Here is a 70,386-nt window from a genome sequence, read left to right on the forward strand (position 1 = left end):
GATCCCGGCAGGTAGGAAACGCACCCTCCCCTTTCCTGCCCGCGCTGGAGGTGACCCCTCCTCTCTCCTGCCCGCGCTGGAGGTGACCCCCCTCCCCTCTCCTGCCCGCGCTGGAGGTGACCCGTCCCCTCTCCTGCCCGCGCTGGAAGTGACCCCTCCCCTCTCCTGCCCGCGCTGGAGGTGATCAGGCTCCAAAGCCGCGGTGCGTCAGCCGCGCGTGCCCGGTCCATCCGCGCCCTCTCGTGCACAGGTTAACGCTCGTTTGGCAACGCGAGGGAAAGGTGCACCTCCCACCCTTTAGGAATGCTGACCTCCTTTGTGCTCTGGGTCACTTGCTCGGGAGCCTCAGGCGCTCCTTTCACCCCTATTGTCCCGTAGATCGCGTCACCGGCTCCTGTAATCCGCGTGCGTACTGCGGCTGCGTAGCTCGTGCCGGCCATTCTCCCGAGGCCGCGGCCGCTGGCCGGTCGCGTGACCTATGCTGTGTGTCGTATCCATTTGCCGCCGAGCCTCGCTAATGGGATTGGCCGAGCGGCCGCGAGGAGGTCGGGCCCGCCCGTGCCACCAGCCCAGCCCCTCCCCTTCCTCACCTGCGTTGCCGCTCCCCAGCTCAGGCCTGCCGTGCCGCCAGCCCAGCCCCTCTTCCTTACCTGCTTCGCCGCTCCCCGGCTCAGGCCTGCCCGTGCCGCCAGCCCAGCTCCTCCTCTTCCTCACCTGCGTCGCCGCTCCCCGGCTCAGGCCCGCCCGTGCCACCAGCCCAGCCCCTCTTCCTCACCTGCTTCGCCGCTCCCCGGCTCAGGCCTGCCGTGCCGCCAGCCCAGCCCCTCCTCTTCCTCACCTGCTTCGCCGCCCCCCGGCTCCGGCCTGCCCGTGCTGCCAGCCCAGCCCAGCTCTCCTCTTCCTCACCTGCGTCGCCGCCCCCCGGCTCGGGGTGAGCGGATGAGTCGCTCGAGTGTCCCGTGTGGCAGCATCTTCCCGCGGCAGTGAAGGGTCTTCTATCACCTACCCAGCGACGTGCTCGGGGCAGATCCCCACCGAGAGTGGAATCCCGCCGGCCGGGTGCGGCGTGTAGCCGCCCACGGCTGGCGCCCGGCGGACGAGCCCGGGCGGTCGCTTCGGTTTTGGTGGGAGCTCTCCTGGGCGGACGGGGGAACCTGACACTGGCCTGCCGCCTGCAGGACCTGTTGACCCACAGTCGTGAGGTGGCTACCCGGATCCTCGGCCTGCGATCCCTGTTGGGGGGTGGGGGAGGGGGTGGGGGGAGTCGTCGGCACTGACCAGTGCAGGCGACTCATCTTGGCGCGACACGATGGCTTACATAAAATCCGCCATTCGGAAGCACCCACTATCCATGCCTTGATTATCTTTTGTCACAGTCCTTTTCTCACGCCTTGCTGATCAACAATATATATATATATATATATATATATATATATATATATATATATATATATATATATATATATATATATATATATATATATATATATATGAGAGAGTCCCACATTGGAACCACGCCCTATCGACTTTTTATTTCACGGGAGCTATGTCATATTGGCGATGACAGAAATGTGAAACCACTCTGTGCAATCCCCGAAATGGATCAAAAAGATACTTATCACAACTTTCCCCATCTATTTATGGCTGACCGTGGATTCAGGCTCAAATGATTTATATTGCCACTGGCACGCCTTTCCGCAACGCATGACATGCCATCCACAGGGGCGGACTACACCTCCCTCCCGCGCTCTTGCCCTCCCGCGCTCTTGCCCTCCCGCGCTCTTGCCCTCCCGCGTTCTTGCCGTCACGCTCCGCTTCGCCCCCCCCCCCCCCGCGAACACCCCACTCGGTCCCCTTCCCCGCCGGGCTGTGCTCGCCTCTGACGCCGTGGTTCTCTCGGCAGCTTCTGGAGGACTACGCCGCGCCACTGGACCTCGTCAACCGCGCCAAGTTCCGGCAGGTCTCCAGGGCGGACGCCTCCAAGGTCAGTTCAGCGGTGGAACTACGACCCGCCCCGCCCCATCCCCCCCCCCTCTCTCTCTTTCCCCATCACGTGGGAGAAATAGGAAGAGTTCACTTGACTGATTTGCCTGCTCCGTATTTGTCTGCTTGTTGGCTATCTTCTCCCCTCTGTCTGTCGGTCTCAGTATATTTATTTCCCCTTCCCTTTTCCCTCTCCCTTCCCCTTCTCATCCCCGCGTGCTCTTCCCGTTCCATCTTTCTCACCCCACACCATATATATATATATATATATATATATATATATATATATATAGATAGATAGATAGATAGATAGATAGATAGATAGATAGATAGATAGATAGATAGATAGATAGATGGCTACATATATATTCTCTGTACTCCCTGCCTCCTTCCATCTGCCTTCCCTGCCTTCCCTCGTCCACCAAGCCGTGTTGGTCTCCCTCCGTCGGTCGGACCCTGCCGGCCGGCTGGCGCGGTCCCTGCCGGCCTGATCTCACGGCCGCACAGCTGCAGGCTGAACCTGTTGTTCTCCGTCAGCCTGCCGGACGTTGACTCATGTCGTGCTGAACCCTGCACCAAGGCTCTGGAGGATGAGTGGTCTGGGGAGGTGTGGCGCCACGACCAGATGGGATCGGCGGTGTGCGCCGAGGAGCCCAGCCCAGTAACGATAGCGGTTTGGTTCTGAGTGTCGCGTCAAATTGAAAGATGCAAGGCTGCCTTGCACACAAAAGCAACATCACAAAACAGTAACGCACACAGCTGTATCAGGCCCTGAATTTTAATGATTAAGATTTAGAGGAACACAAATGATGGTTGGACCTTGTGGGGCATGCCACGCTGGCTAGCACCTGTTGATTGGTAGATGTAGGGGGCTTTGTTTATAGTACACAGTTACGACTGTTCCACCGTCTTTAAATCAGGTTACGTAAGAGATGACGCAGTTTTTATGTCAACAAAAAGTATTTGACTTTCAGGGGCATGATTGCCTGACATGATTGCGTGCATGTGCTGCATCGTTCTGAATCGAGAACTGCAGCGTTAAATATTGTGCTATAAACCCGTAAGACTGGGGCAATTGTTGTGGCTACATAGACCATCAGAAGTTTTCGTTAGCATTGGCTGTCGCGAAATAGTCGGCTTGCTTTTGTCAATGTTGCCATGGTAACAACGTGTCTGGGCACGCATTGAACCGTTGTTGCTCGTGGAGGCAAGTGAACCCATACTGTATTCTTAGTTAAGGTATTTGGAAGGTGGCTTGGGTGATATGAAGCGGTATCCGGTGTTTGGATTCCTGCTGTCCGAACACAGCAGCATGTTACTTCTCTGTTTATTTGTCCTCTCCTGGCGTATCAAATGCTGCGAAATCAAATGTCTATGGTTTCTGAGCCACCTAAACTGAAGTAGCAAAGCATGGCGATTTTTGGTTTTGTTCATCCGAAAAGCCGTTGTGAGATGAAGCACCAAGGGCAAAATACGCCGAACCACATCCAGTGACTCATTTCCTTGCTGGCCGGCATCCGCCTGCACTTTACTGGAGGATGCACTTCCTCCCCCCTACTTCCCACCCCCACCCACTCCCACCCCAGCCTCCCTCGGCGCGACGGCATCCGCTTCTGCAGCGTATCGGCTCAGCGGTTCATTGGATGACCCTCACCCCTCCCTCCTGTCTTCCCGCTGGACAGGTGGTTCAGGTGGACGACGACTACAGCGACGTCGCCGACTCCAAGGACTACGTGACGCCGGGTGAGGACGGCACGCGCAAGATCTACAGCGCGCACGCGGGCGACGCGCACGAGCAGCTGGACCTGCTGTCCGAGACCGACCTGCCCTACTGTCAGCCGTACATCCGGACCAACGGCGCGACAGGTGAGAGGCTCGACTGCTGTCAGCCGTGCGCCCGAGCAACGGGGTGACAGATGAGAGGCTCGACTGCTGTCAGCCGTACTCCCGAGCAACGGCGCGACAGGTGAGAGGCTCGGCTGCTGCCAGCCGTACGCCCGAGCAACGGGGTGACAGATGAGAGGCTCGACTGCTGTCAGACGTACGCCCGAGCAACGGCGCGACAGGTGAGAGGCTCGGCTGCTGCCAGCCGTACGTCCGAGCAAAGGGGTGACAGGTGAGAGGCTGAACTGCTGTCAGCTGTACGCCTGGGCAACGGCGCGACAGGTGAGAGGCTCAGCTGCTGTCGGACGCACTCCCGGACCGGCGGGGTGACAGGTGAAAGGTTCAGCTGCTGTCAGCCGTACGCCTGAGCAACGGGCTGACAGGTGAGAGCTTCCATGGATTCCATTGTAACCATGGTAAATCTGAAGTATGCGTGTGCTTTTTACCTGTCGCGTGTTGCACGCATGCATTTGCGATGATCTTTGAAAAAGTTCATGGATATGGGCTCGGATACTACCCGCACAAGTGTGACAGAATGATGTGGCAGATTAAGAGCTGCGCGATCCCGTCTGACGTAATGGACGTAATTTGTGATCAGAACACGGAAATGTCATAAACAAGATCTTTAGCTAGACTTGAAGACAAGATGTCTTTAAAAAAAAAATGGCAGCTGACCTGTGTTCGCTATCGCCCCCCCCCCCCCCCCCTCATCCTTCCCCCTCAACAACAGTACATACTGCGTTTCATGTGCAGCAGGCACATAGCTGCACTCGCGCAGCGCGCCATTCCGTGGCATGCACTTTCCCCGCCGGCTGTTCCGTACAGACGGGCCGGCGGTGCGACCGTCAGCGGCAGAGGCAGAGGCGGCCGGTGCCCCGCCGTCCCGTGCGGACGGGGGCGGTGCGGCCGTGTGTTGGTCCGGCCGCCGCTGACCGGCCGGCCGGCTCGGCGCGGCTCGGCGCGGCTCGGCTGTGGTCGGGTCCGGAGAAGGCCGCGGTCGGGGCCCCTGCAGCCGCGCTGAATCACCGCTGTACAGAACGCAGCCGCCCGCGGCGCGGCTCGGCTGTGGTCGGGTCCAGAGAAGGCCGCGGTCGGGGCCCCTGCAGCCGCGCTGAATCACTGCTGTACGGAACGCAGCCGCTCGCGGCGCGGCTCGGCTGTGGTCGGCTCCAGAGAATGCCGCGGTCGGGGCCCCTGCAGCGGCGCTGAATCACCGCTGTACGGAACGCAGCCGCTCGCGGCGCGGCTCGGCTGTGGTCGGGTCCAGAGAAGGCCGCGGTCGGGGCCCGTGCAGCAGCGCTGAATCACCGCTGTACGGAACGCAGCCGCTCGCGGCGCGGCTCGGCTGTGGTCGGGTCCAGAGAAGGCCGCGGTGGGGGCCCGTGCAGCAGCGCTGAATCACCGCTGTACAGAACGCAGCCGCTCGTGGCGCGGCATGCACGCCACGTCGAGAAAATTGCAGGCAAATAATGGAGCCGCTTCGCCGAGCTGCAGCGGGGAAACTGGGAAAGGTCACCTGATCGGGTGGGTCCGGCCTGCGGCGCGCGGCTTTGATCGGGTGGGTCCGGCCTGCGGCGCGCGGCTTTGATCGGGTGGGTCCGGCCTGCGGCGCGTGGCTTTGATGGGGTGGGTCCGGCCTGCGGCGCGCGGCTTTGATGGGGTGGGTTCGGCCTGCGGCGCGCGGCTTTGTTCGGGCGGGTCCGGTCTGCGGCGCGCGGCTTTGTTCGGGTGGGTCCGGCCTGCGGCGTGCGGCTCTGAGGAGGGGCCCAATGAAATGAAACCCCGTCGGCTGTGACGCGCAGTGGTGCCCTTGAGGCTCCTGTACTAATCCCGGAAATTTGCAGCGCCGTAGCACGCCGTACTTATTGCGTACTCACAAACCTTGACAATGGCATTCTCTAGAATGGCAATGTCAAGGTTCGTGAGTGTGGCTGCCATCCACCATGGCCCCCTGACATATGCAGGCAGGCTGAATTCCAGGACAGAGGACGATTAGGTGGTGTTGTACGTCTTGTTCGTCGGCGGTTGGCACCGCTTTTCCCTTGGAGCAAACCTGGATTCGTCTTTTAGAGAAACGTATGTTGAATGGCGCTGCGGCACCAACTTGGCCTCTGCACGATATTTTTTCCCAATTTAGCCGATTAAAAAACATAGCCCCGTCTGTAGACCAAGCAGTCCAGCCACAACCTCTGTCATTAAGTGAGACACCTTTCGTGACTGCATGAACCAAGGAGACTTCTCAGCAGACTGAAGCCGCCTGTATCATTCGACACACGCCGGGGCAGGCTCGTAGCGTCCTGCCGTGGCTGGTGTCCCGGAGAGCCGGCCGGCATTTGCTGCCCGGCAAGGAGCTGGCGCCATTTCCGACCCGCTCTGGCGTGCGCCCTGCATCAGCAGCCAGCGGGCTGGCGCCGGACCGTGCGGCGTTATCGATGAGAGCGCCGACTGGTGGTGACGGGAGGTCGAGCACGCGCCTGCAGTCTGCTTCGGTCGCCGAGCCACCAGGACCTCGGTGGCGGGAGGCCGAGCACGCGCCTGCAGTCAGCCTCGGTCGTCAAGCCACCAGGACCTCGATGGCGGGAGGTCGAGCGCGCGTCTGCCGTCTGCCTCTGTCGCCGAGCCACCAGGACCTCGATGGCGGGAGGTCGAGCGCGCGCCTGCAGTCTGCCTCGGTCGTCAAGCCACCAGGACCTCGATGGCGGGAGGTCGAGCGCGCGTCTGCCGTCTGCCTCTGTCGCCGGGCCACCAGGACCTCGATGGCGGGAGGTCGAGCGCGCGCCTGCAGTCAGCCTCGGTCGTCAAGCCACCAGGACCTCGATGGCGGGAGGTCGAGCACGCGCCTGCAGTCTGCCTCTGTCGCCGGGCCACCAGGACCTCGATGGCGGGAGGTCGAGCGCGCGCCTGCAGTCTGCCTCGGTCGTCAAGCCACCAGGACCTCGATGGCGGGAGGTCGAGCGCGCGCCTGCAGTCTGCCTCGGTCGCCGAGCCACTAGGACCTCGGTGACGGCAGGCCAGGCGTTGGGACCTCGGCGACGGCAGGCCTGGAGTCATGCTGACGGACAGCCGGGCGTCACTTTCACCGGGCCGGGCGCCTACCGCCGCTGGGCCGCGTTAGGGATGGTCGCCGGAGTAACGGGCACACAGCCAGGCAGGTCTTGGAGTGGACAAACGTTGGTGTCCGCCTGTGATGCCACCGTGACACATCCGTCGGATCGCTTTCTGCCAGCGTGTACACCGCTGGCAGTGCTATCGGCGGCTGTCGTGCTGTCAAACGGCCGGCGGAAGTTGTCAGCAGAGGAGCCCTCGGCACCAGTCGACATGATTTCTCAGCGGATGTGGCCATCCGACTCAACTTCTCTGTCGTGTTCACACTGACAGGTTTGCCGGGACGGCGAGGATTCGGCGGGCCGCCCTTCATTTCGAAGTTCCACGGTTTTGCGTGCGCAGGAGCCGTTTCCCCGTGAAAAGCTCTTGAGATGGTTCCGACCGCGTGTTGGCCTTCAGCATTTGGCGCGTCTTGGCGCGAGGCTCGCTGGCGCGGACGGGCGTCTTGCGCTGTGGAGAGGGGCGGCAGGATCCGCCTCCGGCCGGTCACGTTGCGTCCGGTACTGGCGCGGCGGGTCTAACTGCTGTTTTCCACCGAGCGGCGCCGCCTCAGGCCGGTGTTTTGGAGGTGCGCAGCCGCCCGGCGAGCTTATGACGTCTCTCCAATCTGCGAGATCGTCTTACATCTAGCTGTAGGCGGTTTGCCGTAGTTGGGTCACGCTTCAGTTCTGGTGTCTGCTGAGTATGCACGCCCGAACGTGGTGCGTTCACAGTTTTGGTCACCTGTGTGCGCGGTTGTAAGGCCGATCCTGCAAGACTATGCCGGTTTATTGTCGGGAACATCTAAGAACGGTGAATACTCACTAATTAAGACAAGGCATCTGCTGGTTAGTGCACTGATAGCGTTACATCGGGTGCTCAAGGAGGCCAACCATTACGAGTTGCTGGCCGCTCGTTGAAAAAAAAACGTTATCAGCTACCTAAACTCGTTGATTGAAGCCCATTATCCGCGATGTTCGTGTATGTACCATGGCTCAAATTGACTGTCAAGATCATGTGCTGGATTCACCCGTGCCGGTGCGGCCCACTAGTAGATCTCGCCGCGACTTACCAGTTCGACGATCCCGCAGCCGACGCGACTTCTCGCCGCTGTAAGCACCCTTCTGGTGCTGAGGTCAGCTGTCATGGGTGACTTCCGTGATCCCGTAGCCGATGCGACCTCTCGCCGCTGTAAGCACACTTCTGGTGCTGAGGTCAGCTGTCATGGGTGACTTGCGTGACCCCGTCACTGACGTGACCTCTCACCGCTATATGCATCTCTCTGGTGCTGAGGTCAGCAGTCTTGGGTGACCTGTGTGACCCCGTCGCTGACGTGACCTCTCGCCGCTGTAAGCACCCTTCTGGTGCTGAGGTCAGCTGTCTTGGGGGGGCCTGTGTGACCACGTCGCTGACGTGACCTCTCGCCGCTATAGGCATCTCCCTTGCGATGAGGTCGGCTCACTGTGGCGATGGCACGCGCCGCCGCATCAACAAAGTTAATGAGAGACCGGTCGATGGCGCACGGGTTTGGAGTGCCTCTCGATCCACACTGCCTCTGTGCTCTGTCTTCATCGCCACGCTCTCTCCCGATCCTTAGGCTGAAATGTTATCGGGTCTGGCAACAGCTGGGGTCGGTAGCGTCGATCGTCCAGCGAGTATGAATCAACTTGCGCATCAGCACTTTCAAGACATCAAACTCGCCCGCTCTGGGGCTAGTGCTGTGGGTTTCGGACCACTCCTATGGCCATTCTTATCACATTTAACTTATCCTGCGCCGTCGTAGGAAATCAACCCGTGACGAGTTTGTCTTTGGCTCGCGCTGCACTGCGAGCAGCGACCTCCGCGCTGCCCTGACCGGCCCGTCCCCGTCAGTGTGCGAGCGCGCGCCAGCCGGTGGGCCGCGGGGCGGCGCCAAGCGCCAGCTGCCTCGCCGGTTGCAATGCGCTCTGTCCGCCAGCGGCGTCTAACGCTCAGGTTGCTACAGAGCAGCCGGCTGAGTTATGGGCGGCTGGTGCTGATGGCCTGTTGTGGGTCCCGTGTTGCGGCCCGCCTGGCAGTGGAGCGGGTCGAGCCTGGAACGCGCCGACGGCATCGGACGGGGCCACCTTCCCAGGCTGCCGCTGCCGGAACCGACTGGGGTCTGCTGGCTTGGTGTTTCGGCTGACAGTGTTGATAGTGCCAGGGTGTCTGGAGAGTCATACAAAGGGTCTACAGACACCACGACATACTGAGGTGCCACAAACCGATTTGCCATTAACTGGTAAGTGCCCGTCCTTTGGAGTTTAGCTAAGCATCGGGGCGACCGGTGAGGGATCACGCTTCTGTCAACCCCAAGCCCGGACCATCGGGTTGACAGGTGAAGGATTACGCTTCTGTCAGCCCTAAGCCCGGACCATCGGGTTGACAGGTGAGAGATTACGCTTCTGTCAGCCCCAAACCCGGACCATCGGGTTGACAGGTGAGGGGTTACGCTTCTGTTAGCCCCAAGACCAGATTATCGGGTTGACAGGTGAGAGACTACGCTTCTGTCAGCCGTACGCACAAATTTTGAGAGAATTTTGTGTTTTAGTCCTAACCTCTTGATGGGACGGATTTCTGCGATCAGCGCCCACGCTAGGCACAACTTGTTGAGCCGCGATCCAGTGATCCTATCGTGGACGGCATAGTTTTGTGGCATAAGCCTGACGTTCCGTAATGTTTGGTACGGTCCATCTTTCCCTCTGATATCAGCGGCCTTCCGCGCGTCGACAAACCATCCCAGTTTGGGGCAAATAGCGAGCGCATCTAGCGACTCGTCGTAGGTGGATGAACCGGAGGGCCAGTGCTCTAAGTTCTAACCAACTTGGGTATCGTGATACGCAGCGTTCATGAATATCGTGCTGCATGTTGGTCCTAAACGCGTGTAACGACTCAGAGCTATTTTCGGCAGGTTTCGTTATCAGCGATCCACTGCGTGCGGCGCGGCGTGAACCTTTCATTCCTGGCATCGTTGGACTGACCCTGATCCATTCCGTTACAGTCTCGCTCGGTGTTCACCCTTTATTTCTGGCATCGTTGAACTGACCCTGATCTGTTCCGTTACAGTCTCGCTCGGTGTTCACCCTTTATTCCTGGCATCGTTGAACTGACCCTGATCTGTTCCGTTACAGTTTCGCTGCCAGTCTGCGATGACGGAACACTGTACGAGGAGGTCGGCCCCCAGGGCACGGCGGCGGCTGCCCGTCAGCCGGACCCGCTCTACTCGCTCCGCCAGCCGCCACTGAGCACGGCCGGCCAGTCTCCTGGCGCCGGCTCGGCCAGTCGCCGCGGCAGCGTCGAGCCTCGGCCGCTGCCGCCCCCGGCCCGCGAGCCGCCAGTGTACGAGAACGTGCGCCTCTGGCCGCCGCTGCTCGGAAGCCCGGACAAATACCAGCTGGTGTGCCGCAACGGCGCGCTGCTGGTGGGCAGGAAGCGGCGCCCGCGCACGGCGTCGCAGTGGCGTGCGTCGCCGCCTCTCACGCGCAGCTGCGAGGACCTCAGCCAGCACGTCGACGAGGCTATTTACGTGAACGCGTGCGACCCGATCGTGCAGCTGGACCGGCGCGAGGCGAGTCATGCCGCCGCGCCGACGGACATGAGCCGCCGCCTCTATGAGACGGCGTTTGACAGCACGGCGCGACCGCCGGCGCGGGACCCGGATGAGCTGCCGCGGCTCGCCTGCCAGCCGGGCCGCGCGCCGGCCGCCGCCGCGCCGCGCCGCGACCAGCCGCGGCCGGCGCCGGCCGTCGGCAGCGACGAGCGGACTAAGCCGGGCCACGCCAACGGCGCGTCGCCGACGGGGCCCCGTCCGGAGGAGCCGGTGCAGGCGGCTGTGCGTGCTGAGGTGCATGTGGCGCTGCCGGCGGGCCGGTCCGTTCGTGAGCGACGTTCGGAAATGGCGGGACGGTGGGGCCTGGCGGGGCCGGAGCGTGCGACGCCGCTGGACGGCTCGTCACGCCTGGAGCCGGAGTCGATGCCGGAGCCGGAGCCGGAGCCGGAGCCGGAGCCGGAGCCGGAGCCTGAGCCGGAGGTGGTACCATCCCGGCCCGAGCGGGGTGTGGCGCGCGCCGCCGGCCGGCCGCGTAGTCTGTGTGGAGAGCGCGGCGCCACGCTCGGCCACCGGTACGAGTGTCTGGAGGTGCCGGGCGGCAGCCGTCCGGCACCCGCCGCCCCCAAACTGTTGTACAGCGGCGGCAGCGGTGACAGTGTACGTCACAGCTGCAGCGGCAGCAGCACGCTTTCGAGCCTCGAGAGTCTGCGCAGCTCGAGCGGCGACAGCGACTCGACCGGGCGCGCCGACTCGCTGTCGCGCGCGCACCTCTCCGCCGACCTGTACCGCCGCCTGGCCACGGCCAAGCTGCCCGTGCTCTCACCCATCTCGGACAAGTCCCAGGATCCGGACAGCCCGATGACCGAGTCGCCGCGGCCGCGGCCGGCCCCCTGGCAGCCGGCCGGCCGGGCGCGTACCCGTCCCGGCCTGCACGGCTCCGACAGCGGCATCAGCGTCGACTCGCACGGCGACGGCGCTGCCCCGCTGCCGTTCGACATGCCGAAGCTGCGCCGGAAGGCGGCGGCCGGCCTCTGCTCGCCGCAGGGCTCCCTGCCGGCGGCGCTGGCAGCGCCACCTCTCGGCTCGCTGGCCGGTAAGTGGGCTGTGCCTGGTGGTGGGACGCGCCAGCTGACTCCGTGTGGTGGTGGTTGGCTGCGCCTGGCGGTGGGACGCGCCAGGTGACTCCATGTGGTGGTGGTTATGGATGGTGCCGCGGATCAGCTCCTTATGTGGAGTTTGTGAGACTCCTGAAATGTCCGTTTTCGTGCAACCGCTATACCGGGTGTGAAATGCTGGAGAGCCAGGCCCGGTTACGTCTGCAGTGAGGCCCGTTTGGAGTCCGTGCCGATCCCGTGGTGAAGCTCGTGGTAAAGCCTGTGGTGAGGCTTGTGATGAAGTCCGTGGTGAGACCCGTGGTGAAGTCCGTGCCGAGCCCGTAGTGAAGCCGGTGGTGAAGCCCGTGGTGAAGCCTGTGGTGAAGCCTGCAGTAAAACCCATGCCGAATCCGTGGTGAAGCCCGTGGGAAGCCCGAAACCGATCAAACGACTTATTTGCAAGGTTTGCATCAAAGTATGCAGGTGCATATTTTTCCGTAAGTTTTGCACACTCGCCTGTGATTTAGATGCTGGCTGTCATCACGTTGCGATGCTGACCGTTGGGACGGATCCGATGAAGGCACAGCCTGTAACCTGGGACCGTCGGTTCCTACTAGAATTGTACTGCCATCGTCAGCCAACGGTCGGCACAATGGACGCCGGTTAGGGGGGGGGGTCCCCGAACTGTGTGTCTCTGTGGGGTTCCTCCAAGATGTCGGGTGAAGAGTTGACCCATGCATGCCGCTGTTTACCTTTTTCTCCATAATCCCACAGCCTTGAAATGGTCATTTATGACAGAAAGAGCTCCACACTGACCAAACCCAAAGAAGAACCGTGTCGTGTTCGTTCCACTCGGCTTGAGCACGTATGTGTGCGACAATGTAATCGCTTGCGTCGGTGAATTTTTTCGGCTTTTCGTGATGAGGTCTCGGATGGGGTGTCTTATTATTGTTGCCTCCCCGAACTCGCCCGCTCACTGATCACGTGCTTCTGTAGCCCCACCCCAGCCACAAGGGAGCGAGATGGAGTGATCTAGCCTCACCGACTGTACGCAATTATGCATCACATCTAGACGCCTGGCACGGCAAGAGGTCTTTGGAAAAGCCCTGACGTCCCCCCAACAGTTCACGAGCGGCGGAGTGTCTTGGAACACAGCGCGTGTGCCTGTGTGTTTGTGGTGCTGCGGGCAGCATAGCTCAGCTGTGTCTGGCTGTGGTGATGGGCCGCCGCGCCAGCCGCCGGCGCCGTGCCGCCATCTGGTGACACCCGGGACCTGACCGTCGTCCGCAGTGTCGGAGGTCGTGCAGCGGCCAGCGCTCAGCCTCAGTCTGGACCGGGCCGAGGCGCCGCTGGCCTCGGCTGAGCGCGGCGCACCGCCGCGCCGCGCCGTCATGGCGCTCAGTCTCGGCTGCGCCACTAATGCCGTCGGCGAGAGCATCGATCTGAGCGTGCCGTTCCAGCAACAGCGGTGAGTCACCGGCTGGAGCCCCCGCCCCTCCCCTGACCGTGCCAGCACCTGGCAACAGCACGCCACGTAGCACAGAAATGGCGCGAAGTCGACTAGAGCTGACGCGGTGGTTCCGAGTGGGGGATTATATGAGTCGTAGTCTGGCCAATGGCACTCAATAAAAGGACAAGCAAGTTGTAAATACTGTGTCCTCTGTCACTAAAACGGCGAGTCTATGTACAGCGTCCTCGCGCCGGCTGAGCCCGAACAAGCTTTGCTGGCCACGTGGGTATCAAATTGGGAAGCTGCACAATACAAATCTGATTGTATTTGTACAACTTGCCGTACGTTTTGCTGGCTATATTGATGGAGTTGAGAGGCGCACATGATGGCACGTTCACCGGCGGCCGGACTGCCGACCTGTCGGTTGGGTTTCGTCGGCCGCTGCGTCGGCGCCGGACGCCGTGTCATCGATAACGGCGGGCTCGCGGCGCAGGTGGTACCACGGCGCCATCACGCGGGTGGAGGCGGAGAAGATCCTGCGCGCTGAACAGGAGGGCAGCTACCTAGTCCGCATCTGCGAGTCGAGCCGGCACGACTACTCGCTCTCCCTCAAGTGAGTGGTTGGCGGTGGCGTCTCTCACCGCAGAGCAGGCCTGTGCGCTGGCTCGGCAGATGGCCTAATGACCTAATTGAGGAAGGCCTAACGACCACTGTCACTAGACCTTCCGTGAGGCTTCAGCCTGGCACGTGTCTCCAGCATATACAGCGATAACAAAAGCAGCGCACACGCCTCTAATCGGAGTATTGTGCTTAACATGGACGTGTGGTGTTTGAGAAGATGGTTGTTTCGTCACTGACGCCGTGATTCGCTGATAAGTAATAGGCAGGAGGAGTGTTGGTCGGTACGCCTGTCTGCTGTTCGCGGCCGGCTCGTCGCTGGCGTAGGCAGGAGGGGTGCTGATTCGTACGCCCGTGTGCTGTTCGCGGCCGGCTCGTCGCTGGCGTAGGCAGCTGACCGCCGTTTGTCCGGCAGGTCAGCCCGCGGCTTCATGCACATGAAGATCCGCCAGGACGCGGGCAGCAGCAAGTTCATCTTGGGCCAGTTCAGCAAGCCGTTCGACTCGATCCCGCAGATGATCCAACACTACTCCATGACCAAGCTGCCCATCCGCGGTGCTGAACACATGTCTCTGCTCCACCCGGTAGCGGACGACCAGCTGCTGTAGCGCAGTCCGGTGGAGGCCGCCGGCCGTCGCGCCCGTTCAGCCTGTGATAACTGACCGCGCTCGCGCCCGTGGCGGTCCCGCCGAGTGTGGCGAGGTCCAGCCGTTGTAGCTCCGGCGCCTGCCAGCAGCTGACGCCAAACACTCAGACTTGCCGTCCCGACAAGGTATTTTTCGATGCGCCCAAGCTGCTGACCAAATCATATCTACGTAAACAGAGGGCTCCTATCGTCCCAGTACGGGGGGGGGGGGGGGGGGTGTTGGGCGGCGGCCGATGGGCGGTGTTGTACGTCAGATGTATTGTGTTCTAATATGTCCATATCAATGGTCGAGGTGCGGTTTGCGGTGGGCTGTAAAAAAGCCCAATCGTAGCTGTTTGTGACAATAGTGCCGATTGTGCCAAATAAAACATTGTGTAAAATGTTGAGCAGTATCTGGAATGATGCCTTAGCGTGTCATGTACACATTCCCTGAAAGGGAGTGTCCCACCCTTGGAACATATTACAAAAGCATACTCTAGTGAAGCCTCAGGACTAGTTGTATCTCATAATAGCACTGGGTAGGGACGCCGCAGCACCGTCAAGACATAATATGAATTTAGATTGTATTATTTTCGACTCAAAGTCACGCCGCCAATGCTTTGTAATAGCATTTCGCTTCTTCCCTGCAGCCGCCATCACCGTCGTCACGACAGCCACTGTGCACACCTCTACTGGCGCAAATTAAAGAACGTTTGTGATTGGCCCTGCGGGCAGGGCCTGTTACCGAAAAGTGCATTGGTTGATGTTTGAACCAGCGCGTCACAGGGAACATGTAGTACCCCCATTCCCAGACCCAAATTGCGCCTCGAAAAGAGGCACTGTGGCAAAGGCCATAGGAGTGAGATCAAAGCCATAGCACGACGTTTCGTTGATTTAGCGGTACAATAGCTTCATGCTGTTTTAACATATTGTTTCAAGCTTTTATGTAATTTATTACACAAACATTTTGACACATTAGTGTGCTGCAAATATTACAGAACACACACACTTAAAAAATCAAAGCAAATAAAATGCATTGCTCTCAGCGATGAGCAGGGTGGCAAATAAGATTTATCTTTAGGATTGACAACCTCCAACCGCGATTCTGAACTATTCAGAAGGATTTCGAGAAAACTTGCATCACTAATAAAATCGTCCTCGTCTGATGAAGTCGTAAGCGAAAAGCGTATAAAAGATAGGGTATTCGTTTTAAAGAGAATATCCCACATTTGAAGATAATGAAGCAAGCAAAAAATATTATTGAAAAGGCTCACTTCTAACTATTGATAAACTAAGTAGAAAAGACTGCCCTAGACTACATAATTTCCCTATTTCGTAGACATCCTCCTCAACATGTCATTGTTTGTTCGCGTCATCATACCTTGCGCTAAAATGGTTGAGATCCAATCGACGGCCGTTTTATCTAGTAATTGTGCTCACAAACGGCAGGTATGAACGACACGACAATGGCTATATGTTTATTGGCCTTAGTCGGCGCATGGTCAATGGAATGTCAGGATCTGAATAAAGTTATAATGGCTACATGCATGCTGGTGACCTTGGTATAGTCTGCACGAAAAAGATGAAGTAGTTTGCACATCTTTACGGGCGCGTGGCATACAAATCGGGGGGTTTACGTGTAGCGAGGGGCTGCACCGATGATCTGTGAGCTGCACCGAATGATCTTGAAGATAGCTATTTCAATTTAAAACGCATACAAATGTGCAACACTCCCTTCCATAGAACGAAGTGTGCGTGTGTGTGTGTGTGTGTGTGTGTGTGTGTGTGTGTGTGTATGTGTGTGTGTGTGTGTGTGTGTGTGTACGCGTGCGTGCGTGCGTGCGTGCGTGCGTGCGTGCGTGCGTGCGTGCGTGCGTGCGTGCGTGCGTGTGGTGTGTGTGTGTGTGTGTGTGTGTGGTGTGTGTGTGTGTGTGTGTGTGTGTGTGTGTGTGTGTGTGCGTGCGTGTGAAATGTGGGTATGAACGCATATAAGGCCTGACGCACGTGTATTTGACCTGCAAGAGAAAAGCAAGTTTCATCCGAGGTAGGGCAAACACCAGTATCGGTACCATTACAAAATCGCCAGTTTTGGATGGACAGATAATGTACATAAGTGCGCAGAGAGAAACTCAAAATTAAGTTAATCTGCCTCTACGACTGTGTCTGAACCCCGAGACGTTAGACGTGGATCCGCGTAGTCAGTTATTGGGCACCATTCGAAGGATTTGCTAAAATGTAAATGACATTTAAGAGTTCAGAGATATCATCATGATATCATCATGATATATCGACATTCAACATGCCAGCAGTGTACCCTATGGCACAGCTAGCTTTTTGCACATTCCTGTCTATCGGTAGTTTTCCTCATTTCGGTGACCGTGATGAGATGTCTCGTGTGCGCTCGGCTTGGCTTGTGCACCTGCTGACACCTCGTAGGTAATGACGCAACTAGTGACTGCAGTGACTGATGGGCCAGGTGGCAGCACTAACCGGTGCCCGGTAGATGACAGCTCCGCCCGCGCGCGCTAGCGTGGGGTGGGTTGAGCTGTTCAGGCGTTGAGCTAGGTAGATAGATACTTAGTTGAAGCGCACGAGCAAAGAGACTGCTTGCGGTCTTTACTGATCCTCGCCCACGGCAAAACAAACTGATAACGAGTATGAGTTACGAACAAGTACTGATCAGACAGCTTATAAAGCAAGCATGGGTAATACTGGCATTATTATGTTTTCATCTAAGGCATATGTATTTGTGTTCTTTCATCATTATACATTATTGACATATTAGATGTTGGCGTTTCCAGACATATCAAGATGCACAACAAGGTGTCCAAATGAGACACAATCCGGGCTCCCACATCAAAACACCCGGCATGAGGTGTACGCTAAGGGCTGCATGAAACACAAACGGCAAAGTCGGAAGGCTACGACTACCAGTAACGAGTACCGGGTATCAGGGTTGAAAGATGTTTTCTAGCGAACGTCGGGACTCATCACAATGAATATAGAGCTATTTCTGAACGCGCAGAATTCGAGCTGCGCCCTGCCGGGGTCTGAGACAACCGCACCCCGGCCGGGGTCTGAGACAACCGCACCCGGTCGGGGTCTAAGACAACCGCACCCGGTTGGGGTCTAAGACAACTGCACCCGGTCGTGGTCTTAGACAACCGCACCCGGCCGGCGTCTGAGACAACCGCACCCGGTCGTGGTCTAAGACAACCGCACCCGGTCGGGGTCTAAGACAACCGCACCCGGTCGTGGTCTAAGACAACCGCACCCGGCCGGGGTCTGAGACAACCGCACCCGGCCGGGGTCTGAGACAACCGCACCCGGTCGTGGTCTAAGACAACCACACCCCGGCCGGGGGAAGTTGGCTCCCTCCCTCCTCGGATCTCTATTTTTCAGGTATCGAAAGAGAAGAGCATAGGTACCTCTGTGAAGGTCTCTTCAAATCGTGAAGAATACACATTACATTCGTTGCCTTAGGTCAGATGTGAGGTCACAAGAAGTCACGAAAGGAAAAAAAACATTGGTTTGAGAGACACAGTTAAAACATTTGCTGATGCACCGAGACGGATATTCGTGCGCCAGATATGACCTTCATCCAGCCCTTCGGGTCCTTCAGCCTTCCAATCGATTCCTTGACCTTTGCTCCCGAGGGGGGCAAGGGGGGGGCTCCCGAGGGGGGCTTTGCTCTGACTGACTTGGTCATCTATTCGGACCTCTTCAAACAAAGCCTGTGATCGGCTCGGTGCCATTAGTTGACACGCGACCCCCTGCTAGACACCGTGGGTCCCCGGCCGACACAGGGGCCTATCCCATTGTTTCAGTAATCCAGACGAATGCGAGTTTTAGCGCCCGGTCTTACTCCTCCAGGGGAAATGGGCCCCCAGGCTACAGCCTGACCGGTAGTCGACTGTTCGGTGCACGTGGTCTCTGGTCGACCGAGACACCCACAGTGTCTCATGGTTCCTCAAACAGTGGAAGATGACCTCTGACTGATATCTTACGTCCTTACCCCACGGATCGCGATGTTTGATGTCACTTACAGCCAGTCCTTCGGGCCCTTATGGCCTCCAATCGAGCCGTTGATCGTCGGTTCCGCTTAGCCGCACGGCCTCTCTTTGGGCCTCCTTGAACACTGCCCTTGGTCGGCTCAGAGCCCCTTGCGAGCTCAGGACCCTTTGTTGGGCGCTGTGGGCCCCTGACAGATAGAGGAGCCCCGGCCAGTGTAGATCGCCGGCCACGGCTTCGCAGCTAGTTGGGAAGTGGGCCATCAGGCCGATATCGACACGGAGCTGACTGTCTGGTACTGGTGGTGCCTGACCGACTTATTGACCCATGTCGACTCAGGATATCTCTGATCGGTGTGAAGGTTCCTCTAATTGTCATCTGAGGGCGCGTCCCTGCAGGCTGGAACCCCTGAATGACACTCGACTGGCACCCCGTGCCCTTAAGCCCGCTGATCGTACCCTTGATCGTCGGTCCGATGGGCCTCCCAGGCTCTTTGGGCTTTTTCGAGCACTGCCGCTGGCCGCCTCGGGCCCCTTGCCAATACAGGGCCCCTGTTAGGCTCTGTAGGGACCCCGACCTTCTGTGGTGTCCCGAACAATGTAAATCGCTGACTCCTGCTTTGCCCCTGCACAGCCAGCTCCGTGTATGGTGGTGTAACCGTGCGTCAGTGCGTAATTGGTGGTATCTGGCCGTCATATAGGCCCTACCGACTCCGGGAGCCCCTGGTCAGCGCGTAAGGCCCTCTGGATGACACTGAAGTACCGGTCCTTCGGGATGAGCCCCTGAATACGACATTCGGCCGGTCTTTCGGGCCCTTCGGGCCCTCAAATCGGGCATTTATCCATAGGTCCCGAGAGGCCCGAAGGGCCCCAAGGAAACTAAGGAGTTGAAAGCCATAGGGCCTTTGGTCCGTCAGTTGCCTAACACGAAGTTGAGGCTCCAAGCATTTAAGGAAGTGTTCTACATCGGTATGGGGTTTGGAACTGAAATAGCCATCTTGAAGATCATTCGGACAGCTCACAGCCCTGCCATCTAGTTTCTGACCATGTAGTTTCTGAGCCATCTGGTTTCTGAGTTTTTTCACATTTCGATGGCCCGCGAAGATGAGAAGGCTATTTCGTGCAGACTATTTCACGGCTGCCCAGGCTTCCAGGACGCCATAATAACGTCATTCAAATCCCGTCATTTCACTGGCCTTGCAGTGTTGTAAGCCAAGAAGAGCATAATCGTCATGCCGCTCATATCTGGTGTTCGTGAGCACAATTTGCAGATATAACGGTCGTCAATTAGCTGTTAATCAAGGTTGTGCAACGCACGATGACGCAATCAAGCAGTGACATGTTGAGGAGAATTTGCACTTAAAAGAAAAATTGTGTTATCTAGACCTGTCTTTTTTACTTAAAAGTATACCACTAGTTATAAGTGAAGTTTTTTTTAAATTCCGTCACGTCTGTTGTCTTGTCATGTCTTCAATACCTTTAAATGTGGAAAATTTCCTTTCTGAACGGCACCATAACTGAGTACGCGAATGCGGGTAAACACATTAAACTCAGGGATAAATATGTAAGAACATTACGAGAAAGGGTCAAAACACGTGCACATAACATTTCGCTCAGCCAACACCTAGCACCGCCACGCGACCTATTGAGAGATTGAAGTATTGCAAATGATTGCGAGGTTGGCAATTTCCTACAGTTGGTTTGGCAGCATTTCATCGTCATATAAACGTTCCATGCAGTGACCCAAGCAGGAGGGGCACATGTTTGTTCAGTATCAGTTCAGTTCCACTTCCATTTCAGCATGTACCCATTAAACCGAACTGGGGTCTATGTGTCAGTTATTGGACCACCTGTAGTGATCAGGGATTATGTTATACCAATGAAGGTTCCTGTCAATATGATGTATCCCTCTAAGGCGCTCCGGATCGACCATGGATCCCTCCCCGTGTCACCAGAATGGCAGCTGGAAGACACACAGCGATGGGACCGAATGGCCCTTTAGCCTTTAACAGCAAACAATTATGTGTCCCCAGTGTTTTGCTCAAGGGCTCTTGCCCGGAAAAGATAGGGGCCTTGTAGGGGGTCTTATCGGTGTTGAATGGAGTGGGTCGAAGTGAGATCAAAAATGAACAAAGCCATCCCGGTTTTGCCCGCGAACGTTCATTCTTATACGGAATCGACTAGTGAATCAAGTTACATCGCAAGGTTTGAGCTTACGCGCTCGCAGCCTTGGAGCAAGTACAGCAATGGCCAGGGTACCAGCTTTCGTAAAACCGGACGGCGTTGGCATTGTAGCACCAGGCGACGGGCGCCGTGTGCGCGAGAACGACCGTCTTGAAATGAATTGGGTTGCCCCTGGACAGGTCACCAACTACAGCAACACGAAAAATAGGTATTCTTCCTTTACCCTCATAGTTCTACCCTTACATTTCAGCACCACTTCGCGGTGTTGCAAAGGCCAATCAATTATTATCATCGATCTAAAAGTCGCAAAGGTTAAGTATACACCTGGACTGCTCTCTCAACGCATGATTTCACGCCCTAAAGCGTTCAAAAAGATAGTTCTTTCAGATGTATCATAATTTTCGTCGGCCCGTTGGCCACGGCTCAGTGTAAGACCACGACGTGAAGCCCGCGGTGACTGCAACGCCGGACGTCGAGAGTTGGTTGCTGAGATTTGCGATCGTGCGTTTTGAAAACTACGATGCATTTTTTTCACTGTGCGATCTTGACTGAATGTTGAATATTTTCAGACAACCGTCGCTTGGCCATGTTCACACAAAAGCGTAAACCCGTTTCGACCCGCAACTTACATTCGCGGGGTCCTTAATACCCTCCTTGACAGCAGGTTAAAGTTCTGGAAAAGCTTCTGAGCTTCATCGTTTTAGAAAGAGTGCACTGGAACATTGCAAAATAAAGAGCTCCAGCGATTTATTTCATGCAGCCGTTTAACGCATGATCTTTTCAGTATGCTACCTACAAAATTAAGACAGAATTGATTTTGCAATAGCTTCTGGCTTATAATATGTGCTCCTGTATAATACATAATAAACAGCTCCTGTTCCACTTATAGAATGTGAAAACAAAACAAAAAATACAAAAAAACATGCCATGATTAACAAATGGGCCATATCCTGAGGTTTCTTTTTGAGGGAGGATTTCCTCCCTTCACATTCAGGGAGGATTATTTCGACCCAACAGCTATAGAAGGTTGTGCGTCTGACACAGGAAAGGCCGTCCGGCATTTGGAGTAGACGCACCTTTGGCCATGCAGATGTTAAGCGTCAGGCGCAGGAGAGGCAGCATGTCTGACACAGGAGAGGCCACGTGACCAGTACTGGGGCGGGTGCGCGTCCGGCACCAGAGTGTGCACGCGTTTAATGAATTGACTACTGCAACAAGTTGCACACATTGCAACCGGCGCACTCCGTAACAACGCAACAGCTACATACACCAGCCATGAGTGAGCGTAAGTGAACCCTGGTGGGGACCCCGTCCGAACGCCCAGCACATAGCCCCTACCCTGTGCGGATTAAGTCACGACAAATGGACCCCCTCCCCCACTCATGTGCATGTGGTTTTGCACCACCCCTGTTCACTTTCCTTCAACCCATAGCGTAGAAAAGGTCACAACTGGCTGCAAGGACTGATTCAAACCAGACCAATCAATTCACACCGCCAATTTCCGTCTTCTTTGATCAGGTGTCCAGGCTAGGGACAAACTATTGACAGCAAACCGACACCCACATATTAATAGCGAATGTCAAAACTGATTTACTTCACTTGAACATCGCTCTTGGAGAAACCCGTGTTAGTTTTGAATTGAAGCATCTGGTTGCTATGCATTCGCTGATACGTGCTGTTTCCTTTTCAGTTCTCTTGAACTCAATCAAGACGTGGTAAAACATCTTGACGGTCGATTTTGGCAGACGCCGCAAAAATACTTTGAGAATATTGCACAGTTCACACTCGGCAAGTCACTAAAATATGCTCAGCAATTCATGTTGTATTTGGGGTGCATGCAAATTGCGAACAAACCGAGCATACTTTGTTGCAACACACATACATATACACATACAAACACACACCTCAATAGCACTGCACTTTATAATTTACAGTCATTACAGAGCCGCGCTTGCATGCCCTCGGTTTGCAGAGTCGAACCACGCACTGTTCTCATTCGCCGCAGTCTCCAGACGTGGCTGCATGCTAGTAGCCGTAGCTGGAGCTGGGCGTGGCAGGGGCGTCGTCAGCCGACTCCGGGAACGGGGAGCCCAAAAGGACGGCGTCCCGACGCGGGGACGTCAGGCCGGCGCCCAGTCGAGATGACCGTGGGCCCAGCGGGCGGCGGGGCACGAGAGGTCCTGGCAGACGGCCGGCCGCCCCGAGCGCCGCCGGGCCGCCCGGCTCGCCCGGCAGAGGGAACACCGCCTCGCCTTCGTACGTGACCTGAGCCTGGTAGCCGCTGTCACCCTCCACCCGGTACGTGACGATCTGGGTGCGGCCGTCGGGCAGCAGCACGCGGTACTCGCCCTGCGTCACGATGCCGTCACTCTCCTCGGCGTGGCCGTAGTTGTTGCCGTAGTCGGGCTCGTCCACGGCCCAGCTGAAGCTGTAGGGCACGCCCGGCCCGTCCAGCAGCCCGTCCGGCCGCAGCTGCGGCGGGTTGCCCTGGTTCTCGATCAGTGCGCCCCGCCGTCCTCCCAATCTTCCTCCGAAAGGTCCTCCAATGGGTCCTCCCAGAGGACCGCTCAGACGGCCGGCGTAGCGAGCGCTGCCAAGGCCGACACGACCCCGGAGGCCAAGCGGGCCGAGCGGACCCGGGTTGACTATATCGACGTCGTCCAGCGGCGGCGGAGCCCCGTACGAGTCACCCTCGGGGCTGGGGACGGCCATCGCCATCGCCAGCAGTGCGCAGACGCTCAGAAAACACCTCATGACTGTATGTAAGACCTCCTGTTGCAGTCGGGCTGTGACCCGTGAACTGATGTCTGAAGCCGGCGCCGGGCCGTTTTATACAGTGCGAGCGGGCCGTGCGAGCCGCGCCTGCGGGGATAGGTGTCAGATGCAGCGTGACCGCCAGGGCCGCCTCCGGCTCCCATCGGCGCATGGTTATGGCCACTTTTGAAGGCCATTCTCCCACACAGCCAACAGAGTTGAGATGTCCCACACCGCCAGGATAACACTCGGGTCAAGACCTTGCTATTTGAGTTATTTCGATCGCCAGTGCTGTGGTCAAGTGGATTACGCTCCCGAATAACATAAAGCATGCACCCGGTCATGCATGGTAGAAGGAGCTGTGTAGTCGGTCACCTCATCGGTACCTACCTGTCCTGGTAACATGTGGTTTTTGTCCTAAACCTTAAAACGTGCGAGGTCCGTGATTCAGACACCAGAGGATTGAGACACACTGCCGCAGAACACACGCTCGTCAGTGTGTGCCAAGAATGCCACGCGATGGTCAAATTGGCACCCAGACCCTGCACAGCGGGATCACCACCGACAGTGGCTCCCATGAATTGAATGCCGCTTGTATGAAACGCGCTAAATGTTTTGGTAAAAAAAAAACATGGACTAACTTTTCCGTGCGTCTATTTTCATCTTGTTTTGCCACACCACCGAGAGAGATGCACACGATTTTTTTCATGTAGTTAACAAGAGAAACATGCCACCGGGCCTCCAAGATACGAGAATCTGGCTATCGTCAGCGTATTGCACATTGTCTTCGTCTGCGTGCGAGGATATGTAAGTGGCATAAATCGAATACAGCAAGGAAGCCAGACCTGAAACTAGGAGGGTGCCGATAGGGTTCAGTAACGACCGAGGAGTTACATGTTCGTCAGATAACCTTTTGGGCACGAACATGCTGATAGTAGTTTGCTAGGCAGCTTTTAAACTAGCGTTCGTCTACACTGTAAGGCCGAAGCTTGCGGAGAAGGTGGTCATGCGGAGTAATTGCGAAACATTTAGACAAATCCAGCACACAGAGCAGTATGACTCCTGCACTGAGAACTTTGTCAGTAATAGATACAAACGCAGTACCAGTCGAGTGATTTGATCTAGAATCATGTTGATTAGACGAGAGCAGGCGGTCGGTTGCGAAATAATAAAAGAGCTGTTCATACACGACGCGTTCTGTTATCTTCGCAATGGTAGACAAAATTCCAATTGGCCGATAGTTAAAAGCTTTAGCAGGTGTGGGAAGCTTTTGAATAGGAGTGCGTCAGACGTCTGGCATGAGTTTTCATGAACTGGGAACGCAGCGAGAGGTAATGACAACGGTGGAGAGAGAGGGGCAGAGAGATAGAGAGTGAGGGGGAGAAAGGGAGAAAGAGAGAAAGAGAGGAGAGAGAGAGAAAAAAATATGATATAATGATATAATATAGAGAAATAAAAAAATGAATACAAAGTTTCACAATGCGAACGCAAAGCACGTGGGCGCCACACAAAGTGCTACTGGGCATTCTTGCCACAACGTGGCACGGGTTGCTCAGTCCAGTGGGGAGGGGGATCTGGGAGCCCTCCGTGGCGGTCCGCGGCAGGCGCGCGGGCAGATCTGGTCAGGTTGTGTCCGCTTGACGGGCGGTGTTAGGTTACGCCTCACGGCGCCGGCCTGGGATTCAATCTGGCGGGCCGCCTGCACGCGACGGTGGGCGCACTGCGCCACCTGGCGCTGGGCCCCTCTGGCAGCTAAAGGTCTGTTCAAGAGCTTGTAGCTTTCGCGGTCACCATCACAGAGCGCTGGTCGTCGCTGCGCCATAGTGTCCTGGGCGGCGCCCGTGATGGGCGATGCAGCTGGGCTACGCACTTTGAGTTCGTTTCACTGGGGCTTAAGTATTTAAGTTTGGGTGGGTTACCAGAAGTAAAGCAGTGAGCTAGAATCGCTCGTAACACTAGGTTGGGAGTGAAACACTTCATCACAAAAAGGCCGTACAGGATTGAAAAAATTAACTTTAAAAAGTTGGAACCTATGAGACAGTGAGAGATGCTCCAGCAAACAAAAACATACATTTCAAGTTGGCATGGATGTAATATCAGAAACATGACAAAAATGTTTTAACATCTTTGGTCATTACAGTCAACCAGAATACATTAAAGCACAGTTATTTTACAATAGTGCAACGAGCATCGAAAACCCTCCAACACCAACGTTTTGCTGCTGCATTTTGCACTTCCCTCCACAGGATTTGTTATCACAAAATAAAGCAAAGGAATGCAAAACAAACACAACAACCCAAAATTCAACAAGTACAAAGCATTCAAAAACAAAAGACATTGACTTCTCCACATCCGCATATCACTTAATCAAGCACCACAGCTATACCTCTGGCTTCTGTTCAGCCTGGGTCAGGAAATATAAGTATCATGTCGTTCTTTCTTGCAAAATATCAATGTTTATTTCACTGAAAGTGACCTAACTAGGCCTAACCTACCAAGCCTTATCTTACATCATCCTGTCTCACCTACCTGTATCACAGCAGCATTTGTGAGTCAATGATTCTAGCAAAAATCCTATTGCCACTTCTCATGCAATTAACCAACTTGGTCTAACTTAGAGTAGCCCATGTGCTGAACATCATCTGAACTCGCCCCACCTATTTCTTGCCATTAACACTTGTGATAAAACATGATCAAGCTGGTTTTTGGTTGGCTGCAACTTTCGGTTTGCTTCAATTAATTTGTGTCAGCTTGTGGACACTAGGCAGTATAGGCCAAAATCTCTCAAATCACTTTGAATAGTTTGTTCTCATTTTCACGGTTAGCCTCTATCAACGACGATGGTGAGCATGATCCAAAACCAATATTTCTCCTCCAAACACAACGTAACTTATAGATGGCCACAAAACCGCTTTTGCTGCTTGCCGTTTCACCAGCAACAAATGTGTCCATTAACGTTTGGCTTTTCACATCTAATGACTTAAGGTTTGAAATGTTGGCTTCACATGTAAAATGGTTTTATTTGCTAAAACTAATATCTAGCTCATGTTGTAATTGATAAGAGTATTCTTGTGCTAAGAATATAGTGCATGTCTACAGTACAGTCATTTGCCAGTCAGCAAACTATGGCAACTATGAACAACATCCTGTAAAAGCAGACATGGGGGAGCACTTTAACCAATTGGGGGCAAAAAGCCAAGTTATGGAAAAACATAGTGTGATTTCTTGTCTTGTGGTATCATCATTTTTCTTATCAACAAAACTCGATACATTTAAGCAGAAAATGAATAACTATGGTTACCACTCATGTGATGAAGGCAGTTGGGTTAGCAATTAGCTGCTCCGCAGGAGAAACTTACAGGCTTTTTAAGGGAAGGGTTCTTTCTGCGCCTCCACGCACGCGCCCCCACATTCGGTGTCTTTCGCATGGTTTGCTGACAGAATTGGTCATCTAACGCGCCCACAAAATATGAACATCAATTACGCCCAACAACCTACAAGATTAAAATGTATTTCGCTGCCAAACACTTAAGTATGAACTGCGCCAGGTCTGTCCCGAAGCTTCGCAGCAGGATAATGTAATGTGGTGAGGTAGTGAAACCGGAGTGGCCTAGATTTATCATTATTGAGCCCCGCCATGAACCAAAAACCGCTAACTGGGGTTTTAGCAGGGCAAAAATGGCAGAAAGAATGAGTTCTGTGCTTCAAATATTCTCCTACTTTTTTACCACCTGTTAGGCGCATATCAAACATGCCGAGGCAGCTGGTGAATTAATCCAATTTATGTAAAAAATATATACAAATTTGCAGTTGAAACATTTTGCAGAAAAAATTGGTCAACATTACAAACCATAGATGGTGCTTTAAAGATGACTGCAAAGGAAGGAAAAATAAAGTTATGTCATACCCGTATGAGACCAAGAAAAAACAGAAATAATTAGATATTTATAGAAACTCAGGGTTGTTTGGTCAAATTTTGTAATCAACTTGACTAAACTAACTAACTTGACTTGACTAACTTGACTAACTAACTAAACTTGACTTGACTAACTAAACTTGACTAAACTTGACTAAACAACTTGACTAAAAATCTGCGGAAGTGTGTTCAAAGTGTGACATTCAGATATGATTCCTTGAGGAGTCATTTTTTGAACTTTTCACTCCCACATTACGGGAGTGGTGTAATTTTGTGGTCAAGTTTCTTCGGGTAAAATAAATATATGGAGTGAAATTATCTGCCACGCTTTCCTTGTGTTTGCATCGGGCTTTGCTTTCCTGTAGTGTTTGCGTGGTGTGGCCCCCCAAAATTGGGTTTACGTGAAAATCTTGCATTTAACACACAGCTGAAGACTGTCATGCATTTCGTAAACAAACCAAACTTGAAGCATGCAAGCGGCTGGATTCGTTGATGCTTTCGGGCTTGAAGGTACCTAGTGCGCCTGCTCTGAAAATGCATAGGCATGATTCAGATGTAGGTGAGGCAGGATATGGCCATGGGCGTCCAGGGTTTGTGTAGCCTTGTTTATGAATGATGGTTTCAAGTGAGGGCGTTTTTCGAAGACACCTGAAAACCTCTTAATGGGAAATATGGGTTTGGTATGTGTGGTTAGACAACATCAGGTAGGAGTGAAAAGTTCCGATCAAAAATTGGGAAAAGGGGGGAAAATTCCTCCTCATAGGGTATTGCTTTGCACCCAAAGTCGGTAATTCCATGACGCTGCGCTACAGGCTACAGACTACATGCTACAGCCTATAGGCTGCATGTGCTAGCCACGAGTGAGTCCCGGCAGGGACCCCGTCCTAGCAGTACTAGGACGGGCTCCCCAACAGTGCTAGGCTATCACTGTAGGGGCCCGTCCCGGCACTGAGCACTTAACCTGTGTATTGGTCTCGGTGCGGGCTATGCCCCGGCCGATGCACCCCCAGGTGCAGGTGGTTCTGCAACATCATTATCCACTCGCCATAACCCCATAGCGCTGAAATGGTCATTGCTGGCAGAAAGGAATCTAATGCAAACCAGACCAGGCAAATCAGTGCGCTCATTACCGCCGTCTTCAGTGCCCAATTAAGAAAAGCTAAAGACTGATTGAAATACCCGCATGCCAATCGTGATTAGTTTGAATAACAATAGCTCAAAACCAAAATTAAAGACCAAGGGCGGAAAACTACCTGCTGGCCGCAACCATAAAGAGCTGCAAATCGCGCATCAAGGGCGTTACGTACGACGCACGCGATCCAAACTCGTGTTAAGCCAGAGAGTGAGCACTTCCGACGGCGTCAGAACCAGAAGACTATTCGGTTTCATTCGCATCATTTCCCAAATTATTTTCCACTTTTCAATTCATCCCATGGTGCTGGAATAGGTCACTGTTATATATAACATCACATACTTCAATTGGTAAGTCAAATGGCCATTACTGGCAGAAAGGGCCCTAATCGAAACCAAAACAAACAAACAGTACACCAATTCCCGTTTGCCTTAATCAAGCGCCCAATTAAGAAAACTGCTGGCGGACCACAAACTAACACGCACACCCTAATCAAAAACGCAGCTGGTGGCGGCGACACTAATCAGTTGAGAATAGATTTGAACATCGCTCTTGGAGAATCTGTGTCTATTTTGAATAAACGCGTTGAAGTGCGGCGCAGTCAGGGACATATTCATCGCCTTTTCACCGACGGTCGAATCTAGCAGGCTTGCTGCAAGAATACATTCAAAATACCGCGCAGCTCACGAGTTAATAAGAGCCAGCAACTATTTGTTTACAATGTATTTGCAACGCGTCCAAGTGCAAACAAATGGAGGATGCTTTCTTCCTACAACACATACACACACACGCACACCTCTAAGTAGCATTGCACATTATAACTTACATTCACGGCAGCATTAGCTCGGGTAGTACCTGTACACGCTCGTTCTTCAGATTCGAACCACGCGCTGCTCTCGTTCGCCGCAGTCTCCAGACGTGGCTGCATGCTAGTAGCCGTAGCTGGAGCTGGGCGTGGCAGGGACGTCGTCAGCCAACTCCGGGAACGGGGAGCCCAGAAGGACGGCGTCCCGACGCGGGGACGTCAGGCCGGCGCCCAGTCGAGATGACCGTGGGCCCAGCGGGCGGCGGGGCACGAGAGGTCCTGGCAGACGGCCGGCCGCCCCGAGCGCCGCCGGGCCGCCCGGCTCGCCCGGCAGAGGGAACACCGCCTCGCCTTCGTACGTGACCTGAGCCTGGTAGCCGCTGTCACCCTCCACCCGGTACGTGACGATCTGGGTGCGGCCGTCGGGCAGCAGCACGCGGTACTCGCCCTGCGTCACGATGCCGTCACTCTCCTCGGCGTGGCCGTAGTTGTTGCCGTAGTCGGGTTCGTCCACGGCCCAGCTGAAGCTGTAGGGCACGCCCGGCCCGTCCAGCAGCCCGTCCGGCCGCAGCTGCGGCGGGTTGCCCTGGTTCTCGATCAGTGCGCCCCGCCGTCCTCCCAATCGTCCTCCCAAAGTTCCTCCAGGGGGTCCTCCCAGAGGACCGCCCAGACGGCCGGCGTAGCGAGCGCTGCCAAGGCCGACACGACCCCGGAGGCCAAGCGGGCCGAGCGGACCCGGGTTGACTATATCGACGTCGTCCAGCGGCGGCGGAGCCCCGTACGAGTCACTCTCGGGGTTGGGGACGGCCATCGCCATCGCCAGCAGTGCGCAGACGCTCAGAAAACACCTCATGACTGTATGTAAGACCTCCTGTTGCAGTCGGGCTGTGACCTGTGAACTGATGTCTGAAGCCGGCGCCGGGCCGTTTTATACAGTGCGAGCGGGCCGTGCGAGCCGCGCCTGCGGGGATAGGTGTCAGATGCAGCGTGACCGCCAGGGCCTCCTCCGGCTCCCATCGGCGCATGGTTATGGCCACTTTCCAATGTCGTTCTCCCACACAGCCAACAGAGTTGAGACGTCCCACACCGCCAGGATAATACTCGGGTCAAGACCTTGCTATTTGAGTTATTTCGATCGCCAGTGCTGTGGTCAAGTGGATTACGCTCCCGAATAACATAAAGCATGCACCCGGTCATGCATGGTAGAAGGAGCTGTGTAGTCGGTCACCTCATCGGTACCTACCTGTCCTGGTAGCATGTGGTTTTTGACCTAAACCTTAAAACGTGCGAGGTCCGTGATTCGGACACCAGAGGATTCAGATACACTGCCGCAGAACTTCGTCAGTGTGTGCCAAGAATGCCACGCGATGGTCAAATATGGCACCCAGACCCTGCACAGCGGGATCACCACCGACAGTGGGTCTCATGAATTGAATGCCGATTGCATGAAACGGGCTGAATGCTTTGGTAAAAAAAACACAAAGCTATGGACTAACTTTTCCGTGCGTCTATTTTCATCTTGTTTTGCCACACCACCGAGAGAGCTGCACACGATTTTTTTCATGTAGTTAACAAGAGAAACATGCCACCGGGCCTCCAAGATACGAGAATCTGGCTATCGTCAGCGTATTGCACATTGTCTTCGTCTGCGTGCGAGGATATGTAAGTGGCATAAATCGAATACAGCAAGGGTCCCAAACCTGAAACTAGGAGGGTGCCGATAGGGTTCAGTAACGACCGAGGAGTTACATGTTCGTCAGATAACCTTTGGGCACGAACATGCTGATAATAGTTTGCTAGGCAGCTTTTAAACTAGCGTTCGTCTACACTGTAAGGCCGAAGCTTGCGGAGAAGGTGGCCATGCGGAGTAATTGCGAAACATTTAGACAAATCCACCACACGGAGCAGTATGACTCCTGCAGTGAGAGCTTTGTCAGTAATAGAGACAAACGCAGTACCAGTCGAGTGATTTGATCTAGAATCATGTTGATTAGACGAGAGCAGGCGGTCGGTTGCAAAGTAATAAAAGAGCTGTTCATACACGACGCGTTCTGTTATCTTCGCAATGGTAGACAAAATACAAATAAGCCGATAGTTAAAAGCTTTAGCAGGTGTGGGAAGCTTTTGAATAGGAGTGCGTCAGACGTCTGGCATGAGTTTTCATGAATTGGGAACGCAGCGAGAGGTAATGACAACAGAGGAGAGAGAGGGACAGAGAGATAGAGAGTGAGGGGGAGAAAGGGAGAAAGAGAGAAAGAGAGGAGAGAGAGAGAAAAAAATATGATATAATGATATAATATAGAGAAATAAAAAAATGAATACAAAGTTTCACAATGCGAACGCAAAGCACGTGGGCGCCACACAAAGTGCTACTGGGCATTCTTGCCACAACGTGGCACGGGTTGCTCAGTCCAGTGGGGAGGGGGATCTGGGAGCCCTCCGTGGCGGTCCGCGGCAGGCGCGCGGGCAGATCTGGTCAGGTTGTGTCCGCTTGACGGGCGGTGTTAGGTTACGCCTCATGGCGCCGGCCTGGGATTCAATCTGGCGGCCGCCTGCACGCGACGGTGGGCACACTGCGCCACCTGGCGCTGGGCCCCTCTGGCAGCTAAAGGTCTGTTCAAGAGCTTGTAGCTTTCGCGGTCACCATCACAGAGCGCTGGTCGTCGCTGCGACATAGTGTCCTGGGCGGCGCCCGTGATGGGCGATTCAGCTGGGCTACCCACTTTGAGTTCGTGTCACTGGGGCTTGAGTATTTAAGTTTGGGTGGGTTACCAGAAGCAAAGCAGTGAGCTAGAATCGCTCATAACACTAGAGTGGGAGTGAAACATTTTATCACAACAAGGCCGTACAGGAGTGAAAAAAATTAACTTAAAAAAATTGGAACCTATGAGTCAGTGAGAGATGCTCCAGCAAACAAAAACGTGCATTTCAAGTTGGCATGGATGTAATATCAGAAACATGACAAAAATGTTTTAACATCTTTGGTCATTACAGTCATGCAGAATACATTAAAGCACAGTTATTTTACAATAGTGCAACGAGCATCGAAAACCCTCCAACACCAACGTTTTGCTGCTGCATTTTGCACTTCCCTCCACAGGATTTGTTATCACAAAATAAAGCAAAGGAATGCAAAACAAACACAACAACCCAAAATTCAACAAGTACAAAGCATTCAAAAACAAAAGCTATTGACTTCTCCACATCCGCATATCACTTAATCAAGCACCACAGCTATACCTCTGGCTTCTGCTCAACCTGGGTCATGAAATATAAATATCACGTCGTTCTTTCTTGCAACATATCAATGTTGATTTCATTGAAAGTGACCTAACTGTGCCTAACCTTAACAAGCCTTATCTTACATCATCCTGTCTCACCTACCTGTATCACAGCAGCATTTGTGAGTCAATGATTCTAGCAAAATTCCTATTGGCACTTCTCATGCAATTAACCAGCTTGGTCTAACTTAGAATAGCCCATGTGCTGAACATCATCTGAACTCACCCCACCTTTTTCTTGCCATCAACACTTGTGATAAAACATGATCAAGCTTGTTTTTGGTTGGCTACAACTTTCGGTTTGCTTCAATTAATTTGTGTCAGCTTCTGGACACTAGGCAATATCGGCCAAAATCTCTCAAATCACTTTGAACAGTTTGTTCTCATTGTCACGGTTAGCCTCTATCAATGGCGATGGTATGATCCAAAAACCAATTTTTCTCCGCCAAACATGACGTATCTGATAGATGGCCACAAAACCACTTTTGCTGCTTGTCATTTCACCAGCAACAAATGCGTCCATTAACGTTTGGCTTTTCATATTTAATGACTTCAAGTTTGAGATGTTGGCTTCACATGTAAAATGCGATGGTCCATTTCCTAAAAACCAATATCTACCTCATGTTGTAATTGCTTAGAGTATTCTTGTGCTAAAAATATGGTGCATGTCTACAATGATCTATCCGTGGATGACCAATGAGACAACTCGCTCGACGCACCAGCCGCGTGAGGCTCTGTATTCCGGACTCCCGAACAACCCACAGACCCGAGCTGAGTACCCGACCCCGGTTGTATTCAAGCACTCCTCCGCGTAAGTGGCGACACCTCTTGGTTGCGACTGCTAGCAGCCAACCTATATACATATCATACATTGCAGTCATTAGCCAGTCAGAAAACTATGGCAACTATGGACAACATCCTGTAAAAGCAGATATGAAGGACCACTTTAACCAATTGGGGGCAAAAAGCCAAGCTATGAAACAACGTAGTGTCATTGCTTGTCTTGTGGAATAATAACTTTCTTATCATCAAAACTCGATAGATTTAAGCAGAAAATGAATAATTGTGGTTACCAATCATGTGATGAAAGCAGGTAAGGTTACCAATTAGTTGCTCCACGGGAGAAACTTACGGCTTTTTAAGGGAAGGGCTCTTTCTGCGCCTCCACGCACGTGACCCCACATTCGGCGTCTTTCGCACGGTTTGCTGACAAACGGTCATCTAATGCACCCACAAAATATGAACATCAATCATGCCCACCAATCCACAAGATTAAAATGTATTTCGCTAACAAACACTTAAGTATGAGCTGCGCCAGGTCTGTCCCAAAGCTTCGCAGCAGGATAATGTAATGTGGTGAGGTAGTGAAACCGGAGTTGCCTAGATTTATCATAATTGAGCCCCGCCATGAACCAAAAACCGCTAACTGGGGTTTTAGCAGAGCAAAAATGGCAGAAAGAATGAGTTCTGTGCTTCAAATATTCTCCTACTTTTTTACCACCTGTTAGGCGCATATCAAACATGCCGAGGCAGCTGGTGAATTAATCCAATTTATGTAAAAAATATATACAAATTTGCAGTTGAAACATTTTGCAGAAAAAATTGGTCAACATTACAAACCATAGATGGTGCTTTAAAGATGACTGCAAAGGAAGGAAAAATAAAGTTATGTCATACCCGTATGAGACCAAGAAAAACAGAAATAATTAGATATTTATAGAAACTCAGGGTTGTTTGGTCAAATTTTGTAATCAACTAACTTGACTAAAAATCTGCAAAAATGATTGCTAAAATTGTGACATTCAGCTTTTATTTTTCTTCAGGAGGCATTTTTTGAACTTTTCACTCCCACATTGCTAGAGTGGGGTAAGTCGGGGACTGGACGCGTCTGTTCAAGAGGTTGTAGCTCTCGCGGTCAGCATCACGGAGCGCTTGTCATCGCTGTGACATGATGTCCTGGGTGGCATGCGTGGCGAGCTCCGCACTTTGAGCTTGTTTCACTGGGGTTTATCTAAGATTGGGTGGGTTACCAGCAGTAAATAATGTCACTGCCCGTCCGGGTGGTTACTGGTGAACTCTGGGCTCCTGTCCACCTCTTTTATTTATAGGCATGCCTCAACTACGTTCAGTTTTGACCAGCAGCTGACCATTTGGATGCGTGGCTTGCGTCTTAAGTCAGCCAGAGGCAGCGTTTACATTTGATCAGTTGTGCAGTAAAACACTTCACAGATTAGATCAATTTACGGATTGTAGATCAGTTCACGGGCTAGACTGGACCGAATCATAAATTTACATCAAAACATGGATTGGGACCCGACCGCATTTTCAAATTGGTCAGCTCACACGGATTAAACGGATTGAACACCGATTAAGTGGAGCATGTCAATGAAAAACCTCTAATGCGCAATTAGGACACCAACTCAAAAACGAATATTTAAACCAAAAAATACCCTACTTTAAATTCCAAGCGGCCGCGGGTTACATAAAGCATACTTTAGCCACATATCCCACCAAAGTATTTTGTGATTAACAGATTATATCGACAACTTGATATGAATGAATGAAACTCAAATATGCTGCAATGGCAAACTAGAGCTCCAATTTGCAGAATTTCCCAGCCTGACGCTCCGTGTTGAGCATCGCGGAACGTTGAGCTTTTGCCGTAAAATGCTGCTGCTGAACGGAAGTGTCCTGGTCGGGTGTTGGGAACGCCGTACACGTCATAAGCAGTGCTTAGCGTGGGCACTGGTCCCAGAAATCAACCGATTCAAGGGATTGGACTTAATGGTCTTCTTTTGTAATTGATGCCAATGTTCTGATAATGAGAGGTGAAGCTATCGAGTAATCTAACATCTTCAAAGACAAGGTGCGAGAGTGAAAATAATTATATTTCGATAGTGCTAAAAGGTCTGGATTTCATTCGTGGTTCCAGGATACAATAGGGTGCTGTTCATGAATTCTTGAGATCGGTTATTAGGATATTTTTTGGCTTAAGGCGCATGACTGTCATAAGCTAAGTAATAATAAAGCTAAGTGAAAATAGACATCACAAACATCATGCGGATCACTTCCAAGCCTGCTCAACAAACGGCTGGCAGCAACGCCAGCAATCAACCTCGCGACAACGACGCACGCGATCAAAACTCGTGCTAAATCAAAGCCTGAACAGTTTGAAATGACGTTAGAATATCAATCCGTTTAAATGGCCTCCTTCTCGTCATTATTTCTTTGTCCTGCACTCTCGCAACGCCGCGATTATCCGGGCAGGAACATGTCTACAGGCAACGCGCCATAGGCTACAGGTTGCAGGCTACATGCTAAACTCTGCAGGCTACAGGCTACAGGCTACAGGCTACATACTACAGGTTGCATGCACTAGCTACGAGTGAGCCCTGGCGGAGGCCTCTTCCTGGCACTGTAGGGGCCCAGTCCTAGCACTGAGCACTTAACCTGTGTAGTGGTCTCGGTGCGGACTATGCCCCAGCCGATGCTCCCCCAGGTGCAGGTGGTTCTGCAACATCGTGATCCACTCTCCTTAACCGCAAACGCTGAAATGGCTATTGCTGGCCGAAGGGGATCTAATGCAAAGTATATCAGGCAAATCAGTGCGCTCATTCCCGCCGGCTTGAGTGTCCAATTAAAAGAAGCAGCAGGCTGACAGAAATGCTCACATACCAGCCGTGATTAGTTGAAATAACAATAGCTCAAAATAAAAATTAAAGACCAAGTGCGGAAAACTACCGGCCGGGCACAACACTAAACGGCAGCAAATCGCGCATCAAGAGCGCCATGTACGACGCACGTGATTAAAGCTCATGTTAAGCCAGAGCATGAATAGTTTCGATTTTGTCGGTACCAGAAGATTATTCGGTTTCATTCGCATCCTGTCCTCATTCCTTTTCCATTCTGTCCTACATCCCATGTCGCCGGAATTGGTCATTGTGTATTATGCTTTATATTATGTATTAATATATTTTAACTGGCACTTGAAAAGGTCACTACCGGCTGGAAGGGGGGCTAAGCCAAACCGAACAGAACAGTCCATCGATTCACGTTTTCTTTGACCAAGTGTCAAATAAAAAAGAAACTACTAACGGACCGCAAACCAATGCGTACATACTGGTCGAAAACGCCAGCTGGTGGCGTCGGTGCTAATTACTTGAAAGTGGCCTTGAATACTGCTCTTGGAGAATCCATATTTATTTTGAATCGACGCGTTAAGTGTTGCGCAGTCACCGACAGCTGGCTTCATTTCCATCAGTTTCAGTTCAGCAAAAATGTGGTAAAATTCATCGACGGTCGATTCTAGAAGGTTTGGTGCGCGAATGTCTTCAAAATATCGCACATCTCACACTTAAAAAATAGCAAACAATTTATTATTGCAATGTATTTGCAATGCATCCAAAGTGCAAACAAATAGAGCGTGTCTTCTTTCTACCACACACACACACACACACACGCGCGCGCGCGCACACACACATGTCTAAACAGCATTACACTTCAAAACTTACATTCATGGCAGCGTTGCTCGCTTCGGTAGGACGTGTACACGCTCGTTTTTCAGAGAGAAATCACGCGCTGCTCTCGTTCGCCGCAGTCTCCAGACGTGGCTGCATGCTAGTAGCCGTAGCTGGAGCTGGGCGTGGCAGGGGCGTCGTCAGCCGACTCCGGGAACGGGGAGCCCAGAAGGACGGCGTCCCGGCGCGGGGACGTCAGGCCGGCGCCCAGTCGAGATGACCGTGGGCCCAGCGGGCGGCGGGGCACGAGAGGTCCTGGCAGACGGCCGGCCGCCCCGAGCGCCGCCGGGCCGCCCGGCTCGCCCGGCAGAGGGAACACCGCCTCGCCTTCGTACGTGACCTGAGCCTGGTAGCCGCTGTCACCCTCCACCCGGTACGTGACGATCTGGGTGCGGCCGTCGGGCAGCAGCACACGGTACTCGCCCTGCGTCACGATGCCGTCACTCTCCTCGGCGTGGCCGTAGTTGTTGCCGTAGTCGGGTTCGTCCACGGCCCAGCTGAAGCTGTAGGGCACGCCCGGCCCGTCCAGCAGACCGTCCGGCCGCAGCTGCGGCGGGTTGCCCTGGTTCTCGATCAGTGCGCCCCGCCGTCCTCCCAATCGTCCTCCCAAAGGTCCTCCAATGGGTCCTCCCAGAGGACCGCTCAGACGGCCGGCGTAGCGAGCGCTGCCAAGGCCGACACGACCCCGGAGGCCAAGCGGGCCGAGCGGACCCGGGTTGACTATATCGACGTCGTCCAGCGGCGGCGGAGCCCCGTAAGAGTCACCCTCGGGGATGGGAGTGGCCATCGCCGTCGCCAGCAGTGCGCATACGCTCAGAAAACACCTCATGACTGTATGTAAGACCGCCTGTTGCAGTCGGGCTGTGACCTGTGAACTGATGTCTGAAACCGGCGCCGGGCCGTTTTATACTGTGCGAGCGGGCCGTGGGAGCCGCGCCTGCGGGGATAGGTGTCAGATGCAGCGTGACCGCCAGGGCCGCCTCCGGCTCCCATCGGCGCAAGGTTATGGCCACTTTTGAAGGCCATTCTCCCACACAGCCAACAGAGTTGAAACGTCCCACACCGCCAGGATAACACTCGGGTCAAGACCTTGCTATTTCAGTTATTTTGCTCGCCGGTGCTGCAAAGCACTGATGCCGTTCTGCTAGTGCCTCTCAATTTATTCTAGTTGTCACCTTGCATATTGTCAAATCGTTGTCCTGCTTTCTAGCAGGTTCCAACGCACAAAGGGGCCTGTGCGATACGACTCACTGGTTGGGTAAACTCACGGGTGCTCATATGTAATGGGTAACAGGTACAGCGTTGTGAATAGACTTGAGGACAATTTCAGATCTGGGTACGGGCAGATGGGTTACAGAACAAATTGAACAAGGGTGTTTCAACGAATGCTACTTTGCCGAGTGTGAAAACCCGAAAAAATGAAATGCTTATTGACGACATGCCTTTTGCACCGCACCATTGTCAAAATGCTATGATAAGAACAAACCCAGGAGAACAAAGCCGCTGCAAAGTTGGTAACAGGATGCCACTGTGCCGCAATGTGATTTAGGCGAATGAAAAGCAGGTGAAGGAAAAATCCCGTAAGTGTCAATATTTGTATTTGTATTTATATTTGTATATGTTTTGAAACGCACATTCGACGCAGCATGGCTTTTTGGCTTGGTGTGACGTAATACATGGAACGTGGGTCAAGTGGATAACGGTTCCGAATAGCACAAGGCACGTACTCGGTCATTCATGGTAATAAAATCTGAGTAATCGGTCACCTAACCGGTACCTAGCTGTCCTCGTATCATGTGGTTTCTAACCTAAATCCTAAAACGCACGAGGTCAATTATTCGGGTAACGATTTAATAATAATAATTTGTAAAATCAGTAAATGCGGTCACGATCAAGCAAGTAAACCCCCGCCCTCGGACCTGATCGGAGGAGTCGCTAACCGACCACAAAGTTGGTCAGGTGTCAGCTGCCACGGGCTCAGCTTTCTTCCGATCTTCTGAGACGGGTGAGGCTGTTGTACAAGTGCCTATCCTTACTGAAAACCGTTAAAGCTGTCGTAGAGTATTGTTGTCCGGAAATGACTCTTGCTGCGAAGTTTATAAGCTTCTTCAGCCGGCATACTTCAACACTGTTGCTTGCTCTGCAAACGGTGATACACTATCGATCAGTGATAATACGGGTCTCTCGAGTATCGCAACCACAACAGACTGTGGTAGGCTGTGATTGCTATGATTGAGACCCCGAGGGTTCCTATACATCGCCGCACAACGTCCTCAAATGTGCCGAGAATATCATGCGCTGGTCAAGCATGGCGGTCAGACTCCGCACAGCGGGAGAACCAGTGGCAGTGGCTTCCATAAATTAAATGCCCATTTTAGGAAGCCCGTTGAATACTTGGATAAAACCCAAGAGCTATAGGCTGAGTTTTCTGTGCATTAATCTTCATCCCGTTTTTGCCACACTACTGAGAGAGATGTGCACCATTTTGTTTCATGTGGTTAGCAAGAGAACCCATGCCACCGGGCTTCCGAGATACAATAACCTGGCTAGCACTTTGCTCATTGTATTCGGCTGCATGCAAGCATATGTAAGTGGCATAAATCGATCACATCAAGGTTCCCAGACCTGAAACTAGGAAGGTGCCGATAGGGTACAGTAGCGACCGGGAAACTACATGCTCGTCAGATAACGTGTGGGCACGAACATACTGATAGTAGCTTGCTAGGTAGCTTTTAAACAAGCGTTCCGTCTTCACTGTAAGGCCGAAGATTGCAGAGAAGGCATCGAAAAATTCGAACATCGAAACATAACATCCAAAAATTCAGACAAATCCAGCGGACAGAGCATTATCACTTCACCGATATAAAAACTTTGTCACTAGTAGAGAGAAACGCAGTATCAGTTGAGTGATTTGATCAAAATCATGTTGATTTGACGAGAACAGGTGGTGCGTTGCGAAGTAATAAAAGAGCTTTTCATACACAGTGCGTTCGGTTATCTTCGCACTGGCAGGCAAGACACAGATATGCAGGTAGTTACAATTTTCGGCAGACGTGGGAAACTTTTGAATAGGAGGAGTGCGTCGTGCTTACTGGATTGAGTTTCCATGAACTGGGTACGCAGTGAGAGGTAATGATAACAGTGGAAGGAGAGAGATAGAGAGAGCAAGACAGAGAGAGCCAGAGAGTGACAGAGAGAGGCAGAGAGAGAGAGGGAAAGAGGGAGAGAGAGAGAGAGAGAGAGAGAGAGAGAGGGAGAGAGAGAGAGGGAGAGAGAGAGAGAGAGAGAGAGAGAGAGAGAGAGAGAGAGAGGAGAGAGAGAGAGAGAGAGAGAGAGAGAGAGAGAGAGAGAGAGAGAGAGAGAGAGATCAAGTTTCACAAACTGAACGCAAAGTACATGGGCATCACACGAAGTGCTGCTGCGCATTCTTGCCACAACGCGGCGCAAGTGGTCTGACACAATCGGGGACACCTGGGAGCCCTCTGTGGTGACCTGCGGCAGGCGCGCGGGCAGATCCGGTCCGGTTGTGCCCGCTTGACGGGCGGTGTTAGGTCCCACCTCAACGAAGCGTTCAGTGTATCAGCGTCGGCATTGGGAGTCAATCTGGCAGGCCGCCTGGATGCGACGATGTAGTTCACACTGCGCTACATGGCGCTGGGTCCTGCCTGTCGCAGCCGACGGTCGAGCTCCTCCCGTGTATGGCGGCAAATCGAGGGCTCCTCGCCACATGGCGCTGGGTCCTGCCTGTCGCGGTGAACGGTCGAGCTCCTCCCGTGTATGACGGCAAATCGGGGACTGAACGTGTCTGTTCAAGAGCTTGTGACTCTCGCGGCCACAATCACGGAGCGCTGGTCATCGCTGCGCCATGATGTTCTGAGTGGCGTCCGTGGTGGGCGGTGTAGCTGGGTTACGCACTTTGAGTTTGTTTCACTGGGTCTTAAATATCTAAGATCAAGTGGGTTACCAGAAGTAAATAATCTTCTGCTTACCCGGGTGGTTACTGGTGAACTCTGGGCTTCAGTCCACTTCTTTTACCTATCGGTTTGCCTCAGCTGTGTTCAGTTTTGACCAGCAGCTGACCGTTTGGGTGCGCGGCTTGGGTCTAAAGTCAGGTAGAGGCAGCATTTGCATTTGATTAGTTGTGCGGTAAAATGCTTCACAGATTGAATCAATTTACGGATTGTAGATCAGTTCACGGGCTGAATTGAACCGGATCATAGATTTACATCAAAACATGGATTGGGACGGGACCGCATTTTCAAATTGGTAATCTAACATCTTCAAAGACAACGTCCGAGAGTGAAAATAATCATATTTCAATAGTGCTAAAAGGTCTGGATTTAGTGCGTGGTTCCAGGATACAATGGGCGCCACGATATGGTAGGATATATATATATATATATATATATATATATATATATATATATATATATATATAAGTGGTTCCAGGATGCAACGCCAGCAATCAAATTCAAGACGACGACGCACGCGATCAAAACTCGTTCTAAATCAAAGCTTGAACAGTTTGAAATGACGTTAGAATATAAATCCGTTTTATTTGCCTCCTCGTCATTATTGCTCTGTCCTGCATTCTCGCAACGCTGCGATTATCTGGGCAGACAAAATGGCTACATGTCAACAGGCAACACGCTATAAGCTACAGGTTGCATGCTACATGCTAAACTCTGCAGGCTACAGGCTACAGGCTACATACTACAGGCTGCACGCACCAGCTACGAGTGAGCCCTGGCGGGGGCCTCTTCCTGGCACTGTAGGGGCCCGTCCTAGCACTGAGCACTTAACCTGTGTAGTGGACTCGGTGCGGGCTATGCCCCGGCCGATGCTCCCCCAGGTGCAGGTGGTTCTGCAACATCATTTTACACTCTCCTTAACCGCAAACTCCTGAACTGGCTATTGCTTGCCGAAAGGGATCTAATGTAAACCATGTCAGGTAAATCAGTGCGCTCATTCCCGCTGTCTTGAGTGTTCAACCAAGAAAAGTTTCAGACTCACAGAAGTGCTCACATACCAATCGCGAGCAGCTGGAGTAACAAGTGTTCAAAGATAAAATTAAAGACCAACTGCTGAAACCTACATGCCGGCCGCAACACTAAACGGCGGCAAATCGCGCATCAAGAGCGCCATGTACGATGCACACCATCCAAACTCGTGTTAAGCCAGAGCATGAATAGTTTCGATGGTTTTAGAACCGGAAGATTATTCGGTTTTGTTCGCATACTTTCCTCATTGCTTTTCCACTCTCTCCTTCATTCCATGGTGCTTGAATTGGTCACTGTTGTATTATATATTATATAACATATTTCAATTGGTACTTGGCGTGGTCTTACAAGCGGGAAGGGTCCTATCTAAGCCAAACAGAACAGTCCACCAAGTCCCGTCCTCTTTCATGAAGTGTCCAATTAAGAAAAACTACTGTCGGCCGCAAACCAACACGCACATACTAGTTGAAGACGCCAGTTGGTGGCGCCGATGCCAATCAGTTGGTGCCTCAAACTCTTGGAAAATACTTGTTTGTTTTGAATCGGCGGGTTCAAGTGTTGTGCAGTCACCGACATCTGGTTCCATTTTCATCAGCTTTAGTTCAATCAAGAGGTGGTGAAATTCACAGACGATCGATTCTAGCAGGTTTGCTGCAAGAATATCTTCAGAATATCGCACATCTCACACTAAAAATAGCCAGCAATTCCGTTTTGCAATGTATTTGCAATGATTGCAAGGTGCAAGCAAATAGAGCATACTTTCGTCCTACAATACACAAGCACGCACACGTCTAAATAGCATTGCACTTTATAACTTACATTCATGGCAGCGTGTCTCACTCAGGTAGCACGTGTACACGCTCGTTTTTCAGAGTCGAATCACGCGCTGCTCTCATTCGTTGCAGTCTCCAGACGTGGCTGCATGCTAGTAGCCGTAGCTGGAGCTGGGCGTGGCAGGGACGTCGTCAGCCAACTCCGGGAACGGGGAGCCCAGAAGGACGGCGTCCCGACGCGGGGACGTCAGGCCGGCGCCCAGTCGAGATGACCGTGGGCCCAGCGGGCGGCGGGGCACGAGAGGTCCTGGCAGACGGCCGGCCGTCCCGAGCGCCGCCGGGCCGCCCGGCTCGCCCGGCAGAGGGAACACCGCCTCGCCTTCGTACGTGACCTGAGCCTGGTAGCCGCTGTCACCCTCCACCCGGTACGTGACGATCTGGGTGCGGCCGTCGGGCAGCAGCACGCGGTACTCGCCCTGCGTCACGATGCCGTCACTCTCCTCGGCGTGGCCGTAGTTGTTGCCGTAGTCGGGTTCGTCCACGGCCCAGTTGAAGCTGTAGGGCACGCCCGGCCCGTCCAGCAGACCGTCCGGCCGCAGCTGCGGTGGGTTGCCCTGGTTCTCGATCAGTGCGCCCCGCCGTCCTCCCAGTCGTCCTCCCAAAGGTCCTCCAATGGGTCCTCCCAGAGGACCGCCCAGACGGCCGGCGTAGCGAGCTCGGCTAAGGCCGACACGACCCCGGAGGCCAAGCGGGCCGAGCGGACCCGGGTTGACTATATCGACGTCGTCCAGCGGCGGCGGAGCCCCGTACGAGCCGCCCTCGGGGTTGGGAGCGGCCATTGCCGTCGCCAACAGTGCGCAGACGCTCAGAAAACACCTCATGACTGTCAGACCGCCTGTTGCAGTCGAGCTGTGACCTGTGAACTGATGTCTGAAGCCGGCGCCGGGCCGTTTTATACTGTGCGAGCGGGCCGTGTGAGCCGCGCCTGCGGGAATGCAGCGTGACCGCCAGGGCCGCCTCTGCCTGTCAGTGGTGCACGATTATGACTCCTGTCGGCACCGATCCTCCCACACCGTGAGGAGACGCGCCGGGAACAATCCACATGTCAGCCCGTGAGGTATAACCACTGGTGGTCGCCAGTGGCGTGAAGCACTGGTCACTCCTCGCTCGACCCGCCCCTATATGTGTCCTCTTGCGTCTGCTTTTTTATGTTGCTCAGCTGCTCGAGTATTGCGACAGATGGCGTGAGCTTCTTTTGCGAGTCTGAAGTTTTTCTTTCCCCTATTTCTCAAGTACACGCGAGAATGTTATAGGTAGGGACAAAATAATGTATTTTCATGCGTAAAGTGCACCGTCTTTCCAACGTGTAATGTTCGAGACTGGCAAATGACGATATTGACTGCATCCTTTTCGCTTGCCGGCGTTGCTAAATGTCTTGTCTGACGCTCTCAGGGTGTCCGGGCCAGTGTCAAGGTGTTGAGAGTGGCAATAATGTCAGGCTCTGATAGCCCTGGTTTGAGTGCCTTTTGGTGATGGCACACTCCCCTTCAATATGCTGCTCGTTTGTCTTTATCCTCCATGGTGGCTAAGATCTGGAACCAGTCCTCACTAAAGACGCAGCTGTTTAACCTGCCAACCCACCAGCATTTGACTCGCAAACACCCGCGGGCTCTTGGCCTGGTTGTGGGCCAGACTTGGTGGGCTTGGCGTGTCAGGTGTCAGCAAGCAAAATCATGCATTATCACTATCCCCTGGCGTTAAAACTTTCTAAAAACCGGAGTGTGATCCTAAACACATTGGAATTTTGAAAAATCATGCTCGCACTTTTTCAGCTACAGCACCAGTGACATGCTGACCCATAGCAGATTTGACACACCACCAAACCAGGTTGCGCACATTTAATACCTTTAGGCAAACAAACTCACCCTGAAACTTAAGAGTGAAAAACACGCTGAAAACTCAAGAGTGAAAAACTTGCTGAATAACTCAAGAATGAAAACCCACATTTTCTCAATTTCAACGAGCAGTAGTTAGATGCACCATCGATATAAAGACAGCTACACACTGCACTCGGCTGCTGCTGTGAGGGTGAGGTTCACTTAAGCTTTCTTGTTCCATATGCGAACCATACCTGCCAAATTGCATTTGATATCAATGATCAATGAAATGAACGGAATTTGTGTGCTTTCCAATGCTTCAGCCTCATTTACTTGTCAATATAGCCATCAGTTGTCGAAACTGAAAAAGTTGCCCTAGCGTCTGTCTATCTATGCGTAAAGAACATGCAATTTACATCCATGATAATAGGGCTCTCCATGGGATACATTTCATCTGTATTACGGCTGTTTTCCGTTTTTAACATATAGTTATCATTCAGAGTTTGCTCTGTCTGCAATTCCATCTCTTCCAACATATGTGTCTGTGTAAGATGTATGTGAAAAAGTCATCTCAACATGTTGCATCACACAGGAACATTCATAAGAATCAAAAGTTGCAATCAGCAAGATTTGTAAGATATGAAAAGTTTATTTTCAGAAAGTCCCTAGATAATTTATGGTAGGAATTGTATTGCAGCAATTGGCAATATCTCACGTTTTTTAAGCATTGCTTACTGCCAATGAAATCATTGGAGAGGCAAATGTTTGGGAGCAAAAAAGTTTTGTATATTTCATTACGCACAGTATCACACGCTTCGGTGCGGTGATGGTTGTGGGATGTAACATCGATGGTGGTTAACGAGAAACATGGGTCATTTCAAAGCCTCCATGTGGTATCTACTCCGTGTTGTTTCTCGATCTATCTTTTCAAGGACAGCGAGCACCATATACGAGACTGCCTCTGGTTCATGAATATAGGTCACGGCAGTACGCTGATTGTAACGTATTCGAATGGCGTTCGTGTTTATGTGCAGCGTAATGAGATGACGAGACTTCCCATGATCTGAAACAATTAGCATTCTCTTATTCTGTCGGTACAAATCTATCACGCAATGTTAGAAGACATAGCCTGTGGTTTTATGTCATATAGAAGGATGGGATTTCTTATCCATTTTGGTGATATGCAAACCTAAATTATGCACTCTCCCTTCTCATTTGTAGCTGAAAACTGGCATTACAAAACCTAATATTTACTTTGGTGCAGTAGAAATTCATTGTCCAATTACTGTGAGCACTGCTTTCAAAATATTATTGCTGCTGTTAGCCTTACAATGTTGAGCATTAGATAACACTGACGCGACGTTTTATGCATACGTTGAAGGGAATGTTCCATATTTAAAGATACTAAAGCAAGCATCAGATATGATGAAATAAGGCTCGCTCATATAACTTTTGGTATACTTTTAAGTGGAAAGGCTGCTCAAGACAACACAATTTATCCGTGTAGTTAATATGCTCCTCATCACGCCATTGTTTGATTACGTCATAGTACCTTGCACAACATTGCTTGAAAGCCAAGTGACGGCCGCTGTATCTGGAAATCGTGCTCCCGAACGACGGGTAAGAACGACTCGTCAATTATATTTGTGTTAGCTTTGATCACCGCATGGCTAATATAATGCCATATCGAATGATATTGTTTTGGCGTTGTGGATTTCTGGGTGGCCTTGAAACACTCCCGGAAGTAGTCTGGAAAACTTCGCGGGCGTGGAGCTCAGAAGCTAGAAGGGTTTTTGTGTTAGGAAGGTCAGAGATGTGAACTGCACCGAATGATCCTCAAAATGGCTGCCTCAGTTCGAAACCTCACACAAATGTGGAACACGCCATTTGGTGTATAGTTCTAAAATTAAGGAGAAATGACAAAATGCAGATTTTAATAGCTTGCACTCGGCGCTGACAGCTCAGGACCTAGATGGGCTAAAGTCTTAAGAAGGGCACGGTTGTGAACAACACCAAAAGGTCTGAAGATGGCTATTTCTGTTCAAAACCCCATATGACTGTGGAATTCCCTTTAAGTCGAAAGATCAAGCAAGAACTAAGATCCGTTCTGATCCCAAGCCAACGGAACCAGCAAGAACCAAGATCCAGCCTGACATTTTATTGAAAGATCCAGCAGGAACTAACATTCAGCCTCGAACATCTAGAGGTCCAGCAGGAACCAAGATAAAGCTCAGGATTAAGCTGAGATATGCAAGAACCAATCTCTGGTATGGAGTGATGCCAAAGCATGCAGCAAGAACAGAATCTTACCCGTGGGCGAACCAGCGACTTGAAAATAGTACGAAACTTCGTCAGCAGATGTCTCTGAAATTATATCTTCCGCCAAACGGTAGTAGCTGAATCTCGCTTTATAAAACTTAAATCTTATCACTTACTGAAATCATTTATCAGAATTTTTTGACGTCTTTTCACCAAGACAACGTTTTAAGTCATTCGAAAGCACATGCTCCGGTCATTCGTTGATTTCAAAGAACATTCACTTCATATATCAGAGTTTAGGTATAGGCCATAAAAGGACTAAAACGCCCAGAATGGAAATGTATGCCAGATTGAGCGCGTCCATTGCCTTGTTCAATGATGACGTAGGATTGACATTTGCAACGCCTACCAAAAAAGGGACCTTGCATAGACTCACAAGAAGCTGCATGTTTCCGCATTGACGATGGCTGAAAATGTCGTTGTGGAGGCGAGTAAGCGACTATAAAATGCTCATGAAAAGTTGCCGATTGTTTCATCGTTAATGGCTAACCCACATGTTATCGCCAAGTACTAGTATGATAACGTTCGCTACTTGTTGGCCACTTGGCCGCCTCGATTTTACCAGCCTTGTCACCAGCCATTTTTATAAAAACACAAGCGTGTGACAGTTTTTTGTGAATGCCAAAAGACAACCTGATTGAGCATGATTGCTTTTGATTATTTGAAAACAATGGCTTCCCATGGTACAGTGAGGCAAAATGTTATCTAGCCTCACCTTCGGCAGACCCCTGTTCTGGGTTTGGACGCATCCTCTATATTCAGGAGGCCCATTTCTGGACCAGGAGACCCTTGTCACCCGTCAGATGGCCGCGGTTTTGGATCAGGACGCCCTGTTTCATGACGGCGAGACCCTTTGACTAGATTTGGAGGCCTCCTTTGTACATTGTAGGCATACTGTTTTAAGCTGGGAAGCCTTTTTCTGAGGCAGTGCGTCCTGTTCTAGGTTAGTGAGGCCCTTTTCCGACTAATTAGAGCACCATCATTCTGGATTTTTAACTGTCAGGATTGATTTATTTGGATATGATATATAAAAGTTTGATGAGTGAGCACAGGCCGTCCGCGCCACTCCTCTTGAACACGACTCTGCGCAGGAAGCCCCCCCCCCCCCCCCCCCCCACCTTCCCCACTGTGAGGAGGCCCCATTTTGTTCAGGACGCCCCTCTGAAGAATCTTATCCCCCCTCAGTTAAAACCACCGCTGCATCCGCTGGTCGATGAGTGAGTATGAGAAATGTGGTTGAGTGAGTGAATTTTCGGCGTTTCGTCGTCACTAGGTGAGTGGGAAGGAAAAAAAATGAAAGAAAAAAGAAGTGCCATGCCAAATGCCTTGTGCCTGGTGTGTCGCCTGTTTTTTTTCTTCTTTTCTCCCCCCTTCTACCCCCACCTCCTTACCCCGGGTAGGCAGCAAACGCTGAAAATCTGTGCATCCAACCTCACTTCTGATCCTGACTCATCTTCCAGTCTACAAGTCCTCAACAGTAAATAGGGGTGTGCGATTGGGGCTGAAAGGCCACCTCACTATTCTCAGACACAATGTCCTGCAATGATGTGGAGATCCGATAACTCCGTCGCATCAGCGTTGCCTTTAAAGCGCAGCATTAAGCTACCATGGATGAACTGATATTTTACGTTTTGGTTTTTGATTGCCTTGATTCAATCAATACGTGGTAAAACTCCGACTGTACATTCTGTCAGACTTGCCGCTAGAATGCTTTGAAAAATATTGTACAGTTCACACTCCACAACACATTTTAAAGATAATAAGCAATTCGTATTGCGTTGTATTTCCGACTCATGCAAACAGAGTATACTTTTGTTACACACATACATATACAGCACTGCAGCCTTTAACTTACAATCGAGGTCATTAAAGAGCCGCTCGCTGGACAGCGCGTGTACACGCTCGTTTTTCAGAGTCGAATCACGTGCTGCTCTCTTACGCCGTACGCTAAAGCGTCCATGCATGGCTGCGTGCTAGTAGCCGTAGCTGGAGCTGGGCGTGGCAGGGACGTCGTCAGGCGACTCCGGGAACGGGGAGCCCAGAAGGACGGCGTCCCGGCGCGGGTACGTCAGGCCGGCGCCCAGTCGGGATGACCGTGGGCCGAGGGGGCGGCGGGGCACGAGAGGGCCGAGCAGGCGGCCGGCAGCCCCGGGCGCCGCCGGGCCGCCCGGTTCGCCCGGCAGAGGGAACACCGCCTCGCCTTCGTACGTGACCTGAGCCTGGTAGCCGCTGTCACCCTCCACCCGGTACGTGACGATCTGGGTGCGGCCGTCGGGCAGCAGCACGCGGTACTCGCCCTGCGTCACGATGCCGTCACTCTCCTCGGCGTGGCCGTAGTTGTTGCCGTAGTCGGGTTCGTCCACAGCCCAGCTGAAGCTGTAGGGCACGCCCGGCCCGTCCAGCAGACCGTCCGGCCGCAGCTGCGGCGGGTTGCCCTGGTTTCCGATGAACGCACCCGGCCGTCTCCCTAGAGGGCCACCCAGTGGTCCTCTCAAAGGTCCTCCTATGGGTCCTCCCAGAGGACCGCCCAGACGGCCGGCGTAGCGAGCTCGGCCAAGACCGAGACGACCTCGGCCGCCAAGCGGGCCGAGCGGGCCTGGGTTGACTATATCGACGTCGTCCAGCGGCGGCGGAGCCCCGTAAGAATCGCCCTGGGGGGCGGGGGCGGCTGCTGCCGTCACCAGCAGTGCACAGACGCCTAGAGCACACCTCATGACTACCTTTGAGGCCACTTGCTGCACTTGGGCTGTGACCTGTGAACTGATGCCTGCAGCCGGCGGCGGGCCGTTTTATACTGTGCGAGCGGGCCGTGGGGCCCGCGCTCTCCGCCGCTGCTCGCCCGGCGCTGCGTGACCGCAGGCCGCCTCCGGCTCCCATCGGTTATGAGTATGCGGCGCACGGTTATGGCCCCCACTGGAACTGATCCTCTCACACTGTGAGCCGGTGTGCCGTGGATGCTCCATGGGTCAAGGTCGCGAGAAATTAAGAACGACGCCCGCCGGCGCCGCAGAACACTGATGACGTCTCCTTTGCATCAGCGCTGTCGCACGTTTTCACCAGAACATTGCGCCCGTGAAACACCCTGGTGCATGATGTGTCCATTGATAAATCGGTTGTTCTAAGCGTTTTAAATTTAGCTGGCAAATTTCCCGCCAGCAATTGTTCAAGCCTTGATTTTGTCGGCAAAAGAAATGTGTTTGAATGCTCAGTTTGCAAAAAAGCTGCTGCTTGCAACGACTGGTGGTCGATTAAGAGGAATGTTTCACATTTCAAGATAATGAAGCAAGCATGATATATGATGAGGCAAGCACGCTTATAGCTATTTGTATGTTTTCCAGCGGAAAAGGCCGCTCTTTGCAGCACATCCTGCCGTTATCGCTATATATAGATATAGATATAGATATAGGTATATATGTACATATATATATATATATATATATATATATATATATATATATATATATATATGTGTGTGTGTGTGTGTGTGTGTGTGTGTGTGTGTGTGTGTGTGTGTGTGTGTGTGTGTGTGTATATATATAATCAATCCTTGTACTCAGAAATCGCGCCCACGAACGTCAGATATATAGAAAGCTTCGGCAATTGTATTTTTGGCCTTGATTGTCGCATGGCTTATGGAATAGCAGGATTTAATGTATGTTATTATGAAGTCATGAATGCCTAGGCGAGTTTGAAATACTCTCCCCTTTCCTCCCCTACCTTTCTCCACTTTTCCTGGCGTGTAGCTCAGAAACTAGAGGAGTTTAGGTTTTAAGACAGGCAGGATTGTGAACAGCACCGAAATGTCTTCAAAATGGCTATTTCAGTTCAAAACTTCATACAAATAACGAACACTCTCTTTAAACAAAAGCAATATCGTCAGATGGCCAAATAGCTTAACTGAGTTTATAGAATTTGGAATGGTAGGACTGAAATTACCGCAAGTGACCTCCGAATAATTTTAAGAAGTGATCTCCGCAGACCGTAGCTTACTACAACTTACGTTCTGTGCTTTTGGGGAGTTGGTTAGTGAAATTTAGCCAACTTTGCAAAGGATATTATGTGGCCCTGGAAACCCGTGTAAGAAAGGATTAAAATGTGGATTAAGCTATTCATTCAATAGTCCGACGTTATTTCCGGATGACCCGTAATTTTTTCACCAACATCCGCATAGAACAGGATGGAAACCACCCTCGCTATTTCGACCCTAATTCATGCAGCGGTAGAAAGCCGATAGCCGTGGACCTAAGACATGCGATAGCGCCGGTTTTGACTCATTGGTTCACCACTTACTTACGTGTTGGTTGATGTAACGATTCCGGCATTCTTGGGGCAGGAAATTGCTTGGATCAGGGGATATTTGTGGAGCAAAGTAGGCAAACAGGCCTAAAAGTCGTTGCTTTTACCGTGTCTGGCCTTAACACTCGTTCGGGGGGGTCAATTTGTCTTCCCAAAAGATTTTATAGCGTTTCTCTTTTCGAACGGCGGGGTGTAGCAAATTAGACATAGCTGTACGTAATTTAACAACGATCTTTCGGTAAGAAAAAGATGTATCTTTTAGGGCCGCTGACCTATGGCAGGCCAAAGTAAAGCCGCTGCCGTCAGCGATGGTTATTTCCAGGGAATCGTTCAATCTGATGCTACAACCAAGCGTAAGACGAAGACATAAATATCTGAGGTAGTTTCTCAGGCAACAAAGCCATGAATTTAGAGTTTAAACAAATTCCATTAGCTTAGGGCTCTGTATGACGATTAAGCCGAGACCAAACTAATCATAATTTTTACTCGAGAGCCCGCAGTGTAGGGTAGTTTCTGGTCCTCATTTGAAATTTATGAACAACAGGGGCCTTACACACATGCTCCATGAACTTCTCAAAGTTCCGGAAAGGCGACTGACCTAACATGATCCAAGTCAACATTTTGTTTTATGGACATACAGCCCATCGTAACACCTGGCGCTTACTAAAAGGTCGGAGCAAAAGCAATTTCGTTGCTTTTATCGCCATGAGCTTTTGGAGGTCAAAGTTCACTGATCTTGAATGAAAACCAGTGCCGTTTTGCTAGGAACAGGTCATTTTGGCCTTCTAAAGGTCAAAAAAGGTTAGCAATAGTGACGTTTTACTTAGAACGGGCATCTAGACCCAAGGTGGTTGTATGAGGTGGTGTGTGCAGTTTGGACATCAATCTGGAGATTGGCCTTGTTGTTTGACGTTATTTGACCTCAAGGTTATGACTTAGGAGCTTCAAATTCTGACAGAAGTAAGTTCGCATGTAGGCAAGTCCATCCTGTAAACTTGGCGTTTCTAGCTCTCTTAAGGTTTTGAGATCTTAAGCGGTCAAATTCACCCCACCTAAGCGAAGGGCATCCAATTGACCACCAGTTGCGTATTAAAGAAAATCGAAAGAGTAGGAACTTCGAAGGGTCCGGTATTAAAGTCAAAGGAAAATAATGCACCGTGACAGAAACTGATTATATCAAGACGTTTATGCTATTAGCTTTTGAAATAGGTATCATTTCATCCAGCAAATGGGCCCGTTCAACTCGTCATGGTATTTCCCTTTTGGAAATGTGTCACTTATACTTGGCTGCGTGACATCATTACGTGATCTGTCGTGACCTGAAGTATATTTTGGTCGCCTTATTTCTAGCCGTGATAGCTTGATGCTACTTGTGTGCGTGTTGGACCAAAACAGACTTATGTCGGTTTCAGTACGCTGGGCTAACCTGTCAGGCAATTATTCCGCGCTATAGCTGTACACAACGAATATCGATCTGGGATACGGTGACGTCAAGGGGTCAAAGTTTTTGATTCTACGTGAAAAGCCGATACATTTTCTCCTGATTTTATTGTTTTACATTTGCAGCGTTTCTTAGGAAAATCAAAGGTTTATCTACGAGGGACAAGGCCATTGCTTCTGTTTTACCGGAGCATACATTATTATTTTTCCGTCAGTATGCGTAGGCAGACATGCCTTTTTAAACATGAATTGGCTTTCCAGAGCTCAAAGCTGGATATATTTTACCCCAGTTGAGTCAATTTTACAAGAAAATATCGACGTACGCACCCAAAAATGGATATCTTCACAAACAAATATATGCGATGGGGAGGACATCAAGAACAACATTGTCCATATCCAACGGACGCCACAATAGCAACCTTTCCAATTTCCAGTAGGTTCATAAATGATGACTGATTGCACTTGCCCGCGTCCAGGAACGACGCTTTGAATTTAACAGTAACACCGTTAGTGCAATGCTATGCAACACTTAATGTTGTATTTATGCTCTAAACGCCTTCAGAAAAGGTGTACACAGAGTGTCGACCAGCCTCGAAAACTTCATGCCACTTGACGAGTAAACGAACGACGCACAAGGCAAGCATTTTGCATTTGATATAAGACGAGTGCGCCATGGACGACTTTAGACAGCTGACGATGCATTTAAGCGTGATAAACAAATAAGAGCTCGTCCATGCGTCATGTAAAGGCCATTCTTAGACATGCGTCCCAGCTCCTTGAAAAGCTGACGACATAACCCAACCCGGCCGACATTTACCGACTTCCTTGCGCTGATTTCGTCATTTGATGCGTTTCTTTTGTGGTTTGCTGAAATCGTTGGGGTCGTTTGGTAATTGGTGTTTTCCTGTGGATTTCCTCGACCCCAACCACCGAATCAGTAAAGCGGAAATATACACACAGCAGAAATGTACATACGGCAGAAAGCATTGGTATTTTAAGTTGCCTAACTTGCAGCTGAGCTGGGCTGCAGAAGACAGGATCGGTGTGCTGTGTAATGCATGACCATGCTCGGAGTGTAGTTTTGCAAGTTATGCTTTGAGTGGGCTAAGCAGGGAGAAATGGCGAAACGTGTTTTGTTGTTGGGGAAGGGGGCTCAAACTCATGTCCATTAGTTCTTTAAGAAATTATGCTCATCGCAGAATCTGTGACTATTGTGGGAATTTTTCAGACTGATGCTTGCTCTGGTGTTGGATTGCATCCTGCCAAAATGCTTATCTGGTTTATAGTTCATAATTAGTTCATAATTATTAGTTCATTCATAGTTCACAATTAGTTTAGTTTATAGTTCATAATTACACTTATCTGGAGGTGGTGCGGTTATCAAGCTACGGTATTCTACCCTTGAGTTGCAGCATTTCATTGACCATCTGCTTATGGGATTATGTGCTTTGCACAGTTGGAAAACCTTGCAATTAAATATAGCTTCCCCATGTTTTCAAGTTTTCCTGCAAAGAAATGACTTCCTTGTTGTAAAACTTTTTGGTTTGTTTTTGCTCTGCGCGTTTTAGCACCAGAAACGTGAAGTAAGCTTTCTTGTTTCGGAGTAGGGACGTTTTGGGGGCTTTTTACCAACAATTGTTAGTTAATTATATCTAATTTGTGATTAAGACAACACAATAATGAGAATTTGAAAACTAAGATATTCGCCAATTTCAACAATGTAACCAGCAATGTCTGATAAAAGCGTGGGTCTTTTTAAATTCGCACGTCGTGGACCTCAGGGCTCAAAAGTGGCATCCCTGGTGTTAACAGGACAGTGTCCTTCAACATTGCAGGCCATGGATGTTGCAGAGCACGAGTCTTGTCGGCTTCATTGTACATAATGTATGGCTTTCTAAGAGCGTCATCTGTCTGGGGTATACAGATAGCTCAACCGAATCGTTCCAGCACGATCCATACTTTGAAATGTAAAAACGAACATGAAAAACGGCAGTCGTGGTGTAAGTAGCGACAAGGACACGTCAATGCACCATGAAAAAGCTTGCTTTTATGAGTTTCGGCGGTTAGGGGCGCACAGGTTGCACGTTTACGCTGACACAATGTCATGCTATGTGGCGATTTGGTGAGCATCATATTTCGTGTGATGTGGGATGTGCGCGGTGCACATACGCAATAAAAGTTTCAAATGCCAATCATGGTGGACTATTATCAGGATTTAGGACCGCCAAAGCCCAGTAACTTTACATCTAGCTATCATCCTGATAGGGGGAGGTGGACAGGGTTGGAAAGTTTATGATTTACCAAGTGTGATGCGTGACAAAAACGGAGACTTTTGCAAGCCAATAAATGACAAACTTGCAAAAATGGACACAAATCATAGCAGACCAGACCATATTAGACTAGACCATCCTAGTTAGGCGAACCTCGAAGCTTAGTATTGGTCTGTACTCGCTAACGCTTGCAATTGTGAGCTTGTGTAGGGCACATGTCAAAACGTTGATATTTCGCTGCATGAGCAATTTGAGCCACACGATGCTGCCAAACCTAGTGGCTTTCATCAGGACAATTTTTAGCAGGTGACAGAAATATACTACTAACTGTACTATGGTACTGCTGACGTCACAGACAAGTGGTGACGCAGTACTTTTCCAATGCACCTCAGATCAGTGCATTCCCTATATTTTTCAGCCAAGATTCACTTTGCAAACTGCACAGTATAAAATACTAAATAACTCGGTTCATTACCAGTCATAAGAATCGTGGCTTAGCGTGCTGACCAGTGGGACAGGCACGAGGTAAAACACTTTTAATTGTCATTTGAATCAATGCAAAACTAAATTAAGGTACTAGGGGTGTTTAAAAGTGTCGTTTGTATTTATTGATACCAACATGGCATGGGCATCACAACAATTCATTGGATCATGTCAAGAAGCACAAGCCCCGCACCTAGACATGACTAAGCAAGGATAGGTGAAGGTCGCCAGCGCTTCCAGCTGGTTGTACGACTGACGCCACAAGGCCAAAAGTGATATTTTATTCAGGTGCTTGTAGAACCATGTTTTAGGTGAATGCAGGATTTCAGGGATGCAATTTGCAAGATGCGTAGAGGTGAGGGAGGCAGGAGCAGGAAGAATTAATGGCTGAGACTGCTCCAAAATGCACTTGAAGCAATTTTGTTCCGGATTTGACGCACTTTGTTTTCAGAGTTGGAGACAGGGGCTAGTTTCTCAAAATTGGTTTGGGGGCTGGACCTTAAAAAATTTGTAATGAATGGAAAATTATGAAAATATAATGATAGCTAAAAACAGGAAACTACATCTCTGGCTAGGAGGCAAAATGCAAAAAATAGGAAGCTAACCCCCTCCCCCAAACTAAATAGGAAACTGTAGGCCTCTAGGCTTGTTATGCTATGCTGGTTAAATATGCCTTGATCTGATGGTTTTATCACCTTAGTCTCAACCATCATTTAATATTTGATAGCCAGAAAATAGGTCTAGTGAAATGAAATTACCGAAACAAGAATGTTTGAGCGCTATACCGCATTTCAGTTCATCTATCATTGATTTTGGTGGTTTATGGTATTTAGAGTTATATGGCAACGACTCCTGATAGATATGGTTGCAGGTGCCAATTTAGACGGTTCCAAATTTTGTCGGTGACAGACAGGCACTTTTTCATCCCTGGAGATCGATGTGACCTTTCTTAACATAAGGTCATCTGACGATTCTGCTCTGGCACCTCTCCTCTCCTTCTATGGATATCTCCCTTGCAATAACGCTCAGATTTTCAGTGGCACATAGAGCGCTCATTGTGCGTGTTTCAACACAAAAAGTAGCCCTAGCTTTTCGGTATTCGAAGCAGCGGCGGTTTTTTACGAACACTGCACGGCAACCTAAGGGTGGCGGGCGGCAATCGACGATTCCGCGGACCGCGCGAGGCGAGCCGTCATGTTGCAGTTACGGAGCCATACATCATAAACATACATGCTCAAAGCACATAAAACTACATACTACTGCACTCAGTACTGAACACGAAGTTTATATTTTTTGTCACCAGAACACATCGTCTTTGACCAGACATAATGGAGTCAATTTTCGATCCAGCGGCATCAAACTTTATACCAATCGCAAGATTATGTGTTGAGGCTAATCATCTGCTGTTTTCTGTCATGCTTTACCTTTCTAAATTTGTATACGGCAGGGGACTGCCTCACCCCCATCCCTCCCCTATGAGTTCCCTCTATGAAACCCCTCCCCTATGAGCTCCCTCTATGAAACGTCGAATGAAGGCGAGGATAGGTGGTCAATTGTGATCTTGAACGTAGTACAACTTTGGCGTTTATAATTTTGAATGCGGCTGAAAACGATACGCATCATCATAATCGGCACGCCGACATGGATCATTGCCATGAGTCTCAGAAAAATCGAAGGAGTCTGGGTTCAACGACCCTGAGCTTTGTGGCATCTGGAGGCTATAGTTTTGAATGTGGTGGAACACGAAGAGCTTCACTGTGATCAGTATGTTGAACTATGTTAGGAATGGCTTAGAACAAAATCGTTGGAGTCCGTATTTTAATTAGATATGAATGACCAGCACAGCATGAAGACCAGCACAAAGCTCTCTTGATAGACGTGTATTTGAACTAATTTAATATTTTTCTGACCATAGCAAAGGTGTGAAGCGAAATATTTCGAGTCACCGATGGTCACCTGGGCTATGTGCTTGTTCACAACCCAATTTGTTTCAGCGTAGGTCAGATCATGTTATATTTTTGCATGATTTTGGAAAAATTTCCGTTTCCCGGTGTGTTATGGATGCACAGGCAGGTCAGACAGTGTTCAGACCGGTCATTGACTTACAGACGAAATATTTGCCCAGACTTGGCAGTACGTCTTTATCTGCTATGCCTCTCAGTTCTAGCGCAAATAATTAACACGCTCCCGGGTGGCCGGTTGGATATCCCTCCCTCGGGTGGGGGCCATTTGACCCGCTCATCTGAGATCTCAGGAAATAAGAGGGCCAGAGACACTAAATTCACAGGGTGTATTGACCTGCACGTGAAATCACTTGGGTCAAAGTTTCAGTGTCCTAGCTCATGACCCTCGGGTAAAATAAGGTCATACAAGGTCAAGCTCCAAGTTGGTCTCCAAAGTGTCCCAGAACCAAGACAACTGTTCTAAGCAAAAGGTAACATGCTCATTCAAGGTCAGTGACCTCTTTACTTTCCCAAGATCCTGGTAACCAAAATCATAGAAGATTGCTTTGAGTTTTGCATTTGAACGCGCGATCAACATCAAACCGGGCAGTATGCTCCCAAAAATGGCATGTTGACCTGGGTCATTTTGGGCCAGTGACCTATTCTAACCTGTAAGACATTCATGGAAGATGTCTGGTGTGGTTCATACTATCGATAAATTCGAAACGAGCACCAGAAACTACCCTAAACAGGAAGCCTTAGAGTAATGAAACATGTTGGTTTTGATTTTGGTCTGACCTTCATATCTGACCCTATGTCAATGTAATGTGGTCATTGAGTTGATGTGTTGCCTGGGAAAGTATTTCAGAAATGTATGGCTTTGTCTAACACTCCGTTGTTCTATAAGCTTGAACAATTCGGTGGTACGATTTTGTCCGTCCCGGTGGCTCAGTTGGTTAGAGCGCCTGCATTCCGACTCGCCCATCCGTGGCGGGATGGGTTCGAGTCGCATTAGGGCGCTCGCTATTTGCCCTTGGCAGGTATGGCCTGCGGCCGGTGGCAGCGGTCGCGCTAAAGGTCAGTTAACGTCAGAGGGCAGGACGGACCGTGCCGAGCATTGCGGCACGTTAAGCTTTCGCCACTAAATTCTGCCGTTGCCTGGAACTGCGCGCTCGGATGGTGGGGGTCAGGGCTCACACAACAAGCTCTGCTTAGCGTGAGCGCTGATCCCAGAAATCCATCCATTCAAAGTATTCGGACCAAATAAAAAAAATCCCTTGAAAATGACTTTGCTGAATCCATGATCTGACTTTGACCTACCGTAGGTCAGCGAACATAGCTGTCCATAGCTCTGCAACATTGGCGCAACTACGCTGCGACGTTCGGAAACCATTCCGAAAAAAAACGCTGGGGTGGGGGTCAACTTGATCCCCACCGCAGTTCAAGTTTTTTGAAAACTGCCCTTTCGCCTTTGTACAAAGCGCTCAAATCTTCAGAAACCTATGGGCGACACCAAAAACATGTTTCTGGCTTTGCTGGTTTCGGAGGAGCAGCAGTTTTTGAAGAACAATGCACGGCGATCTACGGCCTGTGCGGGTGGCGTGCAATAACCGACGCTTGTGAAGAAAAAGGCCGTATGCAAATTTTTGCACACACATTTTTGGGCGCAAATTTTAGCGCAAATGTTAGTTTAAAAATATTGCTGCTTTTTAAAAAGTACGTAAGCAAAGGTTTGTATTTCGATATTTTGTGCAAGTACGCAAGGTTTATGCACAATTATTCGCTAGCGATTAAGTTTGTTTCACAATAGTATGCATGCAGCACTTCGTATGCAGGTGTGTACTGTATATTGGAATAAAGATATTAATCATTCATCTTGTGCCTTGGATCAAGCATCATTGCGGAGGTCACCACACCCGTTGTATGAAGCGGCGGTAGACAGCGATAGTCGCGTCAGGACAAATACTACGGCCAGCTCAACTATTCATGGCATGAAATTAAACATCCCTCGGCGGCCACAGATCCAATGCAGATCACCTGCTGAGTTTGTTGTGCCCCCCCCCCCCCCTCTCTTTATCCCCTACCCTGACGAAGGTCTTGTCGACTACTTCGCTTGGCGCCCCCTGAGCGTGTTGAGCCTCACGCTGCCAGTCTCCAGCTAGCGTCAGCGTGCCAGTGACGCCAGCTGACGGCCGTGGTGAGAGGCAGCTAGATTATGAAATAAGGTGGGCAGACGCGCGTGTGAACCCTGGCGCGCAGTGACTGGTCTAAAGTAAATCGGAGTCCAGAGAGAATGGTGCACCAGCTGGACTTGCCTTCATGCACCCTCTTGGATTGGGGTCATGTTTGCACCGGACCTAATGCTGCTTTAGAGTACCACTTTTAAAGTGCACATCGGATAAACTAGAAATTGCTCACCCGAATTCGTACTTTAAATTATTCCCTGAAAACTAAGTTTCAGCGACAGTTGAAAACTGATGGTTCATAAGTTGGTGGCTTGGCATGGTCTACCTGTCCTGGAATATTCCCCATTTAAGATTCATCCAGCATCATAAAGTCAGTTTTATCAGCGCGTCACAATAGGCTTAGTGTTAGGCATTCTCGGGAATTATGGTGCACCCCGTTTCTTCATTCCTTGCACAATAAGTAATACAGCGTTGGCATTGCATAATGGTGGGTCCAAAATCTTTCGTCGATGGCATGGTGATATGTTCGAAAATTGCCAACCGCACGCGTAATAGGTATTCAAAGAGTCACAAAATGCAAAATTCGATTTCGATTGCCACGAAAATGATCGGGAAACATCTTGAAAACTGAATGGTGCCAAAAGGCAGTATACAAGTGGCTATCTTATTTATAGGTGATACACGTGTTGTGGCCACTGCCGGTCAATGATTGGTCTCAGACGCCAACGCGCGATCAGTGATTTATTACTTCACATGTTTGCTTCACTATAAAGGGACAGCTGGGCTAACAGCGAGAATTTAGTCTTCTTGCACTGCATGGACCGAATGGCGAGGGCATCGTCACGACTCCTCTGACGCGCAGCGCCTGGATGTACCCATCTAGTTTGATCGATATGCTGCAGTGAGTAGTTAACTCAAGCGTCAAATGCTGTAGATGTGCAGAACGGCGGCCCGTTCAAAGCAGCCTGGATGCCTCTCAATCGAGAAATTACGCGAGGCACTGTTGCAACAGGCCGCACTTGGCACTGACTTCCCCAAATGTTGAGTAACTAATATGTGTCTGTGAACGGGGTCTGGCCGCATCTCTGCCATCGGCAGGCCGTGATGGCTCTGGCGGCGCTCCGTTCACATCGTTCCATGAGCCAGACACCGCAGGAGCACCTACCGTCGCGTCACGTTAGCTGCACACGCGGTGCTAACTCCCGCAGTTTGTTTTACGGTGCTCGCAGCACGTAATGCAATTAGCATCGGGACCTTCTCACATATCGACGCTTGGGAGGTGACAGTGATTTGTTTGGAAGAGCCGGGAACCAGCCCCGAACACTCCGATATTCTGAGGGGTTCGCATTCTCACACACATCCTTTCGCTGTACCCACTGACCGCACCTGCGCCTGCGTGCCACGTGTGGTGGGCGTGTTAGTGATATTGGTTCGGGGCTGCAAACCCCCGGTGGAGCCGAGACGGCCGCCTCGGAGTGTCGTCGGCGCCCGCTCCAGGTCAGGGGTCAGGCGCGAAGCGGGTCGGGGGTCAGGCGCAGGGACGCGCGTGCGGTGAGCGGTGACGAGCGGCCACTTTGCCAACACCAGCCGCGGTCGGTCGCCCATCTAATGGGCGTTGCTCAGACGGCTAATTTGGTCGCGTCTTGTGGTGGGCGGCGGCCGACTACCCGCACCCTGCAATGCTGCATTGTGAGGGCGCGGCACGGTGCGGCGCGGCACGGGCCAAGTTGAAATGACGACAGAACGGTGATCAAATGAAGACGCCAACAACGAGAGCGATTTTGTAACATCTAACTATCTCAGTATTTTATGAACATGGCGAAGTACTGGAAAATGTTTTGGGTATTTCATGTTGTAGCGAGCTAATTTTATTTATAAGCTTACCTTGACGATGAACCACGAGCGTTGGTGTGGGAAGGGTGTTGACGGTGGGGGAGGGGGAGGGGTTCTGTCCTACCCTTCAGTTTCATTGGTTGGATGAGTCGGGAATTATATCTTGGTTTTTGGTGCGAAAAATGTATTTCATGAAACCAGATGCAGAAGCATAGAGGCATCTAAACGGCTAGGTCTGGTATCGGTGCAATGAATATATATATGAGCAGTCAGCAGATGGCGGGCGAGGCTACATATGAGGGAGCTGAGTGGTTCAGGGCTGTCGCCATAAATAAAGTAGTTTCAAAACCGACTTAACATCCGTTCGGGTGGGGTTAAATGCCCCCTCCCCTCCCCCGAAGGTTTTTCCGGACTGGTTTCCGAACAGCGTGATGCAGCCGCGCCAAATTTTGCTTAGCTGCAGGCATTTAATAACGGATTGTTTGACATAGAATATTTAGATGCATTTTGTAAGGTCACTGACCTATGGCAGGTCAAAGTCAAGGCATGGATTCTGCGAAGTCAGTTTCTGGGGAACCGTTCAGTCTAATGCAACAACAGAGTGTTAGATAAGACCATACATCTCCGAGATACTTGCTTAGGCATCGCAGAAATTGAATGAACAAATTTCACTGGCATAAGGTCAGCTTTGAAGGTCAGGCTAAGGTCAAAGCCAACCTATTTTATTACTCTAAGGTTTGTTGTATGGGTTAGTTTCTGGTGCTCATTTCAAATTTGTTGATAGCAGAAACCGCATTACACATCTTCCATGCACTTATCGAACTCCACAGAATAGGTCGCTGACCTAAAATGACCCAGGTCGACATTTTTTGGGGGAACATACTGTCTAGCGCAATCTTTGTCGCCTATTCAAATGCAAAACTCAAAGCAGTCTTGTATGATTTGGGCCACCATGACCTCCGAAAGGTAAAATAAGGTCACTGACCTAAGATGATCATGTGACCTTTTGCCTAGAACATGTATAATCTAGGTGTATCTCTGTGATATTTTGCTTAGAACGACCTGAACATTGACCTTGTTTGACCTTGTTCAACCCGTAGATCATAACTACGAATATCAAACCTTGACCTGAGTGAGTTCATGAACAGGCCAATGCACCTTGCAAATTTGGTATGCCTAGCTCTCTTAGTTCCCGAGATATCAGGGGGTCAAACTCGGGCGAAGGATGTCCAACCGGTCAACCGGCCAGCCTGACGTCATATTTCCCGACCGTCTTGCCCCATGTCCTTCAGCATTCATTTTCATTTTTTCTTGCGATGGGCACTTCAATTATCCCCAAGATGTGTACGCACCGGCGGGTCAAAGGAGTTACTGTGTGGCATGGCACCATCCTGCCCACGTGGATTGCTACGGCCAATAACTGTGTGGCATGACACCGTCCTGCCCACGTGGATTGCTACGGCCAATAACTGTGTGGCATGGCACCATCCTGCCCACGTGGATTGCTACGGCCAATAACTGTGTGGCATGGCACCATCCTGCCCACGTGGATTGCTACGGCCAATAACTGTGTGGCATGGCACCGTCCTGCCCACGTGGATTGCTACGGCCAATAACTGTGTGGCGTGGCATCATCCTGCCCACGTGGATTGCTACGGCCAATAACTGTGTGGCATGGCACCATCCTGCCCACGTGGATTGCTACGGCCAATAACTGTGTAGCATGGCACCATCCTGCCCACGTGGATTGCTACGGCCAATAACTGTGTGGCATGGCACCATCCTGCCCACGTGGATTGCTACCGCCAATAACTGTGTGGCATGACACCGTCCTGCTCACGTGGATCGCTGCGGCCAATGAGCCATTAACTGTGTGGTATGGCACCGCCCTACTTACTGTACGCGTTGCAATCCATTCCTCTATGCTTTGTTGCAAAGTCTTTTGGTTTTGGTGCTGCTGTGACAGGAATTAATGCATTAAAATAGATGTAACAGCAGAATTTACAAGGAACCAGGCCATGAAAATGCATACGTAAAGAAAACCCGCAGGTTCCTGCTATCAAGGTGCCGCTTTTAAGATGCGTTGCGTCATGGCCAGTATACAGCTCACTCATACTGTGTGGAAGGAACGGCGAGCCCAGTGCCGCAATGCCGCTGGATTGTGCCTTGCGGCACCTCGCTCGGCACAGTATTTGGTGTCACTGGATAGTGCATAACGTCGCTGGACGGTGCCCAATGTCGCTGGGTAGTGCCCAGTGTCGCTGGGTAGTGTCCGATGCCGTTGGACGCTGCTCTGCAACCTTTCCTGTCGACCACGTAAGCAGCTCGTTTTTATTTGTGGTCGTTATGTGGTACCAGGGGTATGCTTGCTGTATGCTCTATTTCGCTTGTTCTTTGGACACCACAGCATGTCGCGCTTGGGAACCTAAGCGTCAAGGGGAAGTAACGGTACAAAAGTAGCAGCGGTAAAAAGTGAGGGTGCCCCCCAGCACCCTTACTTTTCACCGTTACTACAGTTGATAAAAAACACTCATCTCACTAATAAAGTCGTACAAAGTTGAGTGGATGGCGTCTTAATTATTGCCTGTTTATTTAGTCCCTTGTATCAATGTCTCTTACATCCACGCGCAGTATCCTCAAGTAAAATGATACTCCGATCACATTCCATGGTAGTGCGCCTCGGCATCATCCGGTGTGGTTTTGCCAGGGCGTCTACCGTTATATTAATCCATTGACTAAAAATCACAACACAATACATAAATAAGCAGTCAATGGCGGACCACGTGAGTTGTAGACAAAAGTATTTCATAACGAGCAACACTACCAATGCCAATTGTTCAACGATGTTTGCTGTAGCCACCTGTTTCGGAAAATTTTCGCTGTTACCTCGGTTGAATACCTTGGAGATCCGAGATTCTCAGCTCTCAACTGAGTTCTCACCAGAGGCATTATGAAACACACCCGAGCAGCACGATCCATCGCCACGTTTTTTTGTGGAAGATCCCAAAGTCGTGGAAAATAGTGCTTCAAGGGAGATGAAAATCACAGGCAGGAAATGCTTACGTTCTTTCCGTAAAGCCTCTCTATGCAGTTACGCGGTTCTCGTGCACTGGTTGCGGACTCTGACTTCTTCTCGGCTTGTTCGGACTCGTGGTAGCAGTTACCCTGAGAAAAGAAACAGAGCTTGATGGCCTCTTGACACTTGTTGAAATCGCGCGACGGCCTGGCCAGGACCCGGTCCATGACGACCAGGTGTCTGATCAGCGGCTGCACGTCCATGGGCGTCCCGTCCTGCTTCAGCTGTCCCAAAGCCTGCAGATAGGCCTTCCTCGACCTATTGAACTCCTCCACGACCACCTTGTTCTTCTCGTGGTAGCAGTAGAGGGGCGGCGCGTCGCAGAGCTCACAGCGGAAGAACTCGCGCTCGGGCAGCTCGTTGTGCGGCGCCCAATCCTCGGTGCAGGCCCGGCAGTGGCAGGCGAAGTGGTATTGCTTCCGCAACGCCTCCTGCCGCTCCGTCCAGTCCTGCACGGCCCAGTGATAGCCGTAGTTGTCGAGCAGCTCGTGGCCAGCGGGCACCGGCCGGATCACGTGCACCACGCAGCTCGTGCCGTGACTGACGCGCAACACGTTCGGGTCGCACGAGTGGTTCAGCAGGCTGACGGTGGGATAGACAGCGGCGCCCACCTCGCGCAGCTCCGAGTCTGACCCGCAGCGCACCTGCTCCGACACCTCATGCGCGTTGCAGGGAAGCGACTGCAGGTAGTGCAGCAGGACCGCTGCCGTCTCCTCAAGCGCCGCCGTCTCACCATCTCCGGGTGCTGCAGGGGACGTATCCCGTAAGTCGTTCGTCTCCGGTGGCGTCTCCGGTGAGCCGCCCGTCCCCGGTGGCGAACCCTGCGGGCCGTTCGTCTCCGGTGGCGTCTCCGGTGAGCCGCCCGTATCCGGTGGCGAACCCTTTGAGCCGTTCGTCTCCGGTGGCGAACCCTGTGAACCGTTCGTCTCCGGTGGCGTCTCCGGTGAGCCGTTTGTCTCCGGTGGTGCCGCCTGTGAGTCGCTCGCCTCCGGTGGCGTCCCCGGTGAGCCGTTTATCTTTGGTGGCGTCTCTGGTGAGCCGTTTGTCTCCGGCAACGTGTCTTGCGAGCCAGTTGTCTTCGGTAGCGCCTTCCCTTTACCCCTTAGGCACCTTGGCAATGTATCGTGTGATCCTTTTGTCTGGGGGGACATCTCTTGCGATTCAATTTTCTCCGGTGACATCACGTTACATCCGTTTGCCTTTGTCTCTTGCGATCCGTTCTCCTTCGGCGGCAGCACCAGTGGTATGCCGATCTTTCCCGTCATGTCCTGCGCTCGGTTCGTCTCCGGCAGCGTCTCCCGAGACCCGTCCGTCTCCTGACTTCCGGCCAGGTTTGTGTGGTGCAGCAGTTCCGCCAGACAGACGGCCGTGGCTGTCCTGCGGAACAGGTCGGCCACCGAGCGGCGCTCCGTGTGGCCCACCAGGCCGGCGGCGGGCGGCGAAGGCGACGCACCCTCCGCGCCGTCGCCGCCGCCGCCGGCGGCCAGCCTGAGCTCCGAGACGAGCCGGAGTGCCAGCAGCGCCATCGGGCCGACGTCCAGCGCCACCAGCTGGTTCAGCAGGCCGCATTCGAGCCGGTGGAGCGGCGCTGCCGCCGCCCGGCACCACTCAGAGCAGAACAGCACCTGACGGCGGGGCAGCACGGTATGGACTGGAGACAGCACACGGCACCGGCACCACTCAGAGCAGAACAGCACCTGACGGCGGGGCAGCGCGGTACGGACTGGAGACAACACGCGGCACCGGCACCACTCAGAGCAGAGCAGCACCTGGCGGCGGGGCAGCACGCCACGGGCTGGGATCACGGCACCAGCAGCACACCCAGCAAGGCATACCGCGCTGGCCGAGCATGTCAGGGCACTAGGCTGTGCATGTAGCACTGACCGGGCGTACAGGAGTGAGCACGGCAAACCCTGCCGACTAAGCACACCTGAGCAATGAGAGCGACATGCCTGAACACCGATAGTGACACACCTGGACACCGAGAGCGACATACCTGAACACTGAAAGTGACATACCTGAACACCGAGAGCGACATACCTGAACACCGATAGTGTCATGCATGGACACCGAGAGCAACATACCTGGACACCGAGAGCGACATACCTGAACACTGAGAGCGACACACCTGGACACCGAGAGCGGAGAGTGGTATACCGGGGCGCCGAGAGGGGCATTCTTGGAAACGGAGCGTGACAAACCGGAACACTGAGTGTGGTACACGGGGAAACCAAGCTCGTATACCTGAACACCGAGGGCGGCATACCTGGGCACCGAGCGCGGCGTACGGGGGCACCGGGCACGGCACACCGCACTGACCGAGCAGCAGGCGGGGCAGGGCTCCCCCGCCTCTAGCCGGCGACAGCAGTGGTAGCAGTGCGAGGACCAGGCCTCCGGCAGCGCCGTCCAACACAGGGCCCGCTCTACGATGACCACGTCGCCTGGGGACAGCGGGTCGCCGCTCGGTCAGCGACCGGCCGCCTCAGCTCGCGGCGACCTCGGTGTCCGCACGCGGACCGCGGTCAGGGGAGCGCGGCCGTGCCGGGGGGCTGCCGATGGTCGTCACGCCGAAGGGAGAGGCGGTGGGAGTGCAGGTGGGGGCAGATCGAGCGGTGCGAGACCGATGCTGGGGGGATGATCAGACACTCTGCGAAGAACTAGATCTGCAGGGGGCGATGGCGTTGCAGAGGCGGTGCACGTGGGACCACGTCAGGTCACCCCATGCCATGTTCCCCCGCTGGACCAGTTGTGAGGGATGGATGGAGGTTTCCACACACCTGTGCCATATCACACCATTTGGGGTTTCCTCGGCCATTCAAGGCGGTCGAAATTTGAATGGATATGTTGTCTAAAATAATAATTTGTTATTGTTGAATGATCTCTGGCGAAGGAGGCACAAGTTGGGCAACGCCAGGGCCATTACACCTGAGACAGGATACCAAACTCCAACTCAGCGCATTATATAAATACTGCAGCTTCATTTGCGCAACTTGTTGGAACATTGTGTTGGAGGGCTACGATAGCGCCAAAGCAGCCGCCCGGATGCGTTGATAAATAGACCGAGGAACGGTACATGCTTTTTGCCGCAAAGCACTTAGTTGGAGCAGGTTTTTCAGTCAGTTATGATATGAGCCGCGCTCTTAGTAAATTTCCTTCCAATTCGCATTTGTGTATCGCGGTTCAAGCGTTGAGCACACCGTATTCCAGACGCTCAGCTGGTGAGCACCGGAGCCACGCAGAAGGCCAAGATCCACGCCCGCAGCAAAGCCTATACGAACGGCAAATACATGAGCGCCTCTGGTTCCACTTCAGCCTGTTGCGCTGCTCACGAACTCAGCGTTCCTTGCCATTCCGCTTAGATGCGGCCGGCAATTCGGGAAGGGATGGGACGTCACCCGGAACAAACCGCTTGGATACGTTGTTAAAAAGGGAAGATCGGGACGAAAGCTGCGGCGACCCGTGGTCGATCTATCTGCTGGAGAGGACATGAGAAGTCGTGGCGTGCATGGTTCGGCAGCGACAGCGAAGAAATCAGCCAGGTAATGAGAGGTGTGTGTGTGTGTGCGAGGGCAGACTCAGTCCTGGTGCCCGTGCCATCTCTGAAAACGTCCCGGCTGCTGCCAAGTCGGGGAGGGGGGGGGGGAAGATGGCCATTCCGGCAGATCGGGGCGGGGCTCATTCGGTTCACGTGGTACCTCGGCTGGTAAGCCGCCGCGGCCGGCAGCCAGCCTGCGCTACTGCCGGGCCTCGGCTGGTGTGCGCTGTGACACGTGACTTGCTGAAAATAGAGGTGCTCCTGTCAGACCGGCCCAGAGTCGGGCCACTTGGATATCCGCACGCGACAATGGCAAAGATGTTGGGTGACGTACAAGGATGACCACTCGAACCTTGGGCGAGCCTTCTTCCGAAACGCGATTTACTGGAACGATATCCAACCCGTGTTGCGGACATTGCCTGCTAGTTCGTCATATTACACGTGAACTTGAAATCCAGAAATCCGCGCATAAGTACGGAAGCCTCGTCCTTGATCCTGCGCCAGGTATCACGCCTAATATGGAGCCTCCGCTACTTCTGCGCCTGCCAGCGCACAACGCTTAACGTTACGGTGCACGCGGCTCGCACCCACCTGGCTGCAGATCTCTGTTGGCGACCAGCATCCTACCCCTGTCCGGTGAGCTGGCGAGCTCAACGGCGGCCGAGGCGGCCGGCAGCGTCTGGCTGCGGCCGTAGGATGGCGCTGGCAGAGCTGGCGGCCGCGGCAGGCTGACCGCGCCGCCGCGGCCGCCGTCCTCGCCGGTGCGCAGGAGCTGGGAGACGCGCTCGGCGGCGCTGGCGCAGATCAGCCGGTCCAACCGGCTGAGCAGCGCACGCCGGCCGGCCGCGTCCAGCCGCGCCGCGCGCGCGTCGCGCAGCGCGGCGCAGAAGGCGCGCTCGGCGCCGGCACGGTCTCCTTGCCGGCGGCGCGCCTCGCCCAGCCGCTCCTGCAGCTTGTAGCGCAGTTCGGCCGGGTAGAAGTGGCCCAGCGCGCGCGCCACGTCTTCCTGACAAGGCCCGTACTGGCCCAGCTGGAAGAAAGCCGCCGACCGGTTGGCGAGCGCGAGGCTGAGTTGCGGCGCTGGCGCCGGCGGTGCGCGCATCGCCGCCTCCGTGTATGTGCGCAGCGCGGCGGCGTACTCGCCGCGGCCGAAGCAGGTGTTGCCAGCGGCACGGAGCGCGTCCGAGTCGGCGGCCGACTTCGGCCGGCTGCTGTCGGAGCCGCGCAGCTGGCGCAGCGGCAGCGCCTCCGGCAGCGCCAGCACGAGCCGCGCGCGCTCAAGGTCCGTCGGTAGCCGCGCGAACTGCTCGGTCACGGCTTGCACGCGGTCGCGGCGCACCAGTTCTGCGTGCACGTCCCGCAGCAGGCTCTCAAAGTCGACCGGAACAGCCATGGCACGGCGGGTGCTACCGACGAGGCGCCGCAGTCACTCCCGAGGAGGCTGCCCGCCGCCGCCCACCGCCTGCGGCGGTCACGTGACTCGGCGGCGGGCCACCGAACACGGCCGCCGGCTATTTCTGGCGGGGGGCACGCCGCCCCGGTCGGACGCTGACGGACCAGTCTGGCTCGCTGCTGCCCGCGGCGGTCTCCGCCGGACGCCGCCGAGATGAGAGGACCTGTGCGCTCTCACATGGGCCTGTGATGACGCCGATGGACCACTTGAACTTGGCTGGACCACGTGGCGGACGGACCGACGTCCCTCTCCCGGATCACTGTCGGAACTAATGAAACGTCTCGTTTCTTGGAGTATTTGACAGCTCCAGTGTGCGGCTCTTGAGTTAGCTTAATGAATAGGCCCGGCGGCTTCGGTGCACGACGGGCCAAGACTTTATATCTGATGAACTTACAACTTCTTAGCACATGGAATCGTCCAAAATGACCCAATGAAAAGCAAAGTGTGGTTTCTGCACATTGTGCTGCTAAACCAGACGACTGCTTGCGGCAGTATTGTCTGACTATCGCAGCATCTTGAGATCCCTCTCGACCTGTGACTGGTCAAGTCAGCATGAACGTTTAAAGGGACGTCACCTTACCGGTCGCGGTTCAAAGCCGGGTACTTTTAAGTTCGAGGAGGAAGAGACGTGTGTACCGTACCTGGATTAAGTGCAGTTTAAGAGTCGCGTACAGCGATAGGTGCAATTTAGCAGTCGCATCCGGCGACTTGAAGCTTACCAGAAGATGATGTAATTTTTAAGATGATATCCATTGCCAGCGAATCACATTTGTTTGCATTTTGAGGTGAATCTCAAAATAGCAGCTGCTTCTCTCGCATTACTCCTCAGGGTTGGCAAACATTGGACCACTTCCTCGTGCCGCAGACCTGGCCCGCTGCCCAGACCCGTTTCATAAAACAGAGCAGTGCGCTGGTGTAGTCGCAATCTGAAAAAGGCGACGGCGTCGTGACACCGAGAAGATGGCTGGATATCTAACCAATAGTATGTGTATTTATG

General features: G+C 52.2%; 4 protein-coding genes across 4 annotated transcripts; 1 reads left to right on the forward strand and 3 right to left on the reverse strand.

Annotated features, from left to right (window-relative positions):
- The first annotated feature begins 12,953 nt into the window (after positions 1 to 12,953).
- Positions 12,954 to 14,700, forward strand: LOC119101064 (SH2 domain-containing adapter protein F). The gene is made up of 3 exons (XM_037224313.1): positions 12,954 to 13,081; positions 13,557 to 13,676; positions 14,097 to 14,700. Exons 1-3 carry the CDS (start codon positions 13,005 to 13,007, stop codon positions 14,287 to 14,289), a joined length of 390 nt encoding a protein of 129 aa, XP_037080208.1. The 5' UTR covers positions 12,954 to 13,004; the 3' UTR covers positions 14,290 to 14,700.
- A 7,825-nt stretch (positions 14,701 to 22,525) lies between these two features.
- On the reverse strand, positions 22,526 to 29,960 carry LOC119100254 (uncharacterized). The gene is made up of 4 exons (XM_037223360.1): positions 29,890 to 29,960; positions 29,467 to 29,634; positions 22,761 to 22,928; positions 22,526 to 22,544 (listed from the first exon to the last, which is right to left on the reverse strand). The coding sequence occupies exons 1-4, from the start codon at positions 29,958 to 29,960 to the stop codon at positions 22,526 to 22,528; spliced, it is 426 nt and encodes a 141-aa protein (XP_037079255.1).
- Positions 29,961 to 37,005: 7,045 nt separating this feature from the next.
- Positions 37,006 to 43,517, reverse strand: LOC119100255 (pro-resilin-like). Its single transcript, XM_037223361.1, has 3 exons — positions 43,066 to 43,517; positions 37,241 to 37,408; positions 37,006 to 37,024 (listed from the first exon to the last, which is right to left on the reverse strand). The coding sequence occupies exons 1-3, from the start codon at positions 43,515 to 43,517 to the stop codon at positions 37,006 to 37,008; spliced, it is 639 nt and encodes a 212-aa protein (XP_037079256.1).
- Positions 43,518 to 63,903: 20,386 nt separating this feature from the next.
- On the reverse strand, positions 63,904 to 69,332 carry LOC119100256 (uncharacterized). The gene is made up of 4 exons (XM_037223364.1): positions 68,873 to 69,332; positions 68,528 to 68,647; positions 66,721 to 66,842; positions 63,904 to 66,026 (listed from the first exon to the last, which is right to left on the reverse strand). The coding sequence occupies exons 1-4, from the start codon at positions 69,327 to 69,329 to the stop codon at positions 64,368 to 64,370; spliced, it is 2,358 nt and encodes a 785-aa protein (XP_037079259.1). The 5' UTR covers positions 69,330 to 69,332; the 3' UTR covers positions 63,904 to 64,367.
- Positions 69,333 to 70,386: the final 1,054 nt, after the last annotated feature.

The sequence above is a fragment of the Pollicipes pollicipes genome, unplaced genomic scaffold (genome assembly GCF_011947565.3).
Source record: "Pollicipes pollicipes isolate AB1234 unplaced genomic scaffold, Ppol_2.1 Scaffold_4881;HRSCAF=5763_pilon_pilon_pilon, whole genome shotgun sequence".
Classification (NCBI taxonomy): domain Eukaryota; kingdom Metazoa; phylum Arthropoda; class Thecostraca; order Pollicipedomorpha; family Pollicipedidae; genus Pollicipes; species Pollicipes pollicipes.

Bases quoted from the DNA above. Each gene is read 5' to 3' on its own strand.
- LOC119101064 (XM_037224313.1), top strand. From the start codon at position 13,005: ATGGCGCTCAGTCTCGGCTGCGCCACTAATGCCGTCGGCGAGAGCATC. The intron at 13,082-13,556 runs GTGAGTCACCGG...CTCGCGGCGCAG, and splicing joins GTGCCGTTCCAGCAACAGCG to GTGGTACCACGGCGCCATCA. The intron at 13,677-14,096 runs GTGAGTGGTTGG...TTTGTCCGGCAG, and splicing joins GACTACTCGCTCTCCCTCAA to GTCAGCCCGCGGCTTCATGC.
- LOC119100254 (XM_037223360.1), bottom strand. From the start codon at position 29,960: ATGAGGTGTTTTCTGAGCGTCTGCGCACTGCTGGCGATGGCGATGGCC. The intron at 29,635-29,889 runs GTACGGGGCTCC...CGTGCCCTACAG, and splicing joins CCCAACCCCGAGAGTGACTC to CTTCAGCTGGGCCGTGGACG. The intron at 22,929-29,466 runs GTACGAAGGCGA...CGTGCCCTACAG, and splicing joins GGCTACCAGGCTCAGGTCAC to CTTCAGCTGGGCCGTGGACG.
- LOC119100255 (XM_037223361.1), bottom strand. From the start codon at position 43,517: ATGGCCGCTCCCAACCCCGAGGGCGGCTCGTACGGGGCTCCGCCGCCG. The intron at 37,409-43,065 runs GTACGAAGGCGA...CGTGCCCTACAG, and splicing joins GGCTACCAGGCTCAGGTCAC to CTTCAGCTGGGCCGTGGACG.
- LOC119100256 (XM_037223364.1), bottom strand. From the start codon at position 69,329: ATGGCTGTTCCGGTCGACTTTGAGAGCCTGCTGCGGGACGTGCACGCA. The intron at 68,648-68,872 runs GCGAGGCGCGCC...CGCGGCCGCCAG, and splicing joins CAAGCTGCAGGAGCGGCTGG to CTCTGCCAGCGCCATCCTAC. The intron at 66,843-68,527 runs GTGGGTGCGAGC...CGCTGTCCCCAG, and splicing joins CAACAGAGATCTGCAGCCAG to GCGACGTGGTCATCGTAGAG.